The sequence below is a fragment of the Sus scrofa genome, chromosome 1 (assembly GCF_000003025.6).
Source record: "Sus scrofa isolate TJ Tabasco breed Duroc chromosome 1, Sscrofa11.1, whole genome shotgun sequence".
Taxonomy (NCBI): domain Eukaryota; kingdom Metazoa; phylum Chordata; class Mammalia; order Artiodactyla; family Suidae; genus Sus; species Sus scrofa.
The window spans coordinates 167805435-167874973 of record NC_010443.5 but is presented as its reverse complement, the minus strand read 5'-3'; the positions used below and the strand labels follow the sequence as shown (position 1 = coordinate 167874973).

Sequence of the window (69539 nt, the reverse complement as noted above, 5' to 3'; positions counted from 1 at the left end):
CCTACCTCTAATTCTCACTAAGATGTAAATGACTAGCTAGAGGTCCAGGCCTGGAAGTAAGGTTTCTAAGTGGAAGCACAGAGGGAATCTGAGGGCAGTGTGGAGTCCCTGGGACCGAAGAGGAAGGATGCCGTAGAGAACGGGAGGGTTTGGAAAGGCCACAGAGACTGGCAGAAGTAAGGTGGGTTGCAAATTTCAAGGGCTTTGCTAAAACCAGAAAGGCAGGCTTGGAGGCTTGGGGAGAAATTCTCCCTGGTGAGAAGGAAGGACATGTGCCTGAGTCCCCCCAGAGACAGGAGGCAATTTGAGGCTATCAAGGCAAAAGAGTGAAAATCATCTGTTCCTGGGAGGCGGGGTGCAGGAAGAAGGCATCCCTGGTCAGAGTGGCGGTGGAGGGAGCCTACAGCCCAGAAGGATGACATTGCGCCTTCCCTGCTCACAGCTGCCCTGACTTAGCCAGTCCCATGCATCGCCCCGCATCCTTTTTTTTTTTTTCCATTTCTTTAGGATTTTTATTTCTTAGACAGTTGCCCCGCATCCTTAAAGAGTCCCCACCACATGCCCACACTCTAGTTGAAAACAGAGAAGGCCTCTCTGAGGAAGTCCCATGTGCACTGAGACCTGAGGTATGAAAGGGGAGAGGAGCTCATTTCTGGAAAAGGAGCTATATGTATAGTGTGTGCTGGTACATTTCTAATAACAGACTAATAATAACAGTGATGATGATGACGCTAAATGGGAAGGGCAGTTGACTGGTGGCATTTGCAGATTTCCATGATGTACTCTTCTCATGGCAAGAGGTGGGCAATCACAAGCCAGGGAGGGCTGGCTCTAGCCTGTGCCTGGTCTGTGCGGGCCGCGGGCAGGCAGGTACTCAGCTGGTTGAAAGAAGCAGAGCCCAGCTGGGGAACCCAAGGAGGTTGCTGGCCTTGGAGGGGGTGTGGGCTTTAGCCATCGTGTGGCATGTGTGGATTGTGACCACAGGTCTCTATATCATGTCCCATCCCCCTCAGAGCTCTGCCAGGTTATATCCTGGGCCCAGAGTTCCCTGGTGTTAAGTAACAAAGAGAGGATTAAATAATTAGCTCCTCACAGGAGCTTTGCATCTGGTAAAAGGAGCAGGTACTCTGTAACCATGGATGGGGCACCCCTGGAAGCACCTCTGTCTTCCTGTCATTGACAAGACCAGGTCGTATACAACCCGTGTGTTCAGCATCTTTCTGCCAGGGCAGCCAGGCTTGGGGGGCAGGGTGGAAAGGTAAGGTAGAGACCCCACTTGTGCCCCTCCAGAGGTCTGGCCCCGAGAGCTCTCGGATGTGAGGCATGTCTCCATTTCCATTTTGGAGAAAGCTGGAGCAAGGCAGAGGGGGACCAGTGATGGCAGGAGGGAGAGAGCTGCTCCAGCTGCAGGTACCCAGGAGGATCAGCCACTCACAGGAAGGAGAAGGAGGAGGAGGCTTGGAAAGGGCAGGATCGAGGGGTGGGGCCTTGAGGACAGGGAACCTTCACTTCCATTCCCACCTTTCACCCTGCACCTAGGCCGTCCGAATTTTCCCTGTCTGAATCTGCCCTAAAAATCCTGTGTTCCACCCATTCATCCCCCACCCCTGGTAACTGCTGATCTTTTTACTGTCTCTGTAGTTCTGCCTTTCCTAGAATATCATATATTTGGAATCACATCGTATGTAGCCTTTTCAGATTGGCTTCTTTCACTTAGTAACAAGTATGTAAAGTTCCTCCATGTCTTTTCCTGGCTTCGTAGCTCATTTCTTTTTAGTGCTGAAAAATATCCCATGGTCTGGATGTCTCAGAGTTTCTTTATGCATTTACTCCCTGAAGGACATCTCGGTGGCTTCCAAGTTTTGGCAAGGATGAATAAGGCTGCTAGAAACACCTGTGTGCAGGTGTTTGGGTAGACGTAAGTTTTCATCTCCTTTGGGTAAATAACATGGAGTTCAATTGCTGGACTGTATGTTAAGAATATGTTCAGTTTTCCAAAGTGGCTGTACCATTTTGCATTCTCATCAGCAGTGAATGAGAATTCCTGTTCCTCCTCCTCCCCAGTATTTGCTTCTGCCAGTGTTTGTATTTTGGGCATTCTTAATAGGCATATAGTTGTCTTACTGTTATCTTAATTTGCATTTCCCTAATAACATATGATGTGGAGCATCTTTTTATATGCTTACTTGCCATTTGAATATCTTCTTTGGTGAAATGGTTCAGACCTTTTTCTGTTTTTCTGTTTCTTTTTTTTTCTTTTTGGCTGTGCCTGAGCCACAGCAGTGACAACCTTGGATGCTGAACCTGCCAAGCCACCGGGGAACTCCCTTTTGTCCATTTTTAAATAAGGTTGTTAATTTACTTACTGTTGAGTTTTCAGAATTCTTTGTCTATTTTGGGGAGTTCCTTGTCTTGGTGCAGCGGAAACAAATCCAACTAGGAACCATGAGGTTGTGGGTTCGATCCCTGGCCTCGCTCAGTGGGCTAAGGACCCGGCATTGCTATGAGCTGTGGTGTAGGTCAAAAACAGGGCTCTGATCTGGCATTACTGTGGCTGTGGTGCAGTCCAGCAGCAACAGCTCCAATTAGACCTCTAGCCTGGCAACCTCCAAATGCCGTGGGTGCAGCCGTAAAAAGACAAAACAAAACAACAACAACAACAAAGAATTGTCTATTTTGGGTAACATTCCTTTATCAGATATGTGTTTCACAAATATTGTCTCCCAGTCTATGGCTTGTCTTCTCATTTTCTTGATGAGTTAACTTTTCGTTATTAAAATAATTATTTGCTGCCTATACAGCATGTTGATAACGAATATCAAAAGAAAAAATATTTTTGATTCTAGTTCCCTCAGGATGACGATAGTACTGATGACGGTGACAACCGTTCCCATCTTTGGAATGCTTGAAGTGTCCCAAGAACTGACAATCATCTCATATGACCCTGCCACAGACCCTTGTGGGGCAGATATTATCATACCCATTATGCAGAAGCTAAAGAGGAAGCTCAGAGAAAGGAAGTGGCTAGACCCAAACTGCATACCACTAAGTAGTGGAGCCAGTGTTCAAACCCAGCAGCACCGGCCCCAGAGTCCTTGTTCCAAACCGGGCAATTGTAGACTATGCCGTTTTCATCTTCGGTCTCCCCCAGTCAAGTACAGTCATATCCCTATGTGCCCCCGGACCCTCTCAGATGTTATCACCTTTTTTTTCAACTTCGGGATCTCCCTGGGAGCTAGGTATCCTCACAGAAGAACAAATCGAGACTCTGAGAGGTTAAGTGACTTGCCCAAAGTCTCCCAGGTGTGTGAGCTCAGATAAGCCACTTTCCAAGGATTTATGCTCTGTGAGGCCAGACCCCACCAGCCAATTCTTCCCTCTACTTTGAGTGGCCCCAGAAAAATCAGTCCTGGGCTGGACTGCCGCTGTCTTGCTCTCCTCCCTCCCTCTGCCCATCCTTCTGTGGCTTCTAGAGGGATCATTCTAAATTGTCAACCAAATCATGGCCCCTCCCCCGTGATGGGCATCCCGTGGCTTCCATCTGTCCTCAGGAGGACTCCCAAACTCCCTGGCATGGCATGCCAGGCTCCCGGCATCCTACCTCTTCTGCCTCTGCAGCCTCGCCCACAGCCTCCACCCATGTCCTCAGCTAAGGCACCATCTGCTCCTACTCTTCCTTGAGCCTCTAGGACTTGATCCACACTGCTCTTTTGCCTGGTACACCTTCCCTCCTCCTGCACCCCTGACTCCACCTGAGCCCGGAAGAGGCAGAGATGGCAGTGGACGGGGTCCCAAGAGGTGGGCCTTGGGATCTACTTGGAAGGGGGCACCCTCATGATTGATGTCCTGATGGAGCTTTTGTTTGGGGGAAAATCCCCCAGGCCCTATCCTCAAAGGCAGCCTTGCGAATGGTCCGTGGGAGGTGGGAGATTCCAGGTCTGCTTCTTTCCCAGGTAGGCTGGTGATGCTGGGGCCACCCCAGAAGTGGAAAGCACCTGCACACACCCCTTCCCTGGCCCGCAAGGGCCCCAGTCCCAGTTCCGCTTGGCGTTACCATCCATGGCATGGTGATGGTAGCTTCCTACGCCACGCCCCAGAGGCTCACCTCCCAGTCACCCGGCCCCACATTCCAGTTAAAGAGGAAGGGTGCAGAACGGGAAGTGGAACTCCTGCCCTAGCCACCCCACAGTCTACTGGGAGCTGGGCAGGCAGGGGTGTGGGGAGAAAGAGCAGAGGAAGCGGCTTCTCTCAGCGTTATTGGAAGCCACGAGACACCTCCAAATGCCCCCCTCCTTGATATGTCTGCAAAATCTCTGCTTCGCTGCATTTAATTCAGCATTTAACGAGCCCCTACTGCGTGATTACCCACAGGGCTAGGTGTGGTTTGCATATAAGATCACAAGTCCAGCCTTTGGGGGAAATAGCACTGGCATCTGACCAAGAGATCTGGGTAGTTGAGCCCCGTTCTGCAGTTATTAGCTAGCAGGCCACGGGCACTCCAGGAAACCTTCTAGGCCTCTAGTGGGCCATCTTTCGAATGGGGACTGTGGTATCTATCCAAGAGAGCTGCAAGGGAGCAGGAATGGGAAAACGACCTCATGCACCGGACATCGCTGGGCAAAGGTCAGGTGATGCCCACAGCCTGGAGGCAGAGACCCACACAGGCCCAGCTAACCACAGGGCAGGGCACCCTGGGGTGAGGGCATCAGACACAAATAAGGATGCCATGGAGCCCAGAGGGGAGCGACTCATTCTGACCAAGGGTAGAGGGCAGTGAAGAAAGGGCCTTGAAAAGCAGGTGGGATTCCATGAGCTCAAATGGAAAAGAAAGAGCATTCCAGCAGAGGGAACACAGGCAAACCCAGAGGCTAATGGGGTGGGGGTCGGGGTGGTTTCGAGAGCAGGGGAGTGGCAGATCCGATTTGCTTTAGAGGTCCTGCTGGCTCCTGAGAAGGGATGGAGTGGAATTGCCAGGGCCCAGGTGAGCGAGCCAGCCTCACCCTCCAGGAGAGGGGCGATCTGCAAGCTTGCCCTCCCCACAGTCTGACCTGCCAGAAGCTGGAAAGGGTTAGAACCTGGGCAGGGCTGAGCCAGCTGCCTGCCCACAGCCCCTCCCCCAAGCCCACCCCCACCCCCTGGGAGCCTGGAGACCTGTTTGTTTTCCTTGTAAAGAGGGGAGCCCTGCCCTTTGTGAGATTTCTACTTAGGAAGGAGCGGGCAGTCAGCTTGTGCTGCTGCCTGGATTTCCAGCTATTGACACAGACTCTGACAATGAAAGCAAAGGCCAAGAGAGGCAGAGACAGGGCGGCTGATTAAAATGTTCTTCCCGGGTTGTTCAGCTCTGCCCGGGGAGGCTTGCTGGAAAACCCGGGGAGGAACCATCACCTCCAGAGCTTGGCCCAGTTGGAGGCGGGGCTGAGGAGCTTCTGCACCCCCATGCCACAGATTCATCGGCTCCAGCTCCCAGGGCCCCTGCTTTTGTGGTTTCACCCTCCGGTAATAACCAGGGTCAGGGATGTGACTGTGACTCCTTTCAGGCTCAGTTTTGTTTCTAAAAAGGCACAATAACATACCACTTCATGGGCTTTGTTATGGGTCAGATTTGCCCAAGAAAGGACTCAGAGATGGAGCAGGGTTGCCAGATCAAATACAGGAAGCCCAGTTAAATTTGACTTTCAGATAAAGGAAGGATTTCTTTTTCGTAAGTAAGTATATCCCATGCCATATTTGGGATATACTTATACTTTGAAAAGTGTTCTTTGTTTAACTGAAATTCAAATTTAAGTGGGTTTCCTGCATTTTTATTTGCTGAATCTGACAACAGGAAAGTGGAGAATGTTCCAGTTTGCAGGGTGTGGATGGAGGAGGGCTCTCAGTGTCAGATCCTGGTGAGGAGTGAGGGCAGCAAGAAGGGGCAGAGGCAGAAGACAGAGGGCTGTGGCGTCGCCACACAGAGGTCTCAGCCGACCTGCAGGAATGCTCTGGAGCTGGGTGGCTTTCCAGAACTGCCTAAACAGAGGCTAGGGCGCTGAGCTTTTATATTCCCACAATCCACCCATCATTGGTTTCTGGCTCTCCAGGGCTTGACCTTGGGAGAGGGGGTTCACCTCTGCTGAGAGTGGTTCTGAGAGCTCCCAATCCCCCCTTGAAGTTGGGGCCTGGGGTCTTGGTTCCCAGGGGGAGTCTGGGCAGCCACCCACCCCTGCCACCATGATCCGATGGTTATACAGTTTGGTGAGACAATTGAGTAAACACCTGAATATGGGCTTGACAGCTAGGAGTCAATGATTTTAGCCCCCACTCCCCTCCCCCCCCAGTAAAGGCCAGGTCACTTAGCCTGGTCTCCAAGGCTGCCAACCATCCAGTTCCAAGTTACCTGCTCTTCCAAACTCCTGCAGCTCCTTTCTGCCAGCCCTTTCCCACATCAGCCCTGTTGGTTTAACATCTGGAAGGGGGGCTGGGTTCACAGTTCCCCTTCTGTGTCCATGACCAAATCTGCTCCAGCCTTGACTTCTGCAGGTCTCAGCCAACAGCATAGCACTGGTCTTCTAAAGACGCGTCTCAAGCCCAGACCCCTAGCCACAGCTGTGGGGCTTTGGTCTTCCTCTGTCTGGGTCTGGCCTCATTCTCATCTTAGGAGTTATGAGCCTGCAGTTAATTGGGTTGGAGAGGGCACGCTCCTCATTGGCTAAAAGGGGATCCATCGTGCATTGCCAGTTGTGGGGGCAGCCTGGCTCTGGTTCCCAGTGTCTCTCCAGATGTGGCTTTTGTAAGGTAGGAGGCTGCAGTCCGGCGGGCAGGGGCTGCCTCTGCGTCAGGCTCTCATTAGTTCTAGATGAGCAAGTCCCCAAGCCCTTCTCACCCACCCACCCACACATATCTGTTACCCACTGCAAACCCGCCCCTGCTTGCAGTCTGCCTTTGCAAGGACTCCAGGGGCCTCTGATGAACATTGACCTCCAGCATTTAGGCCTCAGAGTCCCCAGCTTCTCCTCTTTCCATGTGTCCCACTAATGTGAGACATATTTAAGTTCCTGGAACAGAGAATCTGGCTCCAGAGAAAAGCATCTAAGTTTGGATTTGGACAAAGAGGCTAAAGGGTCTGAATACATTGTGACAAAGCAGTTGACGTGCCCTCATTCATTCAGAATCACTAACAGTCACAGAAAGCTTGCTGCCAGCCCATGTTATCCCACTTAATTCTTACAACCACCCTATCAGGAAGGCACTATTAATAGCCCCATTCTACAGATGAGGCAACTGATTCTAGCCCAAGGACCCATAGCAGAAAGAAAGAAAGAAAGAAAGAGAGAGAGAGGGAGGGAGGGAGGGAAAGAAAGAAAGAAAGAAAGAAGAAAGAGCATCAGAACTCCAACCCACATCTGTCTACCAACAGCTCTTGGGTTCTAAATAGCACAATGTACCCTCTACCAGGCTGCACCAAATCATCTGTTTACGCTCAGGCTTGATGGCCCTGAGTCATCGTCATTTTCAGTATCACTATTCTTGTGAAATAGGTAAACAGCAAGGAAACACGAAACACCCCCAAGGCCCAAGTCAGGCTGAGATTGGCACAGTCAGGAGGTTTGCTGGAAGTAGCAGGAGGGTACCAGCCAGGAGTTTGGTGCAGGGAACAGAAGCCACTCTAGCTATGTGACCTAGACAGCATTCCAGGGAAGGAATTAGTATCTGACACACCACTGGAAGGGCTAGAGCGGAGGGCTGGAGCTGGGCCTCTCAGAATCATACCTGGGACTCCACAGAACTCCTCTGCCAGCAGTGCTGCCTCTTTTTGATTCTTCCGACTATGGTACAAACCACATAACATAAAATTTACCATCTTAACCAGTTTTAAGTGTCCAGTTCAGCAGTGGTAACTACATGCACACTGTTGTGCAACAGATCTCCAAAACTTTTTAGTCTTGCAAAACTGAAACTCAGTACACATTTCCCCTCCCCCCGGCTCCTGGCAACCACCATTCTACTTTCTGTTTCTATGAGTTTGACTACTTTACATACCTCAAATAAGTGGGATCATACAATTTGTCGTTTTGTGACTGGCTTATTTCATTTAGCATAATGTTCTCAAGTTTCATCCATATTGTAGCTTATGACAGGATTTCCTTCTTTTTTTTTTCTGTCTTTTCAGGGACACACCCGCAGCATATGGATGGAAGTTCCCAGGCTCGGGGTTGACTGAATCAGAACTACAGCTGCTGGCCTCCACCAGAGCCACAGCAACACAGAATCCGAGCCGCATCTGTGACCTACACCACAGCTCACAGCAACGCTAGATCCTTAACCCACTGAGCAAGGCCTGGGATCGAACCCGAGTCCTCATGGATACTAGTCATGTTCGTTAACCACTGAGCCATGATGGGAACTCCAGGATTTCCTTCTTTTTAAAAACTGAGTAATATTCCGTTGCCTGTGCATTTATCACATTTTGCTTATCCCTTCATCCATAGACACTTGGGTTGCTTCCACCTCTTAGCTATTGTGAATAACGCTGCAATGAATATAGATGTGCACAAACCTCTTCAAGGTCCTGCTTTCAAGGGGTTTCAGATGTATACCCGGATTGGAACTAATGGATCACATAATAATTCTATTTTTAACTTTTCGAGGAGCCTCCATACTCTTTCCAGCAGTGGCGACACCATTTAACACTCCCCACAGTGCACAGGGGTTGGATTTTACCACGTCATCACTAACACTTGTTATTTTCTTTTTTTATGTAATAGCCATCCTAATGAGGTTGTGGTGATATATCATTGTGGTTTTGATTTGCATTTCTCTGATGACTAGTGATGTTGAGCTTCTTTTCCTGTGCTGGTTGCCCATTTGTTTATCATCTTTGGAGAAATGCCTATTCAAGTCCTTTGCTCTTTCTATTAGGGTTTGTTTTGTTTTTTTATCACCACACCCACAGCATATGGAAGTTCCCAGGCTAGGGACTGCATCTGAGCCGCAGCAATACCGGATCCTTTAACCCACTGTGCTGGGCTGGGGATTAAACCCTTGCCTCTGCAGTGACCTGAGCTGCTGCAATTGGATTCTTAACCCACTGTGCCACAGGGGGAACTCCTGCCCATTTTTTAATTCAGCTATTTATTTTTATTGTTGTTAAGGTATGGAATTCTTTATATATTCTGGATGTTATCACCTTATCAGATATAGGATTTGTGGACATTTCCTGCCATTCCGTGGGTTGCCTTTTCACTTTGTTGATTGTTCCTTTGACACACAGGAGTTTTAGGTTTGATATTGTCCCATTTGTCTATTTTTGTGTTTATTGCCTGTGCTTTGGGTGTCATACAATACATCATTGCCAAATCCCATGTCCTGAAGGTGTTCCCTCATGCTTTCCTCTAGGAGTCTTGGGGGAAGGGCTACCTGGCATAGTCAGGAGGATGGGGACATATAGATGGCCAGCTCTAGGATCTCTTAACTTGATGAATACCTACTATTACAAAGACTTGGAGCTTAGAAGCTGCACTGCTCCTCCCCATGACTGCAACTTATCCTTGACATCTGTGAAGCTCAGGATTAGACACTGGAACATGGATGCAGGAAAAAGCCACCATCTCCACAAACACATCACCAGGCAGAAGCAACTGTGGTGGCCAGAATGATCTCTGACATACTGCTGCTTTCCAGTCTTGCTTGAGAGCATCTCATTGTGGAACTGTATTTTTGGTCGGGGCCCTTGCAGTGAAGGCATCTAGAAGTGTGATGTTTAGCTGTCAGCCTCTGCAGTATAGGAAGGTGCCCGGTAAAGAAGCTGGAATGCAGGATGAGTGCTAGGGTGAGGGAGTGGGTAATACATTAGGTGATGTATCAGAAAGTGCCAGGGCCCTGCAGACAGCGGAGCATTATTTCACTGGGACCTTCAGGGCGTGAAGGAATGAGGCTGGGCTGATGAGGCAGGGTGGTATCAGGTAGGAGAATTCAATGATCCTGGGCACTGACTCTACAGCTGGACGGGACTGGAGTGGAACCCCAGGTCTACCACGCATGTTGAGTGATTGGAGCAGGTCACTCGGTCTTCCTGGGTTTCCCTTTTTGTCTTCAATAATATAAATGGCAGGGGTGGGTGGTGGGGAGGGCGGTGGCCCAGAATTATCTGCTCTCCCCTTTGAGCCACTCAACCTTCTCTGAGGGTGTGGGTGTGGGTGTGGCCCTCAGTCTCCCAGAGTGTCCCTTTGCTCGTAGGCCATTTCACAAGAGAAAATGGGAGGGCAGGGAGCACTGACAGCTCCCTGGTTGTGAAGACAACACAAGGCCTTCTGCCCTCAGACCACGTCAATACCCCTCCCAGGGAGGCGGGCTTCTATAGCCCTTCTAAGAGAAACTTCTGGAGTCAGCTGAGAACGTCTGGACAGATGTTATGTAGTTTAATGATTCTGTAACGTCTTTTCTTAGCCCCAGAACCTCTTTTGTTTTTGTTTTTTGGCTTTTTGTCTTTTTAGGGCTGCACTCTCAGCATATGGAGGTTCCCAGGCTAGGGGTCTAATCAGAGCTGTAGCCACTGGCCTACATCACAGACACAGCAACGCCAGATCCAAGCCCCATCTGTGACCTACACCACAGGTCATGGCAATGCCAGATCCTTAACCCACTGAGCGAGGCCAGGGATAGAACCTGAAACCTCATGGTTCCTAGTAGGATTCGTTTCCGTTGCACCACAACGGGAACTCCCAGAATCTCTTCTTTATTTCCTCAAAATATTTTGTAGAACCCAGTGTATTAAACAGATAAAAACTAGTGCTCTTCCAACAGAAGTGGAGGAGGAGAATCCCCATTGCCATCCTCTCTACTTCCTCCTCTTCTTCCCACCCCATCAACTTCTGCAGATTCCAGGACCTCCTTAGAGCACAATCTAAAGCCCTGACTGGTTTATAGAGCGAGTCATTCTAATGCCAGAAGGCCTAATTTTGGTCAGAACTTACCATCATCAACCTGTGTGGTGGTAGACAAACCACTTTCTCTCTTTGGTCCTTAATTTTCTAATCTATCAAATGGGGATGATTTCTCTGCTCTACAAGTTGAGTCTTGTGTATGAGTCCATAGGTAGGATAGTGCTGTAAGCTGTAAACACAGCTTTGGTTTGGTTTGTATGCTGCCTCCTTTGGCAGATGTTTTGCAGTGGGTTAGGGGTCAAATAATAAGCTGACTTTCAAAGTTAGTCTCTCTCTTTCTCTTTTTTTTTTTTTTTTCATTTTTCCCTAACATCAAAATCTGAGTGGTCTATCTGCTTCATTTCCTTTTCTCTTATATAGGAAGCCCCTTCTCTCTTTTCTGCCCCCTTCTTTCCATGTTCCCAGAATTCCAGGTCCACTTGCAGCCTGGATGTTCAGCATCTTCATCAGTCTCTTCCCTCTGCACCCCCAGCCCTGCCCCAGCCCACCCTTCTCAGGGAGCCCCAGTCTCCCTCCTGCAGGACCCTCCTTCCAGCAAGGGCACCTCCAAAGAAGGCAGTGTATACTTCCTCCTCCTGCAAACTCCATGCAACCTCAGCCAATTTAGTCTTCCACCTGCATGTCTTTCAGAGCTGAGCCAGCAGCTACCTTCCTGACTATTTCCCAGAGTAATGTAGACACCCAGAGGGGCCAGACTTCATGTCCCCACTTGGAAGAGCTACCAGGAAATCCCAGGACCTTGTCTAGAGCCAGCCCTTCATAGAGAGACTTTATTTGAATGACTACATAATTGCTAATTTGTAGGGCAACCTTTAAAATGGCTTAAACTCTACACAAGGGAGGATGCCAGAGCCAGTTGGTTCTAATTACTTTCCAGTAGAGAGAGCACTGAGAATAGGGAAGAGAGAAGAAAAGGGGTCTGGAGACCCTGATGCAGAGTTGGAAAACAGAGTTTAACAATTGCTTCTTCCCGTCCTGCACAGACACTCCTTTCCTTCCTGTGTCTCAGTTTGCTCACCTGCAAAACAGGAGCAGAGGGAGTTCCCCTGCTTTTCCAGGTTCCTGAGACAGGTTGGTCAGGGCTCCTCAACCTCAGGGCTCTGGGCATCTGGGGCCAGATCCTTCTCTGCTGTGGGGGCTGTCCTGTGCACTGTAGGATGTTTAGAGGCATCCTTGGCCTGTACCCACTAGTTGCCAGTAGCACCCCTACCCTCTGTTGTGACAACCAGAAACTTCCCCAGCTCTTGCCAATATCTTCTTAGGAGCGAAACCCCACCCGGTTGAGAACCACTAGTATATGTGAACACACCACATAAACAAACTCTTCACTGTTATTGCCCGTATGCGACGACGAGCAGCCTTCTATCCGTTCATTGACTAAAAGGATATGAAGCTGAGAGCAGATTTGGAAGTAAAAACCAAAGCTGTCAGGCAAGTACAGACCCTCTCCTTTCTCCTCCCCCCCCCCCACCATCAAGGACATTGGTGACAATCCTGCCTTCATCATCCAGCCTGCCCCCAGCACTCCCCTCCACAGGCCTGGATAATTCTTGCGGCATGGGCTTCACCCTTGTGAAGTTGGATGCATTAATACCAGCAAAATATTTCTTAATCTCCTAAGCCTCCACTTTGAATCCTTAAAAAGGAAAGAAAGGACACAAATCTCTTAATTAGGACGCCCAATCACTTCGATAAATATTTACCTGGTTCCGGCCTGAGGCAGGGAAACCCTGCGCCCTTAGTCAATGGAGGTCAGCAAAGCTCGCCTTGGGAACAGTTGAGGGTGTGGTGGAGCGCAGACCAAGAGCTAGCAGGATGATTCCAGTCTTCCGCTTCTGCTAAGGTCAGGTGAACAAACACATTCCTGCCTACGCTGCACAAAGTCCCAAGTGGACACGAGGAGCTCATGAAATTATTGCCCAGAGTCCTTAGCGTTTTGGAGAGGTGGTGGCCTCCTCTGCCAGTTGCGCCACCAAGCAAAGCAAAGCAAACCATCCCCAGCGATCTCTAGAATGTCCTGGCTGGGTACCTCGGGCTCTGTCTGGAATTATCCCGCCTCCTCTCCACTTAGCCTTCCAGAGGGCCACCCCCTCCCTACAGGCAGCTTTCCTGATTGTCAGCCCCCAGCCTGTGACCCCATACTGCTTCACTGCATAGACCCGTTTAGTTCTTAGGGCCCACAGACAGCCTGGAATGAGGGGCGGTCCTGCCTTGCGTACGTCCCAAAGGCAAAAGGCTTCTCTTAGATGTCAGTACCTCCAGAGAGGTACTTATATAAAGTAGGCTTTCTGTAAATTCTCACCAGGTAAGCAATCAAGCATCGCCATTCCCATTTTACAGATGTAGAGACAGAGACCCTGCGAGTTTCAAGGTCTCACCCAGGATCTTACAGATCCTCAGGCTCCTGGTGCCCACACAGTACAAATGAGTGGATTCCTCTCTCCTGACCTTAGGAGACTTGACAACAGATTTCACTGGAGCCTGAAACAGAAGTGGGGATGAGCACAGGGCTAAGAGCTCTCTTCCTCAGGGAGCAAAAACACCTTGTCAGGTGGCCAAACACAGAAAGGATCCAAGGAAGCAGAAAGCACCTGCGCAGGCTGAGGGGGAGGGTTTCTGATGGAAGTACTTGCCCATCCCGGGTCCCCTTTACCCCCTGGAACTTCTGTCCATCCTTCTGTGCTGAGCGTAATCTCCACCTTTCCAGCAAGTCCTCTGAGGACCTCCCCCCGCAACAATTCCTATTCTCCCTCAGAGCCGGATTACTTTATACTCATAGACTTCATTGTTGTGACTTATTTTAGCATCAGAAATGCTACCAACTCCTCTACAGTTGTAGTCAGATTTCTCTGCCTCTAGCAGCCCCCCCCCCCCCCCGCCACCCCACAAGCCCTCCAAGGCTTTGAATTGGCCCCTCCTTTCTTTCCTCTCCCTCCCGCACACCTTTCAAGGGTTCTTGGGCGGTAGGGATGTCCTAGGTCATCTGAGGACCATGATAAAGAACGGGATTTCCAGAGAGGGAGGGGAAGGCCCGATGACCTCAGGTGGGGCTGCAGAGAGCTGGAGCTGGGTGTTCCCACCTGGGCTTGGCTACTGCCTGGTGGACTCCCTGCCAGGGTTGGGGTCCTAGATCTTTCTGTTCTCTGCAGGCACCTGGAAAACCTGTGAGGAGTTGAATCACGCCATGCTTCCACAACATCGTAACGGCCACCATAGCTAACCCTTATTGATCACTTAATGTGCCAGGTTCTGTACTAAGTACATTGCATGCATTATCTCCATCGATCCTCAAAACAGTCCTGTGGGGTGGACAGGATTGTTATCTCCACTTTACAGATGAGGAAATGGAGGCTTAACAAGATTAAATAAGTCCCCCAAGGTCACAGAGACTGGAGCAGCCAGAGAATTGGAAGAGGGATTGGGAGACCCTGGGAAGTCCCTTGACCTCTCAGAGCTCAGTTCCCTTCCCTGAAATGGGGTGGTTGCAGGATGAGCTCTCTGGGGGCTCCCTCTGGGACTTCCTGGGGCCCTTCCTGTGGTCTGTCCTGCAGCCCTGACCTGCATTCCCAGGAAAGCCGAGCTTGCAGAGTGTGAGGGTGAAGACTCTGGAGCTAGATTGCTTGGATTCAAGTCTATCAGCCACTGAAGTGACTGTGGGCAAGTCATTGTACCGCTGCAGGTCAGTTGTCCCCTCTGTAAAATCGGGGTGATCCTGATAGCACTCACTCCATTCACTGTGAGAGGATTAAGTACGTTAATATTTGTCAAGGGCTTAGAACAGTGTCTGGGACAGAGTTAAGCACTATGTAAGAGTTTGTTAAATAAAGAAAAATTCCCTTTCCTTTTGCTCTGTGATGAGGTGCTCACTTGTGGAGGAAGGCTGGGGATGACTGGGGGGGCAGGGTGAAGGCGCATGGAACTGCCCTAGCCGCAGAGTCCAGACTTAGAGAATCAACCAGAGGGTGGGGGAGGGAGAGAATCAAAGCCAGGGGGGAGGCTGTGGGGGAAGGGATACAGGGAGTGACCCATCCTAGGCACTGGGATTTTCCTCAAATAGGAGGCCACAGCCTGGTGGCTGATCTGAACCAGTTCCTTTAATTCCTGGAAAAGGGAGAAAACATATGGTAATGCTCTATCTAAAACGCTTGGCAATTATTTTTTAAAAACCAGAAAAGCAGCTCTTGGAGCTAGCCAACAGCTGCCTACTAACCACCTTGCGCCCCAAATGAGGGGCTAGGGAAACTCCACTCTTCAAATCCAGGCCGGGCTTTCTGTCTCACCGGGTGACTTTTTTTTTTTTTGTGCCAGGAATTCCTCTCCCACGTGGGGTGGACTCCGAGGTACTCAATTAAGCAGCCAATGAAAAGTCAGCTCTCCGGTAGCAAATGACCCTGACACTTCTTGTAACATAAACAGTTGAAACGTTTCCAATTAGAACTGGAGACAGAGACGTTTGAACTCTCTCTCCACTCCCCTCCTTCTTTAAAAATAATTGTCAAGCGCATTGGATGGGGTGTTGTATACATGTTTTTTCCTTTTTTTTTTCCGCAAGCATACAAAAATGATTTTTGTCCTTGTTTTCCCTAATTTGTGGGGTGGCAAGGTGGGGGGGGGGTAGAGAGGTGGTGAGCTGAAAGGGGTGCTGGCTTGCTTGCTTACCTCCAGGCTCCTTTTCCTGCTCTAGGCCAAGGCAGCCCAGAAGAGTGGAGTGCTGCTGGGTGCACAAGAGTGGAAGCCAGGGTCTGGGGAGCCGGGCCTGTGACCTCACCGCCAGACCCTCAAAATGAATGAGTGAATGGTCATGAATGAATGAGTGAATGCTTATGTTCCCAGGGATCCAGCTCTTGCTGTCAAAGGTGATGCTGAAGTTGGCTGTTGAGCCTGTTGCCCTGGATTGGAATCCTGATTCCTCTGCTCAGCTTGGGGTAAATTACTGAGCTTTCTCGGCATCTCTTTTTCACTTTATAAAATGCAGCTATCAGCCAGGCCGCTTTCTTCGGGAATGAGGTGAGGATGAAGAGCCTTCTGGCCTTGTCCTGAGAAAGCTTTCTGATGCCACTACCATCGCTGACTGCGTGGTGGAGTTCTCTGGTCAGGCCAGGCAGAGGAGGCGGCTCCTTGCAAAACCAGGTCGATCAGACGCCCCGCGGGCTCCTCCAATGTGCTGGGCCCAGCGCTGAGGTTCACAGGTGAATTCGAGGTGAACCCCACGTGAATCTGCCCTGCAGGAGCACCCTGGCTTGTGGGGTCCTCAGGAGAGCGGACATGGGGCAGAAGCTACGCCAAACTCGAGACAGAGCTGCTGTGCTCTTCTGGCCACTGTCCTCGGAGGAAGACCCGGGGGCCGGCGGCTGACCCCGGGCAGGGGCATTTGAGCCAGTCCACGTGAGAACCTAGAGAGAGAAGGCTGGGGCAGGCGCTGCGTCTGGGGCATCTTGAAGGCATTGTGTTTAATAAATCCAGGCGAGACTCACACCCGCTTCCCTCCCCCCACCGGCCACCCCCCTCAACTCCCAAATCGAGACCTGCTGCAGGATCCCCAGTTTATGGGGTTTTACCCCCCCTCCACTTTGATTAGCAGCTTCAAAGAGCTCCCTTTAAAGTTTACCCCCATCCCCGCCCCTACCTCCCCTTTTACGGGGCCACCACTCCCCCATCACTCCTAGACTTCTGGACCACAACAGAATACTTATTCAAGTTTAAAAGTAATGTAAGGGGGGAAATCTTCAGGCCTCCTTCTGAATGTGGGTCTTAGAAATTACCTGTTTCAGGCTTGCACAGGAGTAGGAGAACCGTGGAGTTTGGCTTTTTTCCTTTTTTCTTTCTTTTTTTTCTTTTTTCTTTTTTTTTTTTTTTGGTTTGTGTGTGTGTGTGTGTGTGTGTGTGTGTGTGTTTTACCTTTTATTATTTAAATTGATACGTTTCATTACTAGGGAGAAAAATAAAATATTCCTTTGATACACAAAATCAAATTGATATTTAGCCTCTGCTTACTTTTTTATGCATGGCTCCTTTATACCACATGGTAGTGACAGATTGTTTGAGCTGGAAGGAAAAGCCATTCAAAGCTAATTAAGCAGCCATTCCAAGCACTATTTGCAAGCGGGAGGCTCAGAAGCCTCGGCATTTGTCAGCGCTCCCCCACCCCGCGTGGTTTTGACTGACAGCCGCGGTCGCGGACTGACAGCGCCTTGCAGTTGAACCAATCAGTAACAGAGAGTCCCATTAGCTGTCTGTGATTGGCCTTCCTGTCCTTGCTCGGGGGCGGGGTTGGCGGCACCCACGTGGGGGCAGGAGCGAGAAAGGGGCGGGGCGGGTAGGAAGAGGGTGCGCCCACCGGTGACGTAAGGGGGAGGGCAGAGAAGGGGGAGGGGAAAAGGAAGCTCCAAAGAGGAGCCATTTTGTGTCTAATGAATGCTGCGGCCAGATGCTCGCATCTGTCGAGCCGGGCTTCTCCCCACCCCCCTCTTCGGTGCGTGCCTCACACGATTTATGTTTTTATTTAGGAAAATAAATAAATGAAGAGAGGAGTGCGGTTCGGGGCTGGCGGCCGGAGCGGGCGCAGGGAGGTTCAACTCCAAGGCGGGCGCTCACGTGTAACTCCCAACGCACCGGCCTCCGAGCGCCCGCTTGTTCTCAGCTCCTCATTAAGATGCAAAAGCGAACTCCAGCTCCTAATGAGGGGAAAATATAGATCCGGGGCCAACCGCGGGCCCCGGGGTTCGTGCAGGTCCGCGGAGATACTTGGGAAGGGGGGTACCTAGGGCCCACCTGGGCCCGTCCACTCGGCGGTGCCCGTGGGATCTGGGGCGCGGCCACTCCAGCCTTCCAGCCGCTTGAGGCCCATGTCCCCACGGCCCGTCTGCCCTGATGTAACCCCGAGTGCAGGCGATCGAGGCTATCTGTTTGCGGGCAAACTGGACCCAGAGTCGAGTGTGCAACCGCGCGGGGAGTCCCGGAGGCGCGGCGGCGGGGGTGGGAAGAGGAGCGCACGGGGGCGGATGAGAGTCTGCACCTCCCAGGGCGTCAAGGCTGGCGGCCGAGACACCTACGGGCTTGCACGCGCGCCCCTCCACAGGCTTCCGCCGACGCGAAGACCCTGCCGGGAGCAAGCTGAGAAATCCGGGACGGAACTCGGAGCTCCCGGGCCGCGGTGGGGCCAGCAGCCACGGCATTCCCGATTCCGCTTCCCCGGCCCCGACGCTCAATGAACAGCTGCGGCGAGGGCGTAGCCGTCTCCACCAGGAAGGAGCCCCGAGTGGGGATAGCGCGGGAGGACCCGAGTGTCCGCGGGCAGTCGGGCCTTTCCATCTGCTCTGCCCGCCAAAGGAGAGTTCCTTAGGCTTCTCCCCGCGGGCAGCCGCCGCACATCAAAGACGCTGTTTATTTGGCTTTCTGAAAAGGACGAATGAACAAAGAAGAAAAGCTGGGGGCCTGGGGTGGGGGGAGTAGGAGGGCAGGAGAAGGGGAAAAGAAAGGGACACCCTCAGTTCCGAGCAAAATTTTTTTAAGGTGGCAGGCAACTTCGGGAGCCACCATTTTATCGGTCCTAAATCTTGTGAAGTGAAAACATTAAAGTGACAAAGTGATTCTGTTTGTTTTATAGTATCTAATTGGGCTGCTTTGCAGACCTAATGAGATTAGAGGGAGGAATCCTTCGCCGCCTCTGCAGAATAAACTGATACATTACTACCAGCCACAGGTTTTGAGGACTGTACAGTTTGTCTTTTTTTTCTTTTGTTGTTATTCTTCTGTCTTCTCTCTTTCCCCTCCCGCCAAATAATTATTTGCTAGTAGATCGTGGGAAAAAAGAGCGGGGGGGGGGGAAATCCTTAGCAGCCCAGTACTATAATATATATCTATTTATTATATGTCTTTCGGTTAATTCCTGATCTGAGGAGCGCTGTTTTTCACTCCCCTGCGAAAGTCACCAGCGGGTAGGGCCTGATTGCTACTTTTCATGCATAGTTTTAGACACAAGAGGGCATTGTGACGTCGCGCCCGGCGGCGCCCAGTCGCAGGCCGAGTCCGACAGCCCCACGTGGGGACCCCGCGCTCCCATTGGTTAGCGGCTGGCGAAGCTGCCACATTATTTTGTTACTTTTCAGTCCCTATTTGGAACTGCTCTCGCGGCAGTTCAGACCTCGTGCTCGTCCCCCTCGCTTGTCTGTGTGTGGTATCCGCAGGTCCGGGGCACTTTTTTTTGGTGTGTGTGTGTGTGTGTGTGCGCGCGCGCGCGCGCGCGCGTCTGGGGGGATTGTCGGGGAGCGGAGAGGAGAGCCGGGCCGAGGGGAAGGAAGGAAGCCGCAGAGGTCCCCGGTCTCGGGCTGCGTCTCCCCTCCAGCGCTCTCCTGCTTGCGCGCTCGGAGGCGGCGGCGGCGGCGGCGGCGCCAAGCGCTCCTCGCTGGGGACCCGGCCCTCGAGCTGGGAGCAGCGAGGACCCTTTTGCGGCGGTTTCCTGTGCCTGCTGGAGTTAGGATGCCAGGGCGGTTGATTCCCACCTCCTGAGCGCGGAGTTTCCTCCTCGGCCCTGGGAAGGGCTCGCAGCGGCGGCGGCGACAGAAGCAGACTGAACAGCAGGCTCTCCTCTCCAAGGGGGGGCGTCGAAGCGCCCGCGCCGGGCTCCCGCCCTCACCCTCCGGCGCTCCTGCGGCCCAAGCCGCCACCTCGGTGCTTGCCTTCTTCCTCTTCTCGCGGAGAGCTGCCCCTGGGATCGGACCTGAACGCCCTGGATGCTCGGACTGCCCCGGCGCGTCCCCCTCCCGGCGCGACGCGCTGAGTGATCCGGAGGGCGCCCGCGCTTGCCCCAGGAGGGGCCCCGGACCTCGGGACCCCGCGCCGGACCCTCCGGGGTGACGACGATGTCCGCGCAGTCTCCGGCTCTGACGCGCTCCAGGCAGTGGGGGGAAGGCGGCCGGCTTCAGTCAGCCGAACCCTAGGTGCACAAAGCCCAAGCCCACCGCCCGGCCTCGGTGCCCGCCGACGACTTTGCCGCCTGCTTCTCGGCTCTTTGTCTCCGCTTGGGGCGGGCGCCTGACTCTGGGATTTCGCTGCGAGAGCGGGCTGGGGGGGCCGGGGGCGAGCTCTCGGTTTCCCGGCCGCCCCCCGCTCGGTCTTGGCTCCCCCCTCCCCCGCACCTCCCCGACCCGAGCTCTCCGCGTTTCTACGCTCTCAGAATCACGACCCCTCCCTGCCATGTATCCGCAAGGCAGACATCCGGTGAGTAATTGCAACTTGGTTTATTTAAGCATCTATCATGGCAGGGTAAACGAGGCAGTTTATCTGGCACCTCCATTTTGCTTGTTGCTACCTTTATGGTGTGTGTGGGGTGTGTGTGTGTCTGTGCGTATGTGTGTGCGCGCGCGCGCGCTCGCACAAAGGGGATGGGATGGGGGGGCGCCGTTGCGAGAGGAGGTTAATTCCGCTCGATTGGCGGGGGGGTTGGGGGGGGCTGCCAGTGTTCCCGGGGAACTGTTTGTTTTCACGCTGTCCTCCGCCCCCTCGCCTAAGTCTTCCAACTCACTCAGCCTGTCTCCCCCACCTGGGTCTTACTTGGGAAGGGGTGCCCCTTCTAAAAAGGAATGGGAGCCCCGCGGCCAATAGGGAGAGATCTCCCCCCCACGCCCCTTCGGAGAGCTGAGAAACTTGCTGGGAAGGTTCTGGGCCGTGAGGGTGGCCTCTCCGGTTGGGTGGGGGCGGGGGGAGACCAGAGGAAACCACCGAGGGGCCTGGACAGCTTGGTGCCCCGTCTGACGCCCCCGCCCCTCCCCTGTCTTGTCCTCGCCGGCTCCAGGCTCCCCATCAACCTGGGCAGCCGGGATTTAAATTCACAGTGGCTGAGTCTTGTGACAGGATCAAAGACGAATTCCAGTTCCTGCAAGCTCAATACCACAGGTAAGGTCGGTGGGGGCTGCCCCAGGGCTGGCGGGGCGGGGGAGTCCCCGCCGAAGCTCCTGTCACCCTCTCCTCTCGGGGACAGATCGGGCTCCAGACCCCGGGGCGGCGGGGCAGCCTGGGCCTCCGCCTTTTGTTTCCCCTTTCGGAGCGCGGCGCCTTAACCCCTTGGTGCGGGCAGCCTCTCGGATCCCCGCGCCGCACGCACAGTCCCCGGGGTGAGGATCCGGGTGGCGAGCCGACTCGCTCCGGGTTCTGGGGCGGGGGGCGGTCTTGAGCCTGAATCAGGATCCCACCCCTCCACCCCCACCCCCCGCCTCCGCAGCCCAGATAGGTTCACTCCTTGGGCCGCGCAAAGTTTCAAATTGTTTCACTCCCTCTCCGCGCGTCGGGGACCCAAGTCCCCCGCCGGCTGCAGAATGAGGGGGTAACCTGGGGGCACTCTACAAAGTGGCTAGGTGGCTGTCAGACGCCTTTGGGTTGGGGCCTCTGAGGAGGCTGTGCAGGCGCCAGGCCTGAGCCGGCTCCTCCTGCCCTCGCAGCCTCAAAGTGGAGTACGACAAGCTGGCGAACGAGAAGACGGAGATGCAGCGCCATTATGTGATGGTGAGAGGCGGCCGGGGCCAGGGCGGCGTGGGGTTGAGGGGCCTGGAGCTGGGTCCCCTGGCCGGCCCACTGCAGGGCAGCCCCCCAGTGTGCCCACGGGCCCCTCACCAGCCTTCCTTTGCCCGGGCCAGTTGGAAGAGGGTGGGTGAGAGGAGGGGCAGAAAGAGAAACCCAAGCCTCAGGCCAGTCACTTGCGCACTACCTTTTTGTGCCCCTTTAATTTGTGTTTTGAAGGTTTCCCAGAGGGCTGATTGCCCTGTCTTGGCTAGTGAGGTAAGATTGGATCAGCCCACGTTAGGGTTGGATAAAAATCTCTCTCAGTGACCTCCTGGGAGTGTTTGGAAACTTTGCTGCTTTGCAGCCCCAGGACCTAGCCAGAGTGGGACAGAAACCCTCTCTGCCTACCCCTTTGCTTCCCAGGGGTTTCTGAGAGTGGAGGAGCCTTTTCAAGTCCCCTGTCTCCACTGCCCTTTCAGGGATCCCGCAGCTGAGGATCTGGTCAGCCTGGGGCAGTAGGGAGATGTCCCCCTTTCCCCCAGAATCTGTTCCAGCAAGTTTATGTCTTCTCTTGGTGAGGAGGGCATGGCAGGTACTTGAGTGAGGCTTCCTGCACCGCTTTCCGCATAAGTGGCCTTTGACATCTTGCTGAATAACTCTTAGAGGAGAGGCCAAGAGGGTCCTAGTGTACACGTGATTCCCTGTTGAACCCAAACCTTCTCTAAAGAGGATATGGGGCACAGGTGGGGCTAGTGGGAGGGAGGGCCCAGCTCTTCTTATGCTATTGCTCATAGGATGTTCTGTTGAGATGAGAACAGCATTCGCCCATCTTCAGCTCTTCAGCCCCCCCCCCCCCAGGAGGCTTTAGAACTTGATTTAAACTTCTTTAGCAAACGTATCATAAAAGTACCATTTGGCCACCCCCCCCCCAAACTGGTTTTGGAAAATGAACACACTTCATTTGTGAGTTAACAGCAACTCTTTTTACTTTTAGTACTATGAGATGTCCTATGGCTTGAACATTGAAATGCACAAGCAGGTAAGTGCTGCAAAATGTATGTCTAATTTTTAAAATCTTACATAACATGTGGATTTATTTATTTATTTTTTTAATGGTCACTCCTGTTTGAAATGAGCCTAGTTGTTGTACCTCCCCTTCCTCCTTGACGAGTGATCAGATCCAGCCCTTGACACACGGGGGTCTGAGGTTTGGCTGATGCCTTAGACACATGTTAAGCTTTCAGCATTCGAGCTTGTGAAGTTTGTCCTGGTCTTGGATCTTGGTGGAGGAGAAAGGAGCAAAAGGAAAGTTGTCCCTTCAGGATGTGCTTTACAAACTCCTGAAACCTAGAGGTGGCTGGCTGCTTTTATTTGTTTAATGTAAAATTCTCAAGGGGAGAGGCAGGAGGGGGTGTGTGTACAAAATGTGATGTTCTGCCTTGATTAAACTTCGAAAGCCTTAAAAAGCCAGGCTGAGCTGTCAAAATGTAAGGGAATAAGCTAGCAACTGCTTAAAAATATAAAGCCAGAATGAACTACAACCTAATGCCTTACACGTTTGAGGCAGCTTTCCCATCTTAATGGGAAGGCAGGAATGGGAAGGCAGCCACAGTTGGTCCTATTTTCCAGAGAAGGAAGATGAAGTAGAGAGGTGAAGTAACAACAGCCCAGGGGCAGCCTCGCCGGGACTTTTGAGATGGCTGGGGGTTGAGCTCAGCTTTGAAATCCTGAAGTCAAACCAGTTTAGCTAGTGTGGTGGTGTTTGATGGATATGTAAACTGCTCCGCATTGTCACTCTTCTAATAACAGTATACCTCAAACCGGCAAATACAAACACCTTTATCTTGGGTGCATATCAGTAACTCATATCCCGGGTGCTGGGCTGGGCTGTGGGAGAGGCCTGTTTGTGTATTTGTGTTCCGAGGAGAGGCTGCCTATAATTTGGCTTGGCCAGCGATTAGCGTTGACTTGGCACGGATAAATGGCGCAGGCCGGTGGTTGTTCTTTTTAACAATTGGTGTTCTTGAAATCTCAGAAGGCTGTTGACTCATTCTAGCCTTTGGTGACCGTGACTTGAATGGATTTTCTGCTCTAAATTAACAACAGTGGTTTACAAGGTTTAAATTTTGCTCTTTGAAGGGGCAGGACCCAGGGCAGGTGAGAAGGGCTGGTGACCTGTGCAATGCTTGTAGGTTCCTGCCCGCTCCAGTGGTTTTTTGCCGAGAACCTATTGAATCTGGTTTCCTTTCCCTTCCTGGAGGGAACCCCAGTGTTGGGTGAAGGGCAGCCAGAAAGGAGCCTGGGTTTGTGGAGGAAGCTGGGGAGCCAGTCAGGGGTCAGCTCCCTAGGGAAGCACAGGAAGGCTATCAGGGTTTTACTTTTTGACCCACAGACGTCATTAAACAGACACCACATTGTGAGTAAAGATGTTTCTTTCTCCTCCGGCATCTGGACTAGAGACTGAAGGCCCTACTTGAGGTGGTCTGGCTGGTCCAACAAGAATGCGTGCAGTGGAACAGGGTCCCAGGTGTTTAAGGACCTTGGGGACTTAGGCAAGACGCCACCTCCTCCTTTCTCCACCCCCTCTTTTTTTGTGCTCGGTGTTAGGTATCCTGGGTGTGTTTAAAGAGGGTAATTGCACCCAAGTTTGAAATTTATAGCAGCCGTTCTTTTAAGAGCTTCGTAATGAAGGTGTAATACGTCGTTGGATGTTGAGGTCTGCATGGGTGGTGTTCCCCGTGTCTGTGAGCGGATGGTTCTGTGGCACAAAGACTCCACCTTGGCTGGAGGAGCAAAGCTGTTCCTGGAGTCCTGGGGACACTCTGAACCCAAGAAGAGTTATTAACCTTCTTAGCGCATTTGGTGGTAGGGTTTGTATAAGGAGCAGCTGTGTGCATCTGGGACTTTTGGCCGTTCCCCAAACCGGGTTCTTAGGGGGAGAATGCCTGAGGTTTGGCTACATGGTCTCACTGAATCCGCTCAGCTGCCAGAGGCAAATAGATGGATGCTTTGCCTCCTTTTTCTAGGCCAGGAAACTGAGGCTTCAGAGAGGCCAGGAAGGCAGAGCTGGGACTCAAATCTGAGCCTCTGGCTTCCAGAACTGGCTGCTGTACTCTGCTTGCCATTCACCTTTGCCTTCCAGCCTCAGCTCCCACTTGATTGCTTCCCAGCATGAATGAATATCTGTTCTCTGAGCACAGTGTCTTTGCAGGTTGGGTTGGGTGCAGTCGCCCCATGGCTGTTTAGGGATAAAGAGGCAAGGAGGTGAAGACACCCTGCGCTGAGAAATGCAGCCCTGACCTCATGGGGCTGGCCACTCCCTAGGCATGCGAGGGTTCAGCAGAAGAAAATCGGCCACTAATTGTAGTGTGGGTCTTGGGTGCATTTGGCGGATGGTGGTTAGGCCTGAGCAAACAAGTTTATCAGCTGACCTGTTTAGCGGTTGACTGGTGTTTTATCTGCACACACAATCAAGTGACTGGAGTGCTTGAATTATTCATGCAGTGTCCTGCCCTCTAGACTTGACTGTTCGTGTGATTACATCTGCCTGGAACAAACAGGCTGGATTCCTCATCTTGAAGCTCGGGAGTGGGGGCGGGGACTGTCTGTACTTTTATATAATAGGTGATCTTCAGAGCTAGAACCTTGGGAAGTGTGGCCGTTCTCAGCCTTCTTTCTCTATCTTTCTCTCACACACACGCGCACATGCGTGCACCCCCCCCCCCCCGACTAGCACACCACGTTATTTTTTTTTGCGGAAGCCCTTCTCTGCTGGCTCTATGGGAAATGCTTATTTCTTGGGAACCTCCAGTCCTGCTAGATGGGTCTGAGTATTGACACAGGGTAGCTGATGAGGTGCATCCAGCCCATTTTTGTTTTACTGAGAAGTTAAACTCAACGGCGGCTGGCTCCTCTCCTGGCAGTTTCTCTGTCTCCCTCTCCTTCTTCTTCCAAGCTGTCAAATCCCAGAGAAACAGGCCATGGTTTCTCCTCCCCTTCTCAGCCTTCCTCTCTAATTGTGGCAAAGCAGAGATGACAGAATCACGGGGCTGGCCTGAGATTTTGAGAGGTCACCCACCTCCTCCAAGCCTCTACTTCCAGGCAGGATGTCAGGGGTGATTCAGGCTGGGGAGGTGACCATGGCTGGCCCACTCATCAGCTCCCATCTTCTTCCGGCAGAGGAGAGTGTCAGCCACAGATCACGAAGCTCGTTTAGAAACTAGCACTCCAGAGCACCTGTAGTGCCTTGGGTTGGAGGCGCTGATGTTGTGAGATGCTGGAGCAGGCCATCTCCCCCCTACCCCCCCCCCATCACCAGTGGGTGCTGAGGTTTTGGAAGAGCACGTGAGGCTTTTGGACTTGGGGGCCATGTGCCAACACTTTCCCATCACCCAGCCACTCTTCCTCTAACTTTGTCTTCTGACCAGGAGAGCTCTTCGGCTTCTCATGCAAACCTTTCAAGTTACAGATGAGGAAACTGAGGCCCTGGCAGGATCCACTGTGTCCAGAACCACCCAGGTGCACATTAGCGGAGGAGCTGCTACTGCTCCTCTCCCTCCTGACCCCAGGTCTGGTAGCAAAACTCAAGAAACGAAGAATGTTCCTTTACTGACTAATGGTACTCTCTGTCTTTACTTTTTGTGGCTTCTTTCTGCCTTATTGTCTCAGGAGGCTGAGGCTACAAACCTGGTTACACCAGAGTCCAAAGTCCCCCATTTCAGGTTGTATAACCGTATCAGCTGAATCGTCCTTGCCCACCGATCCTCTTCCGAATTGCCAGCTATTTGCACAACTAATGATTCAGTGTGTTTAGTAATAAACACGATGCATAGCTAGCCGTCCCGGAGGTAAGGTTCACGGGTAAGGTAAAGTGGTAAAACCTGTGAACTTTTCACCTGAGGATGAGTACGGCCAGGGGGTGGCCGTGAACCCAGGGCTGGAGAGGGCGGTGGGACATCGCCTTTTGTCATGTCCTCTCTCTGGGTCTTCACGCCTGCCTAGAAAGGGGCCTGAAGTTCTGTGGCTGCTGTGAAGGTGTGGATGGCCAGAGGGAACCAGCGGATGGTGTGGTTACAAAAACCCTGCCTAGGAGTGGAGTCTTTGTCAGTAGGGGGAATGTGGGACTGTTTGAATTGAAGGGGACCTGAGTCCCCACACTAAGGCAGTGCCTTTTTGTGTGGCACCTGGGTCGAGCCAAGAAAAAACTCCTTTGAGTATCATTTGGGCCAGAATGCTGGCATCCAGGAGCCTGTCTATGTCCCGGCCAGCCATCTGCCTTTTCTGGCCTTGTCACTCTCCTCCTGAAAGGTCTCTCCTCTTGTTACTTGGTCCTGGAGTGCCTGACCCTCTCCACTTTGGAGTCCGCCACGCTCAAAGCTCCCTTCACCCTGTCCACCTATGAGGAGCCCCCTTTCCTCATCCAAGACTGCCTCTCGCCCCAGCCTTCCCGAGACCCTGTTCTTTCTTGCGGGTGGGGCTGTCACAGCAAGAGTCTCTGTGCTTCTCTGGCATTTTCCTTTCTCATACACTTGGTCATTGAGATGACCTGGGAGATGGACACGTGGTCCTTAGGCTTATCTGCCAATCAAGGCACCTGGTCCTTGGTGGGGACCTGGCTCCTTTTTGACGACTCCCTGTGACTCCTGCTGGACCCCAAGCTCCTGGAGGGCACAAAGCCCTTCTGTTTGTGGATTTCTCCTTCCCCACCAAGTACAGGAAGGGTCTAATCTATGTCAGAGGCCCTTTGTTCCCTTTTAGTGTAGGGAGAGCATCAGTTGAGGGATGAAGTCCCTTTCCTTTTGCTTCCTGTGCAGGGCAATGTTTTTCTATCCTATTTGCACAAACTCCTGGGATGCCAGAGGCCAAAAGGTGATCCAGGCCAGACCCCCCCCCCAACCTGCCTGCAGGAGTTCCTCCCACACCTGGGGGGCTAGTTTTTGTAGCTGTGGGGAAGCTCCTTTTCTGAGGTCTCTTCCACGCACTTAGCATATAACAGGTGCTGACTAAACAGGATGGTTTTTCTTCCTTCCTTAGAATGACTGAGCTGTCTGAGAGTCCCCAAGCCCTGTGAGTTGAGGGGGGGGGTTGTTCACTGTGGGCTGGCCACTGGCTCTGCAGGCTTCCTCCTTCCTCCCGCAGCTCAGCACCCACTTTCTTCATCAGGCAAATGAGAGGGTTGGACTGATTCCCAAAACGGTTATTAGGGGCCTGGGATGTGCTTGTCCCACAGACACCATTCCCTTCATGGGCGAGTCGGGCATCTCACTAGGTCATTGCAAAGCAGTGAGGTAAGTGCTAACAGGGCTGGTGTCACAGGAGAGGAGCAGCCGGGGACAGAACGGCTCATTCTTCTCTGGGAAAGGGGAGTCGGGTCAGAGAAGACTACACCAAAGGGCTGTTATTTGAGCTGAGTCTTAAAGGGGGGGGCTGCGTCCATGAGGCAGGAGCCGGCTGTGGCTGCTCCTCTGGGGGTGGCAGTGAGGCGTGTACCGGAAGACATGGGTCCACAAGTGTTGGGAAGGCGGGGGAGGAGGGTTGCACTTGGGGTGGGAGGCGAGGTGGTGACATGTTGCAGCAAAGTGATCTCCAAGGCCTCTCTGCTCTGCCCCTCATGACTCTGTGGCTCCTGTGTCCCTAGATGGCTCTCCAGGGCTGGCCCGAGTCCATCTGCTGGGCTGGGGGTGAGCGGCACTCCCTGCCGTCTGTGGCTTCCCCTGCCGGCTTCCCCACCGTTGTCTGCTGGTTTGAACCTTATTCCCCAAAGTGGCATTGTCTTCTTGCTCATATTGGTAATTCCGTAATGACTGGTTATGACCCGCCCCCTCCCCCATATTTAATTCTCATCAGCGCGGCTCTCCACTTTGCTATTAATGATAGCAGCCAGCAAAATAGCTTTCAACATGCCATTGACAGTCTGGTTTAAGAGAGCACTTGAAGTAGTGCTAGACAGCTGAAAGCACCCATAATTGTGTACCAGAGTGAGAACTGCACGCTCAAGGGCCTTGTTTTTATATGCTTAAAGGGACAATATCTTGTTTTCAACAAATGCTCTCTGAGACTCACAGCCAAGATGTTCTCTCTCCCTTTCTCTCTCTCTCTGCTTTGCTCCCTTGGCTTTTGCTTTTCCTTCTCTTGCCTTTCAAAATAAATGTTCCCTCTCAAGTTGGGGCTAAGGGGGAGCTTAGGGAAAGGGGAGTTCCCTGCCACCCCAGAAGTGAGGGTGAAGGAGCCATCCACTGCAGACAGCAGAGTTGCAGGGTGGGGGGGGGGGTGCTGGAGGGACGCCTTCCTGCTGAAGGGCTTCTGGAGGAGGCAGTAGAGGAGTCACAGTTCTCAACTCAAGGCAGTGAGTTTGCACAGTCAGCATGAGGGTGGAGCCGGCAGGCTTTCTAAGCTGTCACCTTGTCACTGTGGATGTGCAGGCAGAAGCCACCTGTGGGGAGGGGGGCAGCCTTTGGTGAGTCAGGTTGGGGACTGCTAAGCCCCTCAAATCAAATTCCAGGAGGCTGTTTTTTTGCTGAGGCCCCTCTGGAAATGGTGAGGGGCTTACTTTCTTCAGGGGAGGTTCATCCCAGCTTTATGGGGTTAACCATGGGACCCGTTTACTCAGCCCCGAAGGTTCTGCCTGAGAGCTGATATCTCCCTCCCCTTCACCCCACTAACTTTGACTTTGAAGATGGAACAATCTTCTGAGAAGAAGCTTCCTTCACCTGCTGTCTGTCACCAAAGCTTCTTCTCACCAGTGGCATCCTTTGAAGAGCAAAGGAAGAAAGCTAGTTCTTCTGGGAGTCGGGCTGAGACCCCAGGGGAACCTTGTTGGGGTTGCATCTGGCTGTGGCCACTGCCTATTCTCTCAGAGACGCCCCATGTCACTCACCCATCACAGAAGTGACCCAGACGGGGGCCTGGGCAGCTGCCACCACCTCGAGATAATCCCCTGAGAAGGCATTTATCGAGGGTAAAGACTGAAAATTTTGATCTAGTGAACATTATAGATGATAATAATATAGCTCTTCATATTTCTGTAGCATGTGATTGTTGGCAAAGCAGAGTAGACGTTTCCATGTTAGAAACGTACACCCCCAGGCCCTTGGGCCCAGGACAAACGCGCTCCAGGTGGAGAGCATCAGGATGACCTGTATACTTAGGGGGCCCACAGGGCTTGATCTGGGGCTGGGGTGGGAGGGAAGGAGAGAATCTGGGCCCTGAGGACTGAGACCATTTTTTGATCACAGGGACCCCTGAGCCCGTAGTGGATCACAGGGTGCCTTTTGTGGGGGACTCCAGGACAGTTGCGTTCCAGCATGGGGTCTCCCCGACTCCACCATGGACCTTTCTGAGAAGGATACAAGGCTTTCCTGGGTTTCTTCAAAAGTTGGGATTATAGGAAGAGACGTGAAAGTGTCATAAACCTTTATTTTAATATGTCTTAAGTAGGAGCTTAAGCATTTCTTTTTAAATAGAGCTTAGGCATTTCTTTTCCCATCTCACAGGACAGACAGGGGAAGAAAGGAGGAGGTGGGGGGAAGAGGTAGTTGGGCGAGAGAAGATACAGCAGAGATGGTGGGGGGATAGGAATGGGGAGGAGCCGGGAAAGCTTGCTGAATTCGCCTTAGGAGCAGGAAGCCAGCATTAATGGCTTGGAGGTAAATTAGTAAATGATGCCTTTCATGCCTTAGCTATCTTGAGTTCCAAGTGTTAGGGCCTTATCGCCCTGCCCTTTTAAATCCTTGATAACCATTGTTCACAGCTCTTTGACTTGTTTTTTTTCTTTAATTCTGAATGGGAGTTCCACCAGCCCAATGGGAGAGGTCCCTTTTTAGTTGGCCCTGGAAGGCCTTCCTTTCTCTCAAAAGTAGAGAGTCCTTCCCACTGGTCCTGCAGCCTGGGGGCAGGGGAGGGGTCTTTCCTGCTTGGTTGGCTGGGAGGGCTTTGGTTTTAGACCTGCCCCAGTGAGGGCTGTGTGACAAGGGAACAGGTCTGGCCTGCCCCTGAGCCTGAGACTGGACAGATCATCCTGGCTGGGACATGCTTTGGGAACCAGTAGTGACCTCTGCTGGGGAGGAGCACAAGACAGATCAGTGTGGACCAGGGGGTGAGAGGCAGGAGTCCTCCTTCTAAGGTGGGGGTGGGGTGTGGGACTCTCAGGCTTCGGGTCCGGGAAACGCTTTGGCAGACTCTTGGGCCTGGGAGAAGCTGCTGTGATGCCGGTGGTCTAGAAGGGGGGCCAGACAGCCTGTGGGGCAAGTCGGGGTGAGATGGAGCAGGTGGGGAGGCAGCTGGGCAGGGCTGATCAGTCAGTGGTGCTTTGTCTTCTCCTTCGACTCCTACTCTGAGAAGAGCAGAGGCCCTTCGTCAGAGCTCCCTCACTTAGAGAGGGCTGAGGTCCAGCATTCATCTTGCTTGGCTTAAGAATGGAAGTCTTAGGGCAAGTTTCCAGAGGAATTGAGGTTGATGGCCTTGTCGCCCAGGACCTCACACTTCGTCCCAGAGAAGCAGGATGCCCATGAAGCCAACCCGAAGTGAAAAGTGTTAGAGTTTCCCCCCCGCGCCCCTCCACCCCAGAGCTGCCCTGCCCCTCGCCAGGTTCCTCTCACTGTTGGCGTGGATGCTGGCCTCTGTGTCACCTGGGGCTTGTGTATGGCACCAAGGAGCCCAGACTTCAGGATTTCGTGGTGGTGGTGGTGGTCTTGTGTCTGGATGGTCCTCTGTCTTGGCCTTTTTTGCTTGCTCTCTATTTTCGTGCTTGGTTTTATCCTACTTCTCAAGGGACCTCTACCCAGCTCTCCCCATCCCCCTGACCCAGCATTGCAGGAACACTGGGCATTTCCTGCCTCCTGGTGGTGGATCTTCAATTAACCCTTTTTCCCAAAGGTGCCAGTGGAATCAGAATTTCTCCATCAGAAGACTGTTGGTTCTCAAAAAGGAATCCTGGAAAGTCAGGTGCAGAGCACCAGAAGCTGGGGGATGCTGTGTCCGGTGGCTAGAGACAGGCTTGAAGTCAGACACACTTAGGATTGAGTTCTAGATCAAACCTATTGGCTGTGTGACTTGGGGCAGCCCATTTGCCCTCTGTGAACTGGAGTTTGTCATGGAGATGATGAGGATGCCTCTTAGAGCAGTGCCGCCTGATGGAACTTCCTGGACGTATCTATCTTATTGTCCAGTATGGTAGCCATCAGCCACAGGGGGCTATTGAGTGCTTGGAATGTGGCTGCTGTCAGATTGAATTTCAGTTACTATTAGCTAGCCACACATGGCCAGCGGCTTCGTATGTAGGACTGTGCAGTATAACACTCCTAACGGGAGTGTTTAGAGGATGACAGGAGATGTTGTGTTGCAGGTGCTTAGCATAGTACATACCTTGCGTGTGGGAAAACCTCAGCAAGGGATTCGCACAGCAGGACAGTCCCCAAGTTGCCAAGGCCTTAGAGAGCGAGGACCTTGGTGTTCTGGATGTTGTGAGACTTTCCAGCCCCTTTGTCATTTGTGACGTACTGGCTCCACATGCCAGCCCTGCAGTGTAGATACCACAGGCCCCACCGAACAGTAGGCACACAGATTCAGTTTCTCGAGGTTAAGTGCATTGGTTGTGACCTCACTGTGGACCAGGGGCAGGTCCAGAACCGGAAGCTGGGCTCACTTCACTCGGACCAGTGATCTTTATCCACATCAAGGTGTGGTCTCTTGTGGTCTCCGCACTGGCCCAGCCCAGCCACCTGCACATCAGGGCTTTGATTCCAGTGTTGGGGTAAAGAATTGGGTAAAGCATGAGCATCAGGATGTGTAGATTAGGGTTCCTCGGGCTGAACATGGTCAGCATTTAAGGGCTGGATAATTCCTTGTGGTGGGGCAGCCCTGGGCGTCCTAGGATATTCTTCATCTTTTACCTCCTAGTTTTTAGTAGCACTGCTTCTATTGCGACCCTCCAAAATGGCTCGACATTGCCTCATGTCCCTCGGGGAGCAAAATCTGCCGTGGTGGAGAACCCCTGATGTTGGGGGAGGAATTCTGGCTCTAGAGTCACTGTCTCGCTTTGTGACCTAGGGCAGCTGAGTCCTCTCTGGGCCTCATTGTCTTCATCTGGAAAATGAGATGTTGAAAGTGATGGTGGTTTGGGAGGAAGCCAGTCTGCAAGCAAGCTGATCATATAAACAAGTTTCTAAATAACTGATTTTGATTTTTATGGCCTATGAAATGCCACCATTCCTGCCATCCTCCTCTGGGGAAGAGGGACGCCTCCGACCCGTTTAGTCTAAAGAGAGGGACATGCTCTTGGGTTGTGGGTAGGTAGGTGGGTGGGTACAATGGGGCTGTTTGTGCCCACAGTGTCCCTGTCTCTTCTACCTCATCTTCCCCTCCCCGCCCACCACCCAGGTTTCCCAGAGAACCCCTGCCCTTAAAAAGCCGGAGCCCTTGCTTCATTTGTAGCGCTGACCTTACAGGGAGACCCCCAAAATTTAACGAGCTGCCTCTGCAAGGGTAATGTGACTTTTACAGCCTGTTGAGGGGCAAAGGGAGATTTGCATAATGTTCCAAGGGGGATTAGGTGGCTGGGGGTTGCCATGGCAACCCCACAGGGATGAATTGAGAATTTTTCCTCCTGGCAGGAGTTGGCCAATGGAGTCTGGGAAGGTGGGGGAGGGGGGCAGGGGTTATCTGAGGGGAAGGAGGGGAGGGAGGGATGGGGGGTGGGGGGAGGGGGGCGGCGGCGCCTGGGATGAATGGGCAGTGTTGGGGGAAGGTGTAATCTGAAAAGGCTTTCCCTGTTTCCGTCTACACAAGCAGCCTCTTTGAGGGCCATTCCCTGGAGTGGGGGTGGGAGGCAGGCAGAGTTTAATGTGTTTGGGAACCAAGAAATTAAAGTGAACAAATATTTAAAGATTATTGGATCTTGTTAACAGGAAGCCCAATGGATGGAAACTGAGAGTCTTGAGAAATGAAAGTCTCCGAGTCTTAGAGCCAGGGAGGGACTTACTGTCGTCTTCCCAGGTCTCTCCCATGAAGTGATGTCCATCCCCTTGTGCCCGTTGGGCTGCCATTGACTGCTCCCCAGGACAGGGCCCTGACTTGCACAGCCCCTCATTGGTTTTTGAGAGCTAATTATTATCTTGGACCCAAATCTGCCTCCTTCCTGCAGCGGACGCTGAGGCCCTAGTGCAGGACACGCCCGGGGCGGGAATGCAGGTCTCTGGACTTTGCATTGCCAGCTCTTTCCAGGGTCAGTGGCCTAGATGCTCCCTCTGTTCCCTGACCCGTGCCACTCCCACCCCCTCACTCAGCCTCACCATTCCCAATGCCCTTACTTCCTAAACTCTTGGCAGAAAATGTCAGAGATTTCTAGTGGGCACAGGAAAGGAAGTCGGATTTCTTCCAGGGAGCATGTGGGATGGCGCTCAGCTCCTCGACCCCCTCGCCTTTCTTCTGCCCAGGAGCGGGAGGAATCCTCGTTGCCATCCTTACCCTGTGTGATGGGGGCTACAGCCAGTGTCCCTTTTCCTCTCCAGCGAGACAGATCCTCAGGGTCACACCAGGGTTGGGCCTTTTCTTGTTCCCAGCCCTCCCGGCATAAAGAATTCAGCAGGCTTCCTCGGAAGCATAAATATTTAATGGCGTTGTAGTTATATATAATTTGATCAATATGTCAGTGCTAAAAGGGCCTTTAAGGAGGCTCACCTATCACTGAGTGATCGGTGATGTAAATGTCCTCAGCCCCTCCAGGAGCAGGGGTCATTATCTCCCGGCTGCTAAGTGGGTCATTTATTCACCCCCTTCTTAAAAACACCGGGGAGCTGCTCTCCCCTAGAGCCTTTGCATGGCAGAGATGGAGTGGGGCCTGGGAACCTTTGCTGGAGGCCTCGACCCTTCCTGTCTCTGGGCTTCCTTCCCACGGGCGATAAAACACCCATGTGCAGAGTTCCCATTGTGGCTTAGCAGTAACAAACCCGAATAGTATCCATGAGGGTGTGGGTTCCATCCCTGGCCCCACTCAGTGCGTTAAGGATCTGGCGTTGCCGGGAGCTGCGGTGTAGGTTGCAGATGTGGCTCAGATCCATGTTGCTGTGGCTGTGACTTAGGCCAGCAGCTGCAGCTCCAATTTGACCCCTAGCTTGGGAACTTCCATATGCTGCAGGGTACGGCCCTAAAAAGGAAAAAAAACAAAACAAAACAAAACACCCACTTGCTTTATTTCAGTGCTCTGCTAGCTCAGTCAGGAGAAAATGCCTGGCAAGGAATTTCATCTTGTAGTCCAATAGTTAAGGGCCTATCAATTTAGAATTGCCTAGGAAATGCAATGGAATATTTTAACTTAAAATTGCCCCGATGCCTTGTTCTGGATTCTTCCTATATTTGATTGCCTGGTGACTGTGGTGCCTGGTTGCTGGCGATTCCTCCTGCACAGCCCCAGCCTCTCCCTGAGCCCCTGTGATTTTAATTCAAGATGAGGCAGACTCACCTTGAATATCTGAGGACTTGTGTCAGAGGGCCAGGTAAAACCTGATTCAAATTCAAGAACCCCGGAACAGGAGTTCCCGTCATGGCTCAACAGTTAACAAACCCAACTGGCATCCATGAGGACATGGGTTCGATCCCTGGCCTCGCTCAGTGGGTTAAGGATCTGGCGTTGCCGTGAGCTATAGTCTAGGTCACAGACATGGCTCGGATCCCCCATTGCTGTGGCTCTGGCATAAGCTGGCGGCTACAGCTCTCATTGGATCCCTAGCCTGGGAACCTCCATATGCTGTGGGTGTGGCCCTCAAAGACAAATCAACAACAACAACAACAAAAAGAACTCTGGAGCAGACCAAGCGTCCACCCCAGACACACATGAGGGAGTGCACAGTGGAGTAACCCAAGGCCCTGCCACCAGGATGTGACTTTCTGTGGGTCATATGACATGTCAGTCACAGAGCTGGCTGGAAAACCACCATTTCCACATGGCTTGGAGTGTAACTCAGGTCTCACATAGGTCCCTTTTCCTCATCTCATTCTTACGCACATCCACAAACGGGTCTCCAGAATCACTGCACGCTGTGCTGACTATGCCATGAAGAGATCCTTGTTTGAGAAGTGAAATCAGGACCCTAATGGCAGCCCCTGTGCTGTCTCATAGACGGGGAATTGCTCTTACTTCCCGCCAAGTGAAACATCTTCAAGAGCCCTTGCCTCACTGTCGAAAGCTTCTTGTGAATCACAGAAGGAACGTGGACAGTAGCTGCTTGACACAGATAGGACCCTCTTGCCTGCTCTGCTCTGTAGTGCTCAGTTAGGCTGATGGATGCACTTGAACGGGCCATGCTATGAAGACTGGTCCTTGGGACCGAACCCCAGCCAGCTGCAGCTTAGCCCACACCCAGCATCCGTCCATGCCTTGCCTCTTACTCTGCTTGTCCTTTAAACTCATGCTGTGCTCTGTTTTACTGAACTTTCTGGAGCAATCGACATGTCACAGAGCGACTGAGGAGGGTTTGGCCTTCTCAGACTCTAAATGATGGCTCCGGGATCTTACGAGTTATCCACTTTGTCCCTCTGTTTTGCAGACAACAAAATTGAAGCCCAGAGGAGGGAAGGGATTTGGCCCAAAGCCACACAGCGAGATTGGAGACAGAGCTGGGAATAGAGGCCAGGTCACCTCTGTGTGGCAGGGGGTCATGATATGCTCTTTAAAGCAGCCAGGTTCCTCCCTCTCCTTGTTTTTATCTGGCTGAGGTTAAAATGTGTGCATTTTCGAAGAGCTGACAGGGCAGTTTAAAACTAAATACCGGAGAGAATCTGGTGGAAGTGGCTGTCAGATGTGTCTTGAGCAGTCAGTTAAATAATTTCAAAAAAAAAAAAAGTCAAAGACTGGCCAGGTGCTGCAGGCTGGGAGCAAGAGGTTGCCAGGGTGTGGACCGAGAGCCGGTCCCATCTCCCTTCATTCAGTGTCCTGAGTCAAAGGCCCAAGGGATGGGAACAACAGTTAGTGTGAATGCTAGGGCGTTGCTGGAGCAGTGCACTCTGAGAATGTCCCACTGCCCTCTGTGTACAGTAAGATGTTCAGAGGCCCTGCTTTAACAAGGAGGTGATGGTGTGAACAGGAGTTACCTACGGGCGTGGAACAGACTGCTCTTTGGGAAATGACACCAGTCCCCCCCCCGCCCCCCAACTCTTTTGTACTCCGTCATTTACTTGCCTAACAACCACAATGGAGGCAGATGGTCCTCCCAGTGTCCACTCGGGAGCTCAGGATCTCGAGCTTGCAGGGTCTCTGCACACACTTCTCTGTCTGTGGTGAGTAGGTGAGTTCCTTCTGAGGCACAATATTTTTCCACCAGCAAAGCTGCCTTCTTTGAACCACACTTGAAAAGGAACTTTCAAAGGCAGCACCCGGCTCCGCAAACACCTTTTTCCAAAGGAAGCCGTCGTCCCGCCACCCAGCCTCCGCCTCCTCTCTGCTTCTCTTTCCGAGGCTCCGACTCAAAGGCAGTGGTTTTGTGGGACCAGGATGGAGGGAAGGATGAAGGCCCAGCCCAAGAGCCCCAGCTTATCGGTAACAGGGTGGCGGTGCCCTGAATTGCCAAAAAGAGTTTTCTAACCTAGGATCTTGTTCCAGTTGGTGACTTGTGACCCGTCCCGTTGGTTGAAAGTCACACGTCTTGATCCCTTTTTTTCTTTCCTTTCTTGGAACTGATGTTTAGAGCTTGTTTGAGTTGGATCAAATGCTGTTTTAACAGCTGTTCTAATCGGAAATGCTGTCAATTATTAACCCTGACAGTAGTTTTTCTTTCAAAAAGACTTCTCTGAGTTCTCTCAAAATGTCTCAAAATGTCGAAATTTGGCTTCTTTGTAGGAAGTCGCTTCGTGAGGTTGCTTAATTGCCAAGTGTCAGTTTCCCCCTCTGAGAACTGGGGATTTAGAAGACGCGCCTTCCCTATACGGTTCTTGCGAGCTCACACGCCTAAAATGTGTGGAACAGCTTGGGTCAGCGGATGCTCGCCGTTATTATTATCATTGTTGTTGTTAAGAGTGCCTCTGTCCGGCCAACTTTCTGTTTGTAGGAGCTTCCCCTCCCGTTAATCACCACCCTCCAAAAAATAAACATTAAGAGAAAAAGTCGGTTAGTGAACAGTTTTCCTGTTCATTCTTTGACACACCCGCGTGCCCCGAGCCCGTGCTCAGGGCTGGATGGTCTTAGGTAGAGGAGGCCAAGGCTCAATTCCTGCTTCCACATGGTGGGGAGACCAGGAGGGGCATGGTGACCCATGGCAGGTGATGACACAGTCACAGCTGGGAGGGATGGGATTTGCATACTGTCTCCCCCGACCCCCGAAAAAAACCCAGAACCCAGACCCAAGGACAAGGACCAACTGCTCCCTCCCCTTTGCCGGCCCCCAGCTCTGTACAGTCCTGACTCATGGTGTGCCAGAGTCCTTCCCTGCCACGCAGGGAGGTTGCTCTTCATTGAGTCTGAGCCGCAGAAGAGAGCCTGAATGTGGATACCCCAGGCTTCTGGAACATTCCCTATCTGTCCTGTTGGCGCTTGGTTCATGTGTGTGGTGTTGGGAGGTAAAAACTGCTCTCGAAGAGTGGAAAGGTGAGATGAGAGGGGCTTCTATGGAGCGACCCCAGCCATGGTCACCTCATGGCCTGGATACCAGGCCTTGAGCCAGGCAAGGCCACATGAAATCCCAGAAGATCCCTTTTGCTCATAACTAGAGGATGCTGTGCTCTGGACCAGGCCTTGCAGGGAAAGATCCCACCTAGGGGCACCCTGTGGCCACATGGTTGCTAATAAAAGATGTGCCAAGGGAGAAGGTTACTTTTCGTTTTGTTCCTTGGCCTACCAAGATCCTGACACTTGACCTGTTTGCTGGAGGAAGTAGATGACAGTAGGGACTCTTCTGACCACCCACCCCAGAGAGCTGTAGTTGCCGAGCGGCCTAAAGTGACCGGGAAGGTTCAGGGCCTACTGCCTGCTTTCCTGGCTGGGGAAGGGCCAGCAGCCTAAGACCCACTGGGCAGCTTGTGGCTGTTCTGGCTTGACCACTGCCTCACCCCGTTAGCAAAGGACTTGGGCTGCTGCCTACCCTGCCTCCCAGTTGTATGTCAATACTATCCACCACAGCCCTTCCCCCAGATGCCACCCAAACTGAGGCAGGCCCAGGTCCCTGGCCAGGGGATCCTGTAATATGGAGTCTCAGAAAAAGAAATGCAGGGAGGCCAGTGAGATTCTTTTGGCTCAACATTTCCTGAGCACCTACTGTGTGCCAGGCACTGCTCTGCCAGCCATTTGAGGTAAGAGGCCTTGGTGAGCTTCCCTAAGCAGTGAGAATGATTGATTTTGTTTATTTCTCTTTGCTTCTTGTTTTTAATAAAACTTCCATTCTTATTTGGCACATAAACCTGTGACAGTTGAGTGATTATGTTGCTCTGTGCAGGTTTGGACTTACCTGATTGTTTCTAGAACTTTGGCATATACAACCCTAACTCTTATATTTCATCCACTCTTGCCACTCTCTATCAATTGGGGAGAGGAAAAATGAACAGAAGTGAGAAAGGACCCTGTTTTGGAGTATGACTCTTCCCACTTACCTAGATTAATCATTTATGCAATAATTAGTACCTTCCCAGTTTCCTTTACAGTATGAATGGTGGGCAGCAGTGGGCAGAGGCTGGGACGCTGCTACAAACTGCAATGCAAGAATAGCCCCATGCAGCAAAGAATTGTCTGGTCCCAAATGCCAATAGCACTGATGCTGACAAACCACTCTGTACAGGGTCCTTGCTAGAGTTTACCTCGGGTGTGCAAATGTGCCCCCGAGTCCCAAGCATCCCAGCCAGCATAATACACCCCCACACCCACCGAAAGTTTGCACACACGAGGACCGCTGTTGGCACTCAGTGGGCCTGGGAGATGAGGGACAGTCTTTCGCACCGAAGACTTGCTTCACCCCAGATGCCCGCGGGAAACACCAGTCCTGTTCCGGAGGGTCCAGAGTATTGCCAGAGAGAACAGTGATCCCTGACCCCCACCCGAGAGCCCCTCCTGCCGGGAACAGGTGGTCTGTGTTGGAGCCTGCACTGCAGCCAGCAGCCCTGGGCTGCAGGGCTGCAAAAGCCCTTTGGATTCCTAGTCCATGGCCCATCTCTTCACAAACAGGAAGCATCCTCATTGCTGGCTGGGGGCACTTGAGGGGGGTGGGGGTGTTGGCCCCAGGAATTCTCCTGAGGTCCAGGGTCTGTCTGTAAGCCTTCAGACAGCATTGTCTTTAAGTGCACAAGGATTTCTCATCCAGAATCATTTGACATGCAGATGATCACAGATTTTTAAAGGCTGTTGTCATGGTTTTGTCTCTGAAAGATTGCTATGTGCTGATGAGGGCTTTGAAGCCAGCTCTGGGACCTCAGCCCTGGCGGCCTCGGGTTCAGAATGAGATAAGAGAAGCAATTCTATGACTTGTCTGTCAGTGGTCCTCGGCCTTCCTGTCTGGTTCAGTTAACCATTTAGCCCCATTCTTTTTTTTTTTTTTTTTTTTCCTTTTTCTTTTTTAAAAAATTCTCCATCAGAGATGCTTCACATAGAACACAGGTGGCCAGAACTCTTGATGTTTTTCTGAATGTGATCTTTTCTGCAGTGTTAGGGCTAGGGCAGAAAATCCATCGGCCTTTCTGTGATCAGCTTAGAGCAAGGGCTAGGGATCCAATGAGTTGTGTCCTGAGTGGCATCTTAGAGAAGACAGTGCTTTACCCTGAAGAACGAAGCGTCAGTGCTAGGGTTTCAGGCTGGGCAGCACATGTAAGGGCGAGAGATTAGTCTGGGGAGGAAGAGGCAGCAGTGAAAATGGGGGCCGAGGGAGACCCTCTAAGCTGTGTATCACCGTGCATGGGGCTGGCCCTGGGAACCCTTGGACACATGCAGCCAGGGGCCGCCCCTCACCTCTTGACTTGTCTGGGAGCCCGAGAGCCTGTCTTGCTGTTACCATGGGGGCTGCTGGGCCTGGCAGTTCCTTCTCCCACATGGCCTTTCACTCTTATGCTAGGTTTTTCTGCAGTGTGCGGTGTAGGGGTTATTCTTGTTTAGTTTTGCGGTGTTGATTTGGGCCTCTATCTGGAGGAGACCAACTGTACCGTGAACCAAATACAGAGACCACCTCTGATAGGAAATTGGAGCTCCCCAAAATGTGGGCAGCCTGGCTGGAGGGAGTTGGAAGAGATTGCTTCATGCCATGGATTTAGCGAGGCCTCCTGGCAGGAGGCCCAGTGAGGGTGGAAGGATGGAGCCCGTCGAGGGTCTGTGGTTTTGGGGGGTGGGGGTGTTGGCCCTTCCACTCTGTGACATTTCAGCGACTTGATTGATTTGCCTGAGCCTCACGCAGTCTCTTTTCTTTTGCAGACAGAGATTGCGAAGAGACTCAACACAATTTTAGCACAGATCATGCCTTTCTTGTCCCAAGAGGTAAGACTTTCTTTTACCTGGTCCTCCTTTTCTTTCCAGGGCTGCCCACTGGCTGCCTGGGTCTCGCTAGAGCCTGACCCCTGTCCTTTCATGCGGGCTGAAGCTGACAACCTGGGCTTGAGAGAACCTTCTCCGGCACATCAGAGGGGCCATTTGCTCCTCCTTCCACCGGAACTGGTTCTCCGCAGCTGCCTGAAGAGAGACCAGGGTACCTCTCTGCCTCCCCACCCCCAGGCCCCATCCCAACCAGCATTCCCAACCACCACTTCCTCATGCCCCAACTTCCACATTGGGAAACATCTCAGAGCTAGGAAGCCTGGCCGGTCAGTGCCAAGGGTCGGACCCTCTCAGGGGAACCATTAGCCAAAGGGGACCCCAGGCCCAAGGACAGAGTGTCCTCCTCGGAGACATCACCAAGTCGTTACATCATCATCTAAGCACACTTTCCAAGAGGCTCCCACCTGAGTCCCGGCTGGGCTAGCAGATGGAGGAGAAAATCATCTCCAAGGGGGCCCTTTGGTTCAGGGCAGACAGGTGGGCTGCCTGAGAGGGCCCCTTTTCTGTCTAGCAGAGCTCCCTTGGCTGGGACAGGCCCTGCCCTCCAGGCCCCCTCCGTGGCTAGGACCACCCCCCGCTCCGTCCTGGAGCCGTAGGTCTTAGAGCCGAGGAAGTGACCCATACCTGATGGAACTCATGTAAAAATAGGATATAGTGATGTCCTTGGAGCTTGCAGCCCACTAGTGGGATGGCAGCTTACAAAGTGGGTACCACCTCAAGGCTCAAGGGAATGAATGCACTAAACAATTTTTTTTTTAAAATAGACTTTATTTTTTAGAGTTGTTTGAGATTTGCAGCAAACCTGAGTGGAAGGTACAGAGATGTCCCCTAGCCCATCCTACCCTCACCATTCCACACCAGAATAGCTGATGAACCCACATGGGCATATTATCGCCCAAGTTCATAGCTTATATTAGGGTTCACTATGCCATTTTTTTCCCTATCCAGTCACATGCTTTGTTGTGTGTTTTCTATTTAGATAGTCAGAGGTTGAGTATATATAGAAATACCTGTGCTTTTCTTCTGCACCCTTTGAATGTAAGGTGCAGACATCCTGACAGACTCAGCAGCTCTCACTAGTCTACTCACACCTCCTAAAAACAGGACACCCACCTACAGGACTACCGTGTCGTCACCATATTTAGAAAACTAACCATTATTCAGTAACCTCACCTAATAGCCAGCTCACTCTTAAGTGCCCGGAAGGAAGCTGTTTTGTCTCTGGTGGAAAGGGACAGTTGACAAACAGCCATCTTTTGCTTCATTTCTATTTTAACTTAAAACTAGGGGACATTTTGATTACAGAAGTAATTCTGGCTCATTGCAAAGGGTTTCAAGCAGAAAGTCCCTGTTCCCCCCTGTCCTGTTTTGGTTAGGGGACCGTGGGGGCTGGGTCACCGCCTGTCCCGTGGGGCCACCTCTAACCCGCCGCACCCGTCTCTTCCAGCACCAGCAGCAGGTGGCGCAGGCTGTGGAACGAGCCAAGCAGGTCACCATGACGGAGCTGAACGCCATCATCGGGGTACGTGGACTCCCCAATCTGCCTCTCACCGTGTGTATAGCCCTTTTATTCCTCTCATTTACCATAACCAGAGATGGACCCTGACCTCAGCTGGCCTCAAAGAATGGCGGCCCCAGGGCTCCAGCTTCCCCCAGCATCTCATGGGCTCCGACCCACTTAGAGACCTTCCCCATTGGCTCCCCAGTTGCCTCCCAGTCTCCAAATTAGAGGGGTGCCCGACACACCCCACTCCACTTCTATAGTCATTATCCCTGCCCCTCCCCTGGCCTTTGGTATCTTCCACACTGAGGGGGGTGGGCCTGGAGGCCCACCTTGGAGGCCAATCCAGCCTCCTCCTTTCACCTCCCCCTGGGGTGGGGGTGGGGGGTGCTGTCCCCTCCCTCGCACAGGTCTGCCCTTCTTTGGCCACCTAAGATCAGAACTGTCTCTGCTGAACTGTTGATGTGAAACGTGCTGTGGCATCTGGGTCTGGGCCTTGCTGTGCCGTGCGCTGAGCTACCTGGCCGAGTGTCCATCACGGGCCCGTGTGAAGTCAGCCAGGGCTCCTGGATTGGTCTCTGTGAGGTTCTAGAAGTCAAGTCTCAGCCAGGAAGGGAAAAGATAAGGCACAGTGCCCAGTGAGGCCCACTTCTGGTCTGACCCCTCCGTGAAAGGAGGAAGCCAAATGGCTGTCCTTTGGTGGCCCTGCAGTGGACTTTGGATGCACCTGTCCTCCTTTGGTCCCTAAAATGAAGGGCGGGGGTGAGATCACTGTTTCTTACTCACCATCGGCTGAGAACAGTATAAATTCCAGGGCACTCACCCCAGAGTTCTTTTCCATAGGTCTGGGGTGGGACTGGAAGTCTGTGTTTCTGGCGTTTTCCAAATCATTCAGGCTTGGGAAGCAGTGGACTGGTTGGCTGAGGTCCCTTTGGCCTTCTGGTTGGTCCTCATTCTTTTTGTTCTTAAGTACAGTCATTATTTCGAGGTAGAATTGAAGGCCCAGAGTCTTCTGCTTGGTGAGGCGTACGATGATGCTGGGCTCTTCATTCTGGGGCAGAAACCTGGAGATCTGTGTTCTAGTTACGCCTCTTCCCCGTATGACCTCAGGCAGGTCCCCTCTCTTCCATGGGCTTTTAGTTTCTGTATCTGTCAAAGGAAGGGGTGGACCAGCTCACCTCTTTGGGCCGAGGATGCCGGGAGGGTGGGATTGGAGACAGCGATGCTGATGGATCCTGACCTTCCAGCATGCCACTGGGACCCGGGACAGTTATGGGGCTCTGTCTTTCTGGCCTGTGTCCCCCGGCAGCCACCCAGCGCTGCTGGGGATGGGCAGGGGAGTGTTAGCCTCGTCTGAGTCCTGGCAGTGTTGGGGGAGGACCAGGCCCTCACCTGCTGTGTGGGAGGAGCAGAGAGGAGGCTGGGAAGGGAGTGAATGGTCAGTTTTTAGCCATTGAGCTGGGAGATGGAGCCCCCAAGAGGGAAACCGTAACACTGTAAAGTTTGAAGTGTCCTCTGAGACCATTAGCCCAGGGTACTTCAACTTCAGCTCTCATAAATTTTGGGGCCAGATGCTTAGTGGGGATACACAGTAGGAGGTTGAGCAGCAGCCCTGGCCTCCACCCACTGGATGCCAGTGGCACATCCCCCAACACACAAGTTAGGACACCCCAAATGTTTCCAGACATTGCCAAGTGTCCCAGCAGGGGGTGAGACACACAAAATGGCCTGTGGTAGAGAACCGTGGATCGAGCTGATGGCCTTGCTTACAGAGACAGTGATTTGCGGATAGTCACACGCTGTTCAGGAGCTCAAGCCAGGCCAGAGGCCCAGGGCTGTCTTTCTGCTCAGGGCTATCCTCTCCCTGTTCCCACTCCGTCCAGCCCTGGTGTGGAGCCTGCGTCCTCCTCCTCAGTGACCAGTCACAGCTCGGTGGCTCTGCGGCTAGTGGTAGAGGGTACAGGGGTGGGCAGTGCCTTCTCCCGAAATCTCTCCTTTTCCAGCTCCCTGTCCCCATCCGCCTTCCAGGCTGAGCCCTTCCATCCCTGCCGTGGTCACAGTGGGGTCCCCTCTCCCCCTCTGCCTCTCCCTTTGGAATTAAAATCCTCTTATGAAAATAATTCTTTTTTTTAAGTTCTAAGAAAAGAGTGGAATTGGGGAAGAAGCACTGCTTGGATTAGCTCCACTTCCTTCGAGGAGTATTTAGGAAGCTACGCGTTAGGTCAAGGCAGCTCGAGGCAGATATTGGAATTCAATTAAAGCCAACGAGTGGGGCCTGTGACCCCCATTTTCAAGGTAATTGCTTCTCTGGCTCTGAGTGAATGCAGCCGTCGCCCTGTCATTAAGCAGGCAGCCGTCTAATCGCTGTGCCTGACAGAGCCTCACAAGGCAGGAATTACGGACGGCTGAGGACGGCTCACGCCGGGGAGCCGGGCTCAACTGCATCCAGCGAAGAAGGAAGGAGAGGGGCTTGCGGGCTTGCGGCCGGCCTGACTCAGAAAAGTGATGGGAAGAAGGTGGCAGGGGGCTGGGAGGGCTGGTGGCCACAGGGCAGGAGTCCTGCTCCAGCAGGAAGGGGCGGAGGAGGGAAGGGCCCAGGAGGCTCTTAGAGCAACTAGAGGCCGTCCCCATGGTGCTGGTGGATTTGCCCCTCGGAGGGGAGAAGTAGCCCAGCCCCCTTGCTCCGGGATTTAAAGGGGACTTAGGGCAAGTCACTTGGTTCCTCCAGGCCTGTTTCCCCATTTGTGAGAAGGTGGAGAAGGCTAGGCCAGTTCATTGTGATGTGCCCACTTCCGTCATCTGTGGCTCTCTTTTTTGGGTGTGGGGGGAGGATTCCGAGTGGCCCGCTTCAGAGGAGATGAGAGCTCAGCTAGACTCATCTGGGGTGGGCATGCCTACAGCGAGGAGCATATTTATCACACAGATTAGAGCACTTCTAGGGCCTCCCCTCCCGGAGAGAGAGGCCAGGAACCAGTGTCCTGTGGGTGTGAGGGGAGAAGGGACAGAGGGACAGATGAAAGGCCAGACTTGCTGGTCTAGCCTGCGGTGCTGCTGGCCATGCAGGCGTGCGTCTGGGGAAGGCGGCTTCGAAGCTGTGTCTGCCTGCCGGGCCCGGCAGGACCAGTTACTGTAGGCTCTGGTGCACATCCTTTTTTCTTGGATCCATGTTATTGGAGGGGATCCTTAGAGGGTCAAAAGATTCCTGAGCGTAAGCGGGGAAGGTCTTGTCCCTTGGTCAACAACTTGAGGACGGCCTTCCCAGGCAGATTAAACACCAGTGAGCTGACGTCCTCAGCGAGTCCCAGAACTCGTGTTTTACGTTGCTCTGGGCTGGTCCCGGGTCAGTGACTCTAGCAGGTGGAGGGGGACTCACTCCACTTGCCCACTGACAATTTGGCCTCCGTTTCCCCCTTGGAAATTATTAGTGGAAGAGATGTTATAAAGTTTGACTTTGTTTTTTGGGGGGTTTTTTTGTTTGTTTGTTTTTTTGTTTTTTTTTTTAAGCAGGGGGCAGGTCAGAAAGAGGGAGGTGGTAGCTTGTCACAGACTGCACAGGGTATTTGGAAGCCAGACTCTCAAGGGTCTCGCATTCACTCCAGAATGTTGATGAGTCTGGTTCAGCTGATTGATTGAATTTTACATGGGGAAGAAGGATGGTAAAGAGAATCCTTAGAATGAACACATCTGCTTCTTCCAGCCAGGCAGCCGTGGTGGAGGAAGCAGGGCTGGGTTTGAGTCCTGGCTCTGGTTGCTTTGGCTCAGCAGAGTCCTTTCACCTCCCCAAGCCGGTCCGCATCTCTGAAACGGGGATAACGGGTTGTGGTGAGCATTCCAAGCTGGTAGAGAGCACAGAGGCACCATTCAGCGTGGAGCTCTGGGCCCACCTCCGTGGGCAGGAAGTCGAAGGACCAGGCGGAGGCCGGGGCTGCCCTCCCTGTCTGGGAGGGTGGGAAGTCTCCATCTGATGCAGTCAGGACTGTCTTGGCCTCCTTCTGGTCTTGGCTCTGGAAATGCCCAGACAGCTTCACTAAGTTGAACCCACATTATGAACCTGAGAAGTGAAGCATTAAATCAGGTAGCAGCAGCAGAAAGCATGATTGCATAATCCAATTACACAGGCTCGGCTCTCGGCAAGCAAGAGCCTCCCCATCGGCCTCTCCTGTAAGTGGCTATACCTTCCGAGCCCAGGATATGGACACATGGCACCTGTGAGGACAGGGACGCACGTCTGCCCCACGAGACATGACGTTGAAGGCTGGACAAGGGAGTGCTCACCAGTGGGCTTGCTTCCAGACTCCTCACACCTCTTTTGGGGTTGGGGGGATTGTTGACTGCCTTTGACATCATGGATGGAGAAATCCTGGCCTTAGAGGGAATAGTGGAAGCTGGGGACAGGCTGCTGCAGGGTGGCGCACCCAGGGCCCTCCTTGAACGGTGAACTTGATTCCATTTCTCCACCATTGAGAACTCTGTCACCCCCCCTCGGATGTCACTGTGTTTCCACATGTTGTCCTCTGAAGTCAGAGATGTGTCACAGAGATAGAAATGCAGCCTGAGGATGGTCACATCCTGCCTTTGAAGGGATCGGGGCTGTGACATGGGGGTGATGAGATGGGGGGATCGTTGCCAACCAGCTCCCCCTGCCCCGCCGAAGAGAAAGCTTTGTCTCGCTCTCCATTGCAACCAAGACTGTTGTTAGCAGACCCTTCACCCGACAAGCCTAGGCATCTGCCGTGGCCCCGAGAGAGAAGCCTGGGAAGTTGGCTGTGATGTGCCTGCTTGCTGGGGTCTGCTGGGCTGCTCCTGACAGGGCCTTCAAACCATGCAATGCAGACCTCGACCTCGGGGAATTTCTGGCTGTGCACGGGGTACTCTTGCACTTGAAGATGAGAAGTCCATGGAAGATGCCTTTCATCTATTGCAAAGAAGACACTTCTGCTTGACAGCCTGCAGCAGAAAAAAACCACATTCTCCCTCTTGGAAGCTCAACAGCTTTGAAAGGCACTGTCTTCCAAACAGCCACTTCAGCTGCAGCCTTTGTTCCAAGGGTCTAATGCTGGTTCACTGGTTCATGTTTTGGGAAGCAGGATGCCCTGCTGATGCCTTGTCCCAGCTAACTGTTCTCGCTGCATCACTGTGGACCTTGGAGAGGAGGCTTGGATCTGGGAGGTGGATGGCTTTTGGACAGAGCCCCTCTGTTGACTTACTTCCCAGCCTCTCTGTGCAAGCCTTTTCCAACATTTTCACTTAATTCACACAGCAAATGTGTACTGAGCAGACATCCCGGGCTCTACGCAAGGTACCAGGATGGATGAAACAAGGTCCCTTCTTCTTGGAACTCAGGACTTGCCAAGCATCACAGAGAGATGAGAGAAATGGTTTCTATTTTGTGGTCCATTCATAGTTTTTGCTAATGTCAACTGAGCACCTACTTTGCCTCCCCACATCATAATGGACGTGATCTTTGCACAACCTGAAGAGAGGGGCACATTCTGATCCCCACTTTGCAGATCAGAAAACTGAGGCTGAGAGAGATCCACCGACTCCTCTAAGATCTCATAGCTGTTAAAGGATGGAGCGTGACATCTTCCTTACTCTGTCTGGCTCCAGAGTCGGAGCTGTTAGAACTCTCAGAAGGGAGGAACATGTTTTGATCCTGATGATGGCGAGGGCTTCCAGAGGACCCTTTGGCTTTGCTTCTGCTCTGCCATCTTGGGGCACATCTGGGGTCAGGCTGCCACTCAGATCAGTGCCCACCAGCACCTTGTGTGACTGCCCACCAAGAGACGTCCCAGGTCTCGAGCGCTGGCCACTGGTCCCAACCTTTCCCTCTAAACCGAGAAATGAGCCCTCTGGGACCAGGAGTGCAATGCGGCTGGGGTTGCCATTAATTTGGCAGGGCATCAGGTTGGCAGTTTGCGGCTTAGTTGGCGGGAGAGCAGGGCCATTAACCCCCAACCTCAAAAACACTTACTGCCTCTTAGAGCCTCTTAGAGTCCATCCAGAACTGTGGGCCTCCACTGTGTTTCGTTGTCTGTCAGGCGAGCTTGTCAGATTTTGGTTGTCACCCCCACCAATTCTTCTTACTTTGGGGAGTGAGTCTCCTTAGGAACATTCTTCATTCTTCAGATGAGTGAGGTTGGTGGTTGACTGATTTGAGTGTCCTAGTGGTGGAACTAGTTACTGGCTGCCCACTTCAGCCCCTGGAGTGTCAGTTTGCCATCTGTAAAATGGGTACAACCTCTCCTGCGCCAAGTATTTGGAAAGGTCAACTCCAGTACTGCAGTAATATTTGGAAAGTGCCCAGTCATTCAGGCATTCAGTAAATTTCCATTCCCTCCCCTGTGCTCATTGAGAAGGAAGATGTTTGCATATCCAAGGCCCCAGCCATTCCTAAGAAGTATTTCAGTTCCTATGAAATACGTGGCTGTGCGTCCTGTGCCACAACGCCCATAGTTCTTGACACAATCTTAGGCATGATAAAGGGTGTTTTGTCTTGGCTGCTGGGGGAGAACAAGGGGTCGGGGGAAGAAGACCCTGCGGCTTAGTGCTGGGTCAGGGTGTCTGCGGCATCTGTGGAGCAGAATCCTTGGTTAGGGATTCTTGTCGTGGTTCTTGATAATAACTGACTTAATGCAAGTCTAGATTTTGGAACAGTTGGAGGAGGGGGGGGTGCGGGCGTGGAAAGCCCTATGGTAAATGTTAGCCATTGTTATGAGATCACTTAATGAGTAACCTGCCTGAGGTCACCCAGCTAGTACGAGCCAGAACTGGGGTTTGAATCCTGGTCTGTCTTGATTCCAAAGCCTCCACTCTTCTTGTGACCCTGTTCCCTCGGAGGTCCAGTGATGCTGGCTCTCATTCCACTGGCCCCAAGCACCTCTTGATTTCGGGACTTTTCTGCTGTGTCCTGCCCCCGGCTCTGTAAGACAGGCGTGGAGTTCCTCAGAATTAGGGAAGCTTCCCCAGGGTGCAGGCTCGGGGTGGAAGATGCTGGCTGCTGACGTTTGCAGGCATGTAAGCATGCGCAAAGCCGGGACCACTAGGGGCTTAAAAATGGACCTCCTCAATGGAGAGGGAATCTTGATGACGGTGTGGTTTTTGAATGCATGCTTTGTTTATCTTGGGTTCGCTTGCAAACATACATTGAGAAATTCTGTCCTGAGACTGGGGTTGGGGAGGTGGAGTATTTGCAATCATAAATCTTGTATCTAAATTGCGGTCCATTAACAGCCTTCCTCCGGCATGGCAGCATGTGACTGAGATGGGGGCAAAGGCTCTGGGGGAGTGTTCCCCTGCCGCCACAGCCGTCTCCTGGAGGAGGGAGAGGGCTGGCTCCGGCCTCCCCCGCCCTCCCCGATCAGCCTCGCTCACCCCCAACTTCATTGCAGCAACAACAGCTCCAGGCGCAGCACCTCTCCCATGCCACACATGGCCCCCCGGTCCAGCTGCCACCCCACCCGTCAGGCCTCCAGCCTCCAGGGATCCCCCCAGTGACGGGGAGCAGCTCAGGGCTGCTGGCGCTCGGTGCCCTGGGCAGCCAGGCCCACCTGTCGGTAAAGGACGAGAAGAATCACCATGAACTGGACCACAGAGGTGCGGCCCGGGGCTGGGGGGAGGAGGGGTGGGGGTAGGGGTTCTGGAGGCCCCACTGGGAGTGGACACAGCAGATACTGTCAGCCTAGGACCAGGAGTCAGCAAAAGGCTTGGAGTCATCTCTTCCATCCCAGGCGCATGGAAACCAGAGCCCCATCCCCCATGCCCAGCCCCGATCCCTGAGGTGGACCCGGTATTCTCTGCCCTGGAAGACAGCTTGTCCTTTCATCCTGGGGGACCTTCCCCCCTCCCCAGCGACACCCTGCCCACTCTCCGAGGGCCAGCCCAGGTCCCACTGCTTCAGGATGCCTTCCTGGCCAGGCTGAGGGCCTCTCTCACATTCCCATGAGAGTTTAAGAGTCGGGGTCCCAAGACGGAGGGAGCCCTTTGCCGCTGTCCTGTGGCATCCTGCCCTGGATGGTGTTTATCGTCACCAAGGTCATTAGTGCTCTGAGGACAGAGGCCGAGTTCCTGCATGTTTAACTTAGCATTTGTGTCTCACCCACCCAGGGTCCTTGGAAAAGGTACCCAGTTGGCGCTCAAGTCAAGATGTGTTAGTGGAGTGGACTCCCTTTAAGCGGAGGCAGTGGTCACGCTCCTGCAGGGAGATGATTGGAAAGACTGCGAGTGAGAACTTTCCCCAGCCCTTCCCGAGGGGACCCAGGAAGCTGCCCCAAGCAGGGCCTCAGGAGGACTTAGTTTGATCGGGAAAGGAAAGGGCCTGGCTTCCTAGGAGACCTTTTGCAAAAATTGCCTCCTTGTGTCCCCTAGATGATTTTTTTTTCCAGCTTTATTGGGATAGAATTGACATGTAACATCATGTACGTGTAAAGAGTACAACATGGTGATTTGATTTGTCCTTAGGTGTTTACCAGGGCACGTGGCCAGTGCTCACGAGTTCTCCCTGAGCACTGGAGGCCTGGAGTGTCACAATCGTGCCTGGTCAGGGCGGTGGGGCGGTAGCAGGTCGTGGGAACCAGAGACTTAAGTTTTCTGTCTCTGCGGTAGGAGGGTCCTCCTGGTAGAGGAAGACGGCCTCCCCACCGCAGGGAGCTGGTGCTGGGCTGAGCCAATAATCAGCAGCCTCAGCTTCCAGGGACTTCTTGGGAAAGAAACAAACAAACAAAAAAATGGTGTTAATTAAAAAACAGCACCACCAAAATTCAATCCCATAATTCCTTTTTTTTGAAAAAATAACGTTCTCAACTCTCGGATCCTATGGATACTTAGCATAGCATGATCCTTCCCAGGCTTGCAGCTTTAAAACCTGCCCGGTCGTCTCCGTGCCTGTCAGGGAGAGCTAGAGATCCCCCTGCTGCCCCACCCGGACCTGGTGGCCGGCGAAGCGTTGGAATTGGGGCAGTTAATTTCCAAACTGAGAGACGTCACCTAATGGCCCTGCCTTGGCTGACCCACAGTGACTCAGAGAACCAGGCCTGCTGCCCATTTTAAAACCCGTGAACTAGCAAAGCATAAAAGCCAGCTGGAAGAGACTGACCTTTCTTTCTTTTTTGTTTTTTCTGTCTTGGGGGACCTGACCCTCCTCCTGTCCTGGCCTTCTGTCCCCAAAGAGAGAGAATCCAGCGCGGTAAGTGCCAGCACTTTGGAACCTACGGGGTGTGTTTGGAGTGGTGGGAGGAGTGGGGGACCGTGTGGGTGCCTTGCCGTGGGGGCAGCAGCATTGGGTGTTGTCATGAAATAGGAGTTGTTGTCACCTGTTGAGTGACCTTCACTTGGGGAAGCCTTTATCTCTGCAGGCTTTAGGGCCGTCATTTGTCAAGTGAGGAGCTGGGCTGGTGAGAGCTCTAACCCCCTTTTATATTAGAGGTGATGACTGGTGAGGTCAGCCGGCCCGCCCTGAGTCCTCCAAGAGGGGGTGTGGAGTCACGGGACTAAACCCAGAGCTCAGGACCCTGGCGTCCATCATTTGGGGCTGGCATGCCTCCCTGCTCCCGAGGCTGGCTGCCCCTGGTATGGTCCTATATCCTCTTCACTTCCTCCCAACACCTGAGGTTTCTCCCTGTTCAGGGCTTTACCTCGGTTTAAGAAAGTGCTAGCAAGCCAGCATGTAGGCCAGACTGCCTGCGTGTCTGCCAGCTCTGAGATTTGTTGTAAATCTTTCTGATCACACTGAGGCTCAGAGGTTCTGTTTCAAGTGAATAAGCCTTCTGAATAAGCACAGTGGAGTCTGGATTAAAAAAAAAAAAAAAAAAACCTCCAGTGATTAGCAAAGCTATTTTATTCCTCATCGCCGTCCTTGTATCTGGGGCCATCTAATCTGTTAGGATGGCTTTAGTTATTACCTCGTGTTAAGTAGGACTTGGAAGGTCAGGCAGTTAACTAACCATCTAGACCGCAGCTTCCTCAGGCAGCTCCTCCATCCCGACCCACCTCCCCTTCCCAGCCCTCCACCCAGGCTGTCTTGAAACCTCCCATTAGAGGCGGTTCTCACGTCCCCTCTCAACTCACTTACGTGCCCAGAAATCCATGTCATTTGGGCCCGGGAATGGCTAGGTACATAAGAAGGGAATAGCTGAAGCTGCAGATCCGTTTTGATGGCTCTAGTGTTGATCCCCAATAAGTGGCATTTTTGGAGAGGTGGTTTGCCTAGGCAGGAAGAGGGCTGGGCTGAACAGCTCAAGGCTCAGTCTGGTCCCAGCTTCATGGGACATTGGGTGGCCCTCTTGGCCTCTCTCAGCCCCAGTTTCTCTATCTGTAACACAGGCATATTCCTCTCCGCTCCGCTAGGAAGACCCCCACCCCTGTTCAGAACAGGACCCAGGATCTGGGAGCTTACCTGCTAGACAGGGACCTGCTTCCGAGAGAAACCCAACCCCCTCCCTGCCTTCACACTTCCTCATTGCTCCTGGCTCTGGCTTTGTGCCCCTGTCTGTGAACGCTTTCTGCTGAAAACAACCACGTGGAAGCCTCAAGAGCAGGGCTCTTGACTCCACAGTGCATGTGAACATACAGACTCAGCAGAGGGGGCACCCTGGGGCCACCAGAGAGGCCTGTGGCAATGCATCAGAACACCGCCATCCTGGGCCGGGGTGGGCCGCTCCAGGCAGAGGCCGTCAGGCTCACAAGTGTGCACACGGTCGTGGTGTTGGAGGGAGTGGAGACTAATGTAATCAGCCCTTTGGAAACCAGGTTGTCAACAGATGAGGCCCCGGCAGGAAAGACAGGGCCGTGTCGGGGTGGGAGGGGGGCCGGCTGGACGGGCTGGAAGCTGTCCCAGAGGGGTTAGTCTGGAGTCCAATTAGAGGTAGCTTCATTCATATTTCCTTGCCTAGCCGAAGCAATAAAAAATACTTAGTTTTTTGGCTGCCTGCCAGCCAGAGGCGGGCTGGATCGATGCCGCTAAACGCCTGACATGACTCTCCTCCGGTAGCAGCGTGGGTTTTCAGCCTGACTGCAGGAGAAGAAAGAGCTCGCTGTTCTCCGAGCCGCGGCCCGGGTCGCGGGGAGAAACACGAGCGGCCGCACGCCCCCCTCTCCTCCCCGCCAGCCAGCCGGAGAGCAGAGGGGCTGGAAGCGGTTCTGCTTAGCACGGGGTGGCCACCGTCAGAGGAAATGAAATGAAATGACGGTGATTTTTCTGCCGGCTCTCGCAGCGGCTAATTGAATTGCGGCTGTGCGCGCATCGCCGCCGCGCCTGCCCGGCTGCGGGGAAGGTTGAGCTGCAGTTCCATTATAACCTCCATATTTTCTTCAAGGCTTGATAACTCTGCCATTTTAATTTGCTTCAGGCAGAAACTTGGCAGGGAAAGGCTGCTCAGAAACCGGCTTAGGGGAGGAAATTAAGTTCTGCGGCTGGTTCCCGCACCGCTCCCCACCAAAACATGGGCCCTGGCCTCTGGGGAGGTGGGGAGACTTTCCACCTGCCTCCTGATGGCCTTCTCCTCCGACCAGACGTCCCTCTGGGTCCCCATGTGGCCTCGTCATCATCTCCGGGGATGGGGACAGCGTGGAACAGCTTGACTGTAGCTCCTAGAGGGCAGGGACTGTGTCTTGTTCATTTCGCCCGGCCTGGCATCCAGCCCCAGGCCTGACCCAGGGCAGGGGTCCAGAAGAGGGTGGGTGACTGCTGCTTCGGGGAGGGAAGGTGTAGTGTGGTCTCTTAGGAACGAGGGGACCTCAGGGGCCCCTAGGGGACATTGCTTCTGATACTCTCTGCACAGAGATTTGCTGGGAGGCACCCCCTCCCGGAGCTCCTCCCTCCTCGTTCCCAGCCCAGTACTGATAGCCGCGTGATGCCTGCCAGTCCTGGTCGCCCTTAACACCACTAGCAGCCAGGGTCCTCCTCTGCGGGTGACTCTCACCTTCTAGGAAAGCTCTGTCCCCAGGCCTGCCTGCATGTGCTTCTCCTGCATTCCCTGTTGGGCCCACCTCCCCTCTTTCCAGATCTCAAATTCCAAACTCTTGCTTTGTGGTTGAAGGGAGAACATAGTCTCTTCCAGGCCTAAAAGACTTGGATTTCCTTCCTGTTGCCTCCTGTCAGGAGACCTTGGGTGCGTTTCCCATCCTCTTGGGGCTGCTGCTTTCCCATCATTACAAAGTGGGGGTGTTCTACCCACTCTTATGCCTCGTCCCATCTTAAGAGGGAAAGGCTTCATTGCTTGGCATTTTTTGTTTCTTTATAGTCTTGCCATTTCTCTACAGTCATGGGAGGCCACGCTGGAGTGGTAGGGCATTTGCACAAAGTGGCCTGTGGCCCACCTACACTTGGGAGGCCTGTCGGCAGCCTGGCATCCCCCCGCTCTCTCAGTCTCCCTGTTTTTATTGGGTTCAGGAGATGAAGTGTTGCACGTGGCCCCAGTTTGTGGGCTCAGATCCATCTTTCAAGACTCAGAGCAAATTCCATTGATCTACCCTCAGAGCAGATGTGTGCGGCAGGCACGGATGGGGGGTGGAGACAGGCATGACCCCCGCCCTCAGGAGGCATACAGTCTCCAGAGGCCAGAGGCAACTGGCTAGTATGAGGTTCATTATTGAAGAGCAGTGGCATTGCTGCAAAAAAGAACTGTCATGCTCGCAGGGCCTCTCTCGGGGGACTTAGTCTGGGGAGGCGTCCCTGGTGAAGCACTGATGGAGCTGAGACCCGTGGGACACACATGGCACCCTGGCTGACCTCATGCACAAAATGTTCACACTCAATCTCCTTCTTTCAGAATAACTCAGTGTCGCCCTCGGAAAGCCTGCGGGCCAGTGAGAAGCACCGGGGCTCCGCAGACTACAGCATGGAAGCCAAGAAGCGGAAAGCGGAGGAGAAGGACAGCTTGAGCCGATACGTATGTCTGAGGGCACAGCGGGCTCTGCTGGGGTCTGTGCTGGGGAGGCTGAGCTGTGGGAGACCCCATGGGGCCTGAGTTGTGGGAGAGTCAGGCGTGAGCGAAGACAGGGGAAGGGTTCATAGAGCCTTCTGTGAGCATGTGGGCCATGGCCAGGAGGGCATGGATGAGGGAGAGCCAGGGGCACCTCCCCAGGTGGGCCACCAACCCTGTGCTGCCATCAAGGCCTTCTCAGAATCTCCAGTCTGCTCTGGGTGTTGTCCCTGGCGCCCCCACACTGACCCTACAGGTGGTCATGATGTCTGCTCTGGGGTGTGGGATCTGTTGGTCTTATGCCTGGTACCCCCCGCCACCTCCGCCGCTCTCCAGCCACTTGGCTGCTCTGAGGCTTTGGACACGTCACAAGTCGAAGCCTCAGCTGCATTTCTGGGAGATGAGGCTAATCACCCCTCCCACACAGTGATGAAAATGATGAAATGAGGCTGCTGCGCTTACTTGCAAATGATGGCGGATATCAGACCAGCTGGAGAGTGGTGTCTGGCACCAAAGGGACACATTAAAAGGGGCTTCTAATGGGGCAGGTGTCAGAGAGGCTGCCAGTGGGTATGGGAGCAGAGTGACCCCGGGGCAGCGGGCTGGGCTAGAAAGCAGCAAGGAGGAGGCTGACTTTGACAGGGCTGAGTGGGGAGAGCGTGACCTGGCTGGTGGAAGCTGGGGGCAGGGTTGGACTCATTCTAGGGTGGATATGGCTTCTTACTGGCTTCTCTCCATGCAGGACAGTGACGGGGACAAGAGTGACGATCTGGTGGTGGACGTTTCCAATGAGGTAAGGGGCAGGCCCAGGTCGCAGGGTGGCTCTCTGTGTGGGGTCGTCTGAGCTAGTTCCTGTCCTGAGTGGGAGCTGTCGTGTCTCAGCTGTTGCACGGTTACTCACAGCCCCCAACCAGGTGATGAGGCCCTTGGGGTGGAGGCATCAAGTTAGTCAAGAGGAGAGTTCGGGGTTTGGCTGTGTGGTGGCTGGGTGTTCGTGCACACTGAGGGGTTCCTAGGATGAATCTCCAGAGAGAGAGAGACCCCCAAAGATCCCAGGAGAGAGCCAACTTCCACTCTCCGCCATCCCTGGGATCTCAGGGTTGTGACACCCCCACCCACCCCAGGATCAGCCTTGACAGGGAAGGTGGAGCTGAAAAGCAGCTCCATGAGGCCGAGAGGCCAGGCTGCCCAGATTGGAGTCCTGATCTTGTGTTTGATCCTGGGCGGGTCACCTCCACCCACCCAGGCCTCCATCTCCCCACCTGTGGGATGAAGGCGTCAGACTAGATCATGAAGAACTGGTCGGTCCCCACCTGGGACCATGCTCCTTTTCCCAGACCCCATGCCCCCTCCCTTCCCGGTCCCAGAGCAGAGAAGACTCAGCTCTTAGCACAGCACACTGCTCTCAGCGCATCTCTGCATCACTTGTGCTTTTAGGACCCAGCGACGCCCCGGGTCAGCCCAGCACACTCCCCTCCCGAGAACGGGCTGGACAAGGCCCGTGGCCTGAAGAAGGACGCCCCCACCAGCCCTGCCTCGGTGGCCTCCTCCAGCAGCACGCCCTCCTCCAAGACCAAAGACCTTGGTCATGTATGAGGCTGGGAGAGGGCTGGGGAGGGTGGGGGCAGAGGAACAAGGTCTGGAAAGGGCACTGGAGCCGGAGTGGTGCTAATTGGAAGGCGGAGGAGTGGATAGAAAGCATGTGGGTTGGGGCTTGGCCTGGGTTCAAACCCTGGCTTTACCACCTACTGCTGGTTGAGCCCTGTGCTTAGTTCATTAACACTTCTAGGCCTTGGTTACTGCATCTGTAAAATGGGAACAGTCATCACAGTCCCTGCCAAACAAGGCTGGGCAAAGAATTGAGGGGCTGTGGGGCAGAAGGTTCAAAACCGGGGCCAGCACTGGCTTCACGTGGTGCCTAGCTCTTGGGAGAAAGGAATCTTCATGGCTTCCCTTGGTCTCTGCACCTTCCCTCTGCAGAATGACAAATCCTCCACCCCTGGGCTCAAGTCCAACACTCCAACCCCAAGGAACGATGCCCCAACTCCGGGCACCAGCACGACCCCGGGGCTCCGGTCGATGCCAGGCAAACCTCCAGGCATGGACCCGATAGGTATAATGGGTAGGCACTGTGGGGCTGGGCTGCCCGCTGGCGGGAGGGGGTGGGGGGTCTGCCCCGGGCCAGGGCTGGAGCCTCGCAGATGGGCTAGAGCACCGGGGAGGGTGTCGGAGTTGGGACCTTCCCAGGGCTTGTCTCTGTGGGACTTGCTCGGGTTTGAGAAGGTGAGTGCCCAGGGCTTCAATGCCGATGTCCAGGCGTCTTGGAGCCACTGCCCAGCTAGGTGTGTGGAAGGAGCTCCAGACAAGTCAGCGCACCTACTGTCTGTCCTGCCTCTGTCGTTAGTTCTCTGAGGCTCCGAACAACCCCCTTCTCTGAGCCTCTGAGTCCTGCTCTAGAGGTGGGCACATCTCTCAACTCACACCTTCTTGGGCTGGTGGGTTCCATCTGGGAGGACTGCCTGGAGAAGACAGCTTTAGAACGCAGGAAGTATGGCTGCTGGGCTAGGAGGCAACCTGGTGGCCTGGGTGTTTTCCTGGATGGAGGGATGGGGCCCACTGCCCTTGACAGCATCTCCCAGCTGACGCCCAACTCCTTGCAGCCTCTGCCTTGCGCACACCCATCTCCATCACCAGCTCCTATGCTGCGCCCTTTGCCATGATGAGCCACCACGAGATGAACGGCTCCCTCACCAGCCCCAGCGCCTATGCCGGCCTGCACAACATCCCACCCCAGATGAGCGCGGCTGCCGCTGCCGCTGCTGCCGCCTATGGCCGATCGCCAATGGTGAGCTTTGGAGCTGTACGTAGACCTTTTGGCTCCTTTTTTGGGGGGACCGGGCCCTGAATGGGGAAGTTGGAGTGGGTTAGGGATGCCCTTCCTGGTGACCACGTCGCTGCCTTTCGGGTAGACTGTTTATTAGAAACAAGACAGGAACACACACTTGGGGCTCAGCAAACCTGGGTCTCATCCTGCTTGCCCATTAGTCACCCTGTGACCTCATGCAACACAGCCTCCCTTTCCATGTGGAAATCGAGGCTGACACCTGTTTTTCTGGGCTCTGTGGGAATGGGAATCCCCGCAGTGAGTGAGGTGAGTTTCCTTGGCAAATGGGGCTGCCAGGTACACAAAGATGTGTCTGCTGTTACTGCTCAGCACTTGGGTTGGCAGGGGCAGTTTCTCTCCTGACCTCCTGAACATGGGGTGGTGGTCTCTTCTCTACATGGCCTGCTGGGACACCAGGAGAGGGGACAGGGATCAGCTTGTCTTGCAGAACAGGGAGAACGAGCGGAGGGTGGGGGTGGAAGATCCTGGTTCAGAGTCTGAGGGTCTGGACTGTCACCCTGTCCCTGCCATTGTCCTGGGAAAGGCACGTGACCCTCCTGGGCATGTGTTCTCTCTGGAACAAGGGGCTCTGCTCTGCTTGGCTGCCCCTCAGGTTCTGAGGGGGAAGCAGTGCAGGAGGAAGGCGGGGTGGGGCATGTGTGGTGGGGGATGCGTGGCGGCACCCTCACTGAGGGCCTTGTCTTGCTTTACAGGTTGGCTTTGACCCTCACCCTCCCATGCGGGCCACGGGCCTGCCCTCAAGCCTTGCCTCTATTCCTGGTGGAAAACCGTAAGCTCTGGCTGTATTTGTATTTGTTGTACGCTTCTTGGGGAGGGCGGGGGTGAGCATACCACCCATCCACTTCTTCCCTGCCCTGGGAGACCACCCCCCCCAGGAAAGGCGCCCCCAGGCCAGGCTGCAGTGCCAGCAATGGCTGCCTGGCCACACTCCTGCTCAGCCCCAGGCTCCCTCTGAAAGGGAATGAGGGAGGTTGGGGTTGAGGCTGTAGTCCCTGGGCTCTGAGAGAGAAGGGACACTTCAGATGCCAGGCTCTCCCATCCAGATGCCATGGAGCTGGTGCCATGCCCCCGTCTTGGGGGCTCCCGGGGGTTCCGCCCCCAGCTGGTGCCCACTGTGACCTAAACCAGTAGGCAGACCATGCCCGCTCAGGCCCGGCTGTGATGTGTTCATTTGATGATGATTCATTTGATGATGACGATGTGTTCAAGTGATGATGATTCATTTGAGGAGCCAATTTTCCTTCCTAATATCACTGGCTCCTGGGCGACGGGGGGAAGCATTCAGACGGCATCGTTTCCAGGATCCCTGTGTTAAGGATTCTGTAGCTGGTAGGAAAGGCTGTCCCAAGGCAGTGTGGGGTTAGCCACCTGGTTGGCAGCAAGGCTGGGTAAGCAGGAGTAGAGGTCAAGGCAGGGTTATGAAGCACTCTCCACCCTGGCAGAGCCAGACGGAGGAGGCCAGGGTACCGGCTTCCCTAGGATCTGGGGAGGGAGCACCTGGAGGCAGGGGGTGGGACCAGTCAATCCAGGCAGAACCCCTGGGAACCGTTAGAGGATTAGAGATGCCAGGAGTGATGGTTCTCCCCCTTCTAGAGCGTACTCTTTCCACGTGAGTGCTGATGGGCAGATGCAGCCCGTGCCCTTCCCCCACGACGCCCTGGCAGGCCCCAACATCCCCAGGCACGCCCGGCAGATCAACACACTCAGCCACGGGGAGGTGGTGTGCGCTGTGACCATCAGCAACCCCACGCGGCACGTTTACACTGGTGGCAAAGGCTGCGTGAAGATCTGGGACATCAGCCAGCCAGGCAGCAAGAGCCCCATCTCCCAGCTGGACTGTCTGGTGAGGATCCTGGGGCTCTGGGCATCTCCAGCCAGGAGAGCAGGGCAACCTGGGCCGGGGGCACACCCCCATCGACCTGGCCGGGCTCGACCCTGTATTGGCTGGGCAACATTGGGCAAACCGGCAAACCTCTCTGAGGCCCACTTTCATCATCTGTAAATGGAGATGATACTGACCTGCAGGGCCTTACGAGGAGATGACTGAAAGTTTGCAAGGTTATAAATGAGGAATGGAGATGGCCTGGCAGCTTCCTGGAACTGCCGTGAATAAGGGCAAGAAGTGAGCAGAAGTGATAAGGGTGCTGCTGGATGTGATGCCCCCGGGAGGAGGGGGTTGGGTGGCCCTGAGCACTGCCCCTTCTCCCTCCAGAACAGGGACAACTATATCCGCTCCTGCAAGCTGCTCCCTGATGGACGGACGCTCATCGTGGGCGGCGAGGCCAGCACGCTCACCATCTGGGACTTGGCCTCACCCACGCCCCGCATCAAGGCTGAGCTGACGTCCTCGGCTCCTGCCTGCTATGCCCTGGCCATCAGCCCCGATGCCAAAGTCTGCTTCTCCTGCTGTAGTGATGGCAACATCGCCGTGTGGGACCTGCACAACCAGACCCTGGTCAGGTGAGGTGCGGGAGGGAGCAGGGGTCCTTGTTCTCGGGAAGGCTACGCTGGCTGTGCCTGGCATTGACGCTCCGGGGGTCAAGTGTGGGACTTCAGAGCCAAGCTGCTGGGTTTGAATCCTGCTTCCATATGACCTTGCGCAAGTCACATACCTCTCCCTGGGCCTTAGTTTCTTCTGTGTGAAACAGGCAGAGTGAAGCCCTGTCCCTGGAGCTGAGCCCCAGCGCAGAGGCTGCAGTGCCTGGCCCAGTATCGGCCTCCAGTGTGGCATGGCCGTCTGTGTCAGTGGGAGAGGGGCCCAGGCTCTGCTGTGAGCTCACCAGGGGACCATGGGCCTCGGTGTCCCCATCTGCTCCGGCAAGCCCGGCCCGCTCCCTGGGATGACTGTCAGTTTGGCAGTTGGTGCTTCCACAGGGCTCACCCCAATCCCTACGTGGCCTTCCTAGGCAGTTCCAGGGCCACACGGACGGGGCCAGTTGCATAGACATCTCCCACGATGGCACAAAGCTATGGACTGGGGGCCTGGACAACACCGTGCGCTCCTGGGACCTGAGGGAGGGACGGCAGCTGCAGCAGCACGACTTCACCTCCCAGGTGTGCACCTGAGATCTCCCTTCCCGGGTCCTGCTGGCTGGGTTGGGGATGAAGGGGCCCTTGCAGGTGGCAGTTGCAAATGGCCCTGAGACCAACCTAAGCTATCTGGGAAGGCTTCCCGGAGGAAGCAGCAAGGAAAGAGAATTGATGAGGCTTCGCAGTTGGATACACTTGACCCAGCTACTCAGATTGAATTTCCAGGTCCTCCGCCATTGAGCACTTTAGCCTCGGTTTTCTCCTTCATGGGATGGGAATAGTAGTAGCTACCTTAGGGGTCTAGACTTTCCAAAAGCCTCCGCTATAATCCTGGCTCAGAGAAAGGATTCTGTAAATATTAGGTATTACTATTTTTTTTGTTGCTGTTACTCATTTTAATATGTGCATCTTGCATCTTTAATACATTAGTGGTTTTCTCTGGGGATTTTTTGTTTGTTTGTTTTTTTAGGGCCACATTCACAGCATATGGAGGTTCCCAGGCTGGGGGTTCAGTCAGAGCTGAAGCCGCCGGCCTACGTCACAGTAATAGCAACTTGGGATACAAGCCGAGTCTGTGACCTACACCACTCACAGCAACACCAGGTCCTTAACCTACTGGGCAAGGCCAGGGATCGAAACCATGACCTCATGGATCCTAGTCGGGTTTGTTAACTGCTGAGCCATGATAGGAACTCCATGTTAGTGTTTTACTTACACACATTTTTCTTAAGGAAAGGCAGAAGTCCCTGAGACAGAGGAACTTTGAGAGTATAATACTTCTGGACACTCATTTCTAGAGTCAGCAAGCTCTCTGAGCCTCAACTTCCTCGCCTATAAAATGGGGATGAAAAACGAGATCCCGTTCCCCTGGGTTATTGGGCTGAGGGAGAAGGGGGGCTTGCTTTGCAAATGGCAAGTGGTGGGGAGGTTGTGGGGGAGGGGCTTGTGGGACATTGAGCCCTCAGGGTCCCTGAGCAGGGCCTTTGAGGAGCCCCCCATGGCTCTGGAGGGTGCTGATCTCCATCTGCCCCCTGCCACAGATCTTCTCGCTGGGTTACTGCCCCACTGGGGAGTGGCTGGCCGTGGGCATGGAGAGCAGCAACGTGGAGGTGCTGCACCACACCAAGCCTGACAAGTACCAGCTGCATCTGCATGAGAGCTGCGTGCTCTCCCTCAAGTTCGCCTACTGTGGTGAGCCTGGGGGAGCGGGAGTCCCGGGTGGCCTTGCCTGCTCTGTGTGTGTGAATGAGGGCCCAGAGCTTAGAGAAAGAGCGTGAGCATGGCCCCAGAACCAGGCCCCTCGACCCCAACCAGCATTCCCCCATCCAGTGTCTGTCTCGCTCACCATCCTTGGGTGCAGATACTGTCATAGGGTACCAAGCACTGGTGACACCAGGCCAGTCCTTGCTGGCTTGGCACAAAGGAATGGGACTCAGAGCCTTTCAGGCAGTGCCTCCAGTTGGTTTGGACCATGGGCTTTGGCAGCCATGGCTCTGGAGTCAGATATCTGCCCACCTTCCGTCTGGTTGTGCAGCTTTGGATGCATCTCAGCCTCTCTGAACCCAACGGGTGTTTCTGTGGATGGAAATAGCGGGCGGCCAGCATGGCTTTGGGAGCCCTGGGGAGTTAACGCAGCCGGAGCTCTGGCAGAGTGTCTGGAGAGTAAGGGTTCCTGCTGACCCCCACCTTTGTCTGGCTCTCCAGCCACCCAGAGCTTTTCCATTCCCAGTACTTCCTGCCATCTTCCAGTTTCAGAATCGAGGTGGGTCAGTCATTGTTTTTAGTGGCTTTAAAAAGAATCTTTTGGGGAAGTGTCATCCCTGTGATTGACGGCAGATCCTAGCTTTTTCCATCTCAGCCCACCCAGCCCTCCCCTTGATTGTAGAGAAATGCATTCCCTAGTTGACTGTGTGTTATGTGTTTCGCTTGCAAAATGCTTCTCACAAGTAGAGAGTCAGGCCAGCCCTGGTTAGCGGTTTACACCGCGTTTCCATGGCAGCCAGCCATGTCTGGGGCGGGTCTTGCTTGAGTGTCCAGCAGGCCACAACCTGACGTTTCCTTCGCCTCCTGCCTGCAGGCAAATGGTTTGTGAGCACTGGGAAAGATAACCTTCTCAATGCCTGGAGGACGCCGTATGGAGCCAGCATATTCCAGGTACCACCTGCCCTCCCAGTGCCCCTCTTGATTCTGCCCAGAGTTGCCGGTCTGCAGAGATGGGGGTGGGGATGAAGGAGGCTTCTCCAGCTCCTTCCAGCCCCTACCTGCTGCAGGTCTGAGATGGGTTCTGCACAGGCGGAGCCTTGGCCCTGGGCACAGCAGCGGGACACTCCCTGTGCTGCTAATGGCATCGGACCCCTCAGGGCAAGGGCTTTTAAGCAGGGGCTCTTGTAGGATTTCTAGAAGAGGAGGCGTAAAAACCTGCTCCTGGCTCTGGCCGGCACACCGAGCACTGACAGGAGGCACGCTGGTGCATTTGAGCAAACTGGGCAGTTTTTTTCTGAGCATGTTACCCCATGTTCAAGTAGGTTCATATTTCATCTCAAGACTTGAATGTAAGGAGAGATGGGGTAGGAGAAGAAGGGTCCAGAAAGAGATGGGAGAGAGGGAAGAGGCTTTCTGTGAATTTTCAAGATCTGGGGCCTGGCACTGCAGCCTCCCACTTGCTCACTCACAGGCACGCACACACAGAGACAACGCATGCACGCACACAGTCATACCCTCACTCTCAGAGCCGACAAGCCACGTTCTGGCTCCAGGCTGGAAGTCTGGCACCCAGTGTGTCACACAGGTAACTTGGAGGAGTCTCTAGTTACACAGAATGCTTCAAAACTCAGGTGCAAATCCTTCTTTAGCTCAGTGGGCTGGGATCTGGCCTGCTGACACCTGCGCCCAGTTCGGAAAGGCTTCTTCCTGTTTATCGACTCCGGAGTGAAGCTCTCGCACAAGTGTTCTGTTTTTGCCCCTCAGAGCTGGCTTTAAAGATCACATCGGACCCTGTTAAGGAGCTTTGCTTGTGGGAAGGCGGGTGGAAAGGGCATCACGCACGGGAAGGGCTGCATTTGAAGGCCAGGCAGTGTGCGCTCCGGGGTGGGCGGAGGGCGGTTGGATGGAGAGAGCACTGAAAGGGCGTTGAGTACCCAGCAGTGAATTTCTGTCCTTTCTCCCTCCGCCCCCTCCTGTCTCTCCTCCTCCAGTCTAAGGAATCCTCATCTGTCTTGAGTTGTGACATTTCGGCGGATGACAAATATATTGTAACAGGCTCTGGTGACAAGAAGGCCACGGTTTATGAGGTCATCTACTAAAGCAAGGACGCTAACAGGGCTGTCAAACTCTGGGAGAAACAGACTCGGCTGTGCCAGGGAGACCCCGGCGAGGGGCCCCGAGGATGCGGAGGGACGGGCGGCGAGCGTCCAGTCGTCCCAGCGCGGCGCTTCGGCGGGCGGAGAGGGCGCGCGCCCATCACGGTTGGGACTCCCCTGCACGGATTGAGGTGTCTCACGGACTCCGATGGATTTCTCTTCTCCTCCCTTAACAATCCTGGCAGATGCTACAAATAGATTTATTTGGAGGCTCATGGCTCCTTCATGAGTCTCTCTTTCCTTCCCCTTTCTTTTGATCTGTCCCCTTGCCCAGGCTTGGGGACACTGGAGTGGGGACCACACATTTGTGCCGGGGGAGGGGGGGTGGGGCTCGTGTTCCCAACTGTGCAGCGCACATGATTTTGTGAAAAGTGTAAATAACAGACTTCTATCTCAGGCTGGTCAGCGGGGGAGGAGCCCCTTCCCACCGACCACACCAGCCGTGTATTTCGCCTGCTGTATTTGTAATCCACTCGTGGTGGTGGCTTTTTTTTTTTTTTTAAACCAGACGTTCCCATCTGGGAAGGGGAGGCAGGGAGGGGGGGCAACATTGTGAGGGGGTGGAACGGGGAGAAAATGCCTGGGGTGGAGCAGGGGCCCCACAGCTGGTAGCCAGCTGGACCGTCAGGTACCCCCAGGATACATGTGTCTTCGTGTGGACCTGGGAATCCCCTGAGGCGTGTCAGGACCGTGTTCCAGACAGACTGACAGACGGACAGAGCTTGCGATGGGTGCCAGCCTGGACTTCTCTGTGACCTCCTGAGCTCCACCTGCCTCTTGGCCTCTCAACTCCCCTCTCAGGTGTCTGCCTCCCCCCCTCCCTCCGCATCTCCGTTTGATGCACACTTGGTTATGGTAATGACAAACAGAAGTTCAAAGGCACTCTGTCTCCAGCCCTTTCTTAACCTTCAGACAACCTAAAAAGGATACGAAGTTAGAGGAAAGCATAGCAACTCAGCTCAGGGAGCTACCAGAGAAAAAAATAGCAACAATGTGGGTGCTTTTTTTTTTTTTTTTTTTGAATTTGAATTTGAATGAAAAGAATTAGAAGTGATATCCTTTTGTAAAATGCCCTTCCCCCCCTTTCCTGCCTCTGACCCCTTCTCCTCTCTTTAGAGGGAAAACGTGTATTTAACCTGCAGGGTTGTGATTCTGAGAGGACTATCCCCCTCCCAGGGCAGGGCAGGGGGCTTGGGCTCGGGCTGGTGGCACACTGTGCTGAGGTGTGTAGCTTCCTGTCTCTCTTAGAAGCCCAGACAGGTTACAGGTAGAATATCGTTTCCTGCAGGTGCCACTTTGGGGTAGCAAAATGTTCTGAGGTATTAGGATTTTGGTGTTTTTGTTCTTGTTTTTTGTTGTTGCTTTTTCCTTTTGGGTCTTATTTTTTCTTCTTTTAAGGAAAAGCAGAAAGGCCGTTATGAGTCCTGGAGGTGGGCTCTCCATGGATGTAGCATATGGATGATTTTTATACTGCATTTTTATGGATTATTTTATAATGTGTGATTCTGTCTGATGAGGAGGCAGGGGGGGCTCAGGTGAACCCCCCTTCGATGCTCTTGCTCCCGGGTGAGCCCCTATCCTGGCCTACCGTGGAGGCTGCAGAGACCGGCAGGGCACCCTTACCTTTCTGAGGTTGGGGAGGGATGTCCAGAGTCTGTCTGTCTGTCTGTTTCTCTCTCTCTCTTTCTCTGGGTCTCAGATGTTCATCTACCACCTCTTAAGGGTGTTGCCACAAAGGAGGGGGAGGGTAGAAGAAAGTTGATTCCTGAAGGAAAAAAGAAAATGAAAAGTCATTGTAATGAGCTGTTTTTATATTTTTAAAAGTTACTATTTAAAGGTTGGTTTGATTGTTGCGTTTTAATTGCCTCCCCTCTCCCAGTAGATGGTCTCTCTTACCCCCTCACCCCACCTCCCCAGAAGAGAGAGGGGTGCTGTCTTAGACACACACACACACACACACACACACTCACACTCCCCGTCCTGGATCCTGGGTGATTTCTTTTGTCACCCATGAATGTGAGCTCTTCTCATTTCAGAGCACTGCCAATGCTATCCCAACCCCCAAGAGTGATGGGGCAGGACAGTTAAAGGGAGTGTCTTCATGGTCCCACGTGCCACCTCCCCGGTGTAAGGGAGGGGGGATATCTGGGCAGTTCCCTCAGAGGAAGCACACAGTTAACACCGAAGTCCGTACAGCTGTCCCTGCAGTGCTTTTGGAGGAAGAAAACAAAAATGAAATGTGATGAACTCCTAATGAAACTACGAAGTTGTCTGTGGACATCAGCATCTTGTAAACCCCCACCGTCTTTTTTGAGGTTAAATTCATATGCCCCTGGAGGACCCCACTCTAGTTCAGAAAGGTGCATGTCGAAGGAAGAGGAATTTGCAGCAGAGGCAGGGTGGGAAATACAGAGCAGTGCCTCCAGGGGGGCAGGGCTGGCCTGGGGCACTTCCCAGGCTCTTGGGTTTCATGTACCCATGAGTGAAATCTCTCCAGAACTAGGGACGAATGTGGTTTCCAACACCTTATTTTGTCGAAGTCAGTAGAAATCAGCACAAACAATTTCCGACAGTTATTTCATATTAAGAGAACTGGACATTTGCAAAAAGGCATGGTGATCAGGATAAAGCAGTCTTTATCTAAGCCTAGAAGGGACAGCTGGACTGCACACACGGGTCATTTAACTGGAGCAGGTGATCTCGGGCCCACAGGGGAGAAGCTTCCGGCAGGTAGGAAGAATGCCCATCTGGGGCTGCAGTTTGGCTGACGGCTCTGTCTTGCACTGACTGCACGGACTCAAAGCATCAGATCACCCTTTTGGATACACTTCCCTCGTCTGTCCTGGTCTGATCGCCACAATAGAGGGCTAGAGGGGCCAGATGGCACAGGCTCTAGCCGGAAGATTCTTTGTCTGCCCAGGACTCGCCTGATGGGTTGCCCATCAGTGCCAAGATAGGGTTGGAGTTGAGGCTTGCAGGCCCCGTTGGGTAGAAGAGGAGAACGGCTCAGGGAAGGCTCACCTCCAGTCTTGCATTCCTGGGAGTGAAGGCCAATGTCGGGCTTATTTCTGAGAAGAGGTGATCTCAGAAAGGTTGTCTGAGCGAAATTTCCTGGGCACAGTCAAGGCTGGAGAGATGACCAGCATCCCACCCCAGCCCTAGAAGCTCATGGTCACTGGTTGGGAGAGACGGCACAACCCTGTTATGTGACCTGTGAAAGCGGGGTTGGGGGCACGTCCTTCAGCATCGGCTGCCGGTGCCTGGATGCCTGCCTGTCCTCACTGCCACCATCCTGACACAGGCTCACCCAGCCCTGCCACACCGAGCCCCTCACTGCGCATGCTGCCTCGGCTTCCACCCACCTCTCCACTCCTTCGCTTTCCTCTTTTCCTGCTCAGTCCTCCCAAAGACAGACCTGCATCTTAGCGCTCTGCAGGTGATTCCTCTGAGCTTCGAAACTTGTAAGGCGTCTTTTAGTCTTTGGGGAGGGGCCCCGCTTACTGTAAACAATCTGACTTCCAGCCTTAATCCCTCTAAATTGCCCCCACCTCCTGCTCAACACGGTGGCAGAAGGCCTTAAGGCTATTTTGCTAGCCTTTTTCAAAGTCACCCCCTTGACTTCTTTTCCTGCAAAAACCCAGGCTCCTTCTAATCATAGCATTTGCAACATTTCCCTGCACCTGTCTGCCCAGCTAGACTTGTTTCCCTGGAGGGCAGCGACCAGGACTTCACAGGCCTGGGGCAGGCATCTAGTGAATAAAAGATGAGCTTTCACTGGCTTGAGATGGTCCTGTTTCTCAGCAAGCAGGGTGTCCTAACGCTCATTGCTGAAGCCCAGAGAAGGGACTGGCTTCTCTGCAGCTCTTCAGCTCAGTTGTGCTGCCTGTGTTCAAAGCAAGAAGATCTGTTGAAACAAATAGAGGGCATGGTTGTCAGAAGCCAGCTTTCATGGTTTTAGTTCACATCAGATGATGTATGTACCAGTGGCCAGGCCATTCCTAGCAACAGCGGCCCAAGCCACCCTCAGGCCTCTCTCTGAGTCACTGTTCAGCCCTAGGCAGCCCCAACCCCAGCAGGGCCAGTGACTATCCTAACTTGTAAGGTCTATGGGAAGGTACCAGGATGCAGAGATCTGGGTGCTGGAGCTGGAAGCATCCTTAGCAAAACTTAACTATTAGGAACTGGCCATGGACTAACTACTGGTGATAGAGTGTAAATGTTTTCTTTGCGGACATAGTGTTTGAGAATGAACTATTTTTAATACAAATACACCTGATGAGCCTTTTCTTTTTTATTTGTATGGTTAGGCATCATTTAATTTTGTGTGTGTGTGACCAAAATATAAAATCTACTCTATAAAATGCACCGTACTCGGAAGTTCCCTTATGGCACGGTAGATTAAAGATTCAGTGTTGTCACTCTAGCAGCTAAGGTCGCTGCTGTGGCACAGGTTCAGTTCCTGACTGGAGAGCTTCCACATGCCATGAGTGTGGCCAAAAAAAACAAATTGGTAAAGACTTTTTGGAAATAAAAAAATATTCAATCTTTCGGCCTCGCTCAGTGGGTAAAGGGTTAGGTGTTGCTGTGTGAACTGTGGTGTAGGTTGCAGACGAGGCTTGGATCCCGCATTGCTGTGACTGGGGTGTAGGCCGGCAGTTGCATCTCAGGTTTGACCCCTAGCCTGGGAACTTCCATGTGCTGCGAGTGTGGCTCTAAAGAGACGAAAAGAAAAGAAAAAAAAATGCATCATATTCATGAATTTTTTTTTTTTTGCCACACCCACGACATATGGAAGTTCCCAGTCAGGGATCCAGTCCAAACTATAGCTGTGACCTATGCCACAGCTGTGGCAACTCCAGATCCTTAACCTACTGCACTCTGGATCAAACCCACAGTGATGCAGAGACAATGCC

General features: G+C 53.4%; 1 protein-coding gene across 12 annotated transcripts; it reads left to right on the top strand.

The window, feature by feature from the left end:
* Positions 19061-66466, top strand: TLE3 (transducin like enhancer of split 3). 12 transcript variants are annotated; one of them, XM_021100733.1, is made up of 21 exons: positions 19061-20141; positions 20716-20816; positions 21359-21422; positions 22414-22458; positions 40792-40854; positions 42359-42433; positions 49804-50008; positions 50519-50635; positions 51580-51596; positions 55180-55299; positions 56075-56125; positions 56770-56922; positions 57313-57454; positions 57993-58192; positions 58930-59006; positions 59831-60080; positions 60450-60697; positions 61144-61291; positions 62308-62458; positions 63345-63421; positions 64462-66466. In XM_021100733.1, exons 1-21 carry the CDS (start codon positions 20118-20120, stop codon positions 64567-64569), a joined length of 2436 nt encoding a protein of 811 aa, XP_020956392.1. In that variant the 5' UTR covers positions 19061-20117; the 3' UTR covers positions 64570-66466. The 12 variants fall into 12 exon arrangements, with proteins under 12 accessions (XP_020956392.1, XP_020956389.1, XP_020956378.1 ...); XM_021100730.1 differs by having other exon boundaries at positions 42359-42463; positions 57313-57445; positions 57993-58177; XM_021100719.1 differs by having other exon boundaries at positions 42359-42463; positions 57313-57445.

Coding starts and splice junctions, on each gene's coding strand:
- TLE3 (XM_021100713.1), top strand. CDS start 20,118: ATGTATCCGCAAGGCAGACATCCG. Junction 40,855..42,358: donor TGCCTTTCTTGTCCCAAGAG/GTAAGACTTTCT, acceptor CGTCTCTTCCAG/CACCAGCAGCAGGTGGCGCA. Junction 56,923..57,312: donor AGACCAAAGACCTTGGTCAT/GTATGAGGCTGG, acceptor TTCCCTCTGCAG/AATGACAAATCCTCCACCCC.